We start from the raw sequence: 59,550 nt of genomic DNA on the forward strand, positions 1-59,550 counted from the left end.
GAATTGGGGCGGAAAAGGAAACTACAAACAGAGCAATATATTTAACAACCCAACCGTTTGTCAAATGAAATACCCATTGGATTTAATTTGTCGCGTATTTACATAATAAATGAACGCCTCCGCCTCGGTTCGGTGTAATCCGGTTTAAACCGGCTTAAATCCGGTTTTATCCATCATTGAGAGCGACTTGATTCTCGATCGGGACACAATTTGCATGTAATTTCCTATTAAGACGTTAATCGTCGCGGATAGACCAATTTGTATTCAGCTTAGAATTACGTAAACAACGTGTGATATGTAAGTTATCACATCAAGTAAAATATATCGGAAAATTGCATCACATAGCTTTTTGTTGACGTTACATTTGCAATATTTAGCAGCACTGTACACGCAATTATTATTTCCATAACTTCAGTTTTAATCGCCATTACGCGACTGCTAATAGCATCCAATTCAATATCCATTAACTACGATTAAAGCTCAATAAAGTTAATATTACATGTTTCATCGAGAATAATTTGGATAATTGGAAACCCTGGTGTATATTTCTATATTCATCTGATCTGATTTTAAACAAGACGATTTTTTGAACTAATTGTAGGGCATTATAACATATGCCTTAAATCATAGAAATAACCAAACTTAACCTAACAAGCTTCTAAATTCCAAATATCAAAAAAAGGTGCTCAAGCCATTTTATTATCGCCATAGTGATACTCAGAAGGATCTGTTCAAGGCTACCAAACAATTTGCGAAACTTGGACAAGTTCCAACACACGAGACTATAAATTTTGTTATATTATAAAAAAAAGCAATTCAATAGCTTTGCGTTATTGTCATAAATTATATTTGGTATAATAACATTGTAAGTGGTAAAGTGATAATGAAACATCTCATGAAACTTGTGAACAAGTAGCCTTATAGTATTGTCGTTAAATCTTCATCAAATCTTGGTTCGCTTCCCGGCAGTACCCCAGATTCAATTAAACTTTAACCAACTCCTCGTAAACAACACTATTAACATATCTACAAAGAAATTTCAACTACATAAATTCACATATAAGAGTTAATTTACCTTGGCAGACAATACTGCGGCAATTATCAAGTAATCTTTTGTATTGGCAAATTTAGGCAAACAACTAAATTGACAAGGGCCTTCGGGGAGTTGAAAGAATTTTTTATGCTTCAGTTCAGAATTGGTGATAGATTCTATGATTTGAATTTTTGATTGAAATGTGTTCCCAATGGTACCGTGACAATACAAGTAGAAAATAAATAAAATAAATCATTCTTTATATTAATAATAATATCGACTATTTCTAGAGCTTCTGTCTACACACATGCATCATCAGCTCACTATACGTCCCCACCGAGGGGCTCGGAGCCCACCCTAAGTTAGGAGCGACTAGGCCATAATCAACCACGTTGACCAAGTGCGGGTTGGTTGACTTCACACATATCTCAGATATGTGCAGGTTGCATCACGATGTTTTCCTTCACCGTAAGAACGTCGTATAAATGTAAATATGTAAATCGGAAATCAAAAAACACATTGGTACATGGCGGGATTCGAACCCAGGACCTGCAGATTGCAAGTCAAGTGCTTAACCCCTGAGCCACCGACGCTCTCTGTCTACACACTTGAATATAATTTCTTATGAATTTTTTATTTTTTATTTATCAATAAAAAGTATTATGTTTATTCAAAGAGTATTCAAGTGAATATTTATAACACAACAATATCTATTGTAATAATATCTTATTGTGAAATTCCAAGATATTTGTAGGGGAGACAAATTTTATTATTGTGAACAACGGTGATGTAACTTGAGACGGTTGAGTGTCTGTTTCGAAATGGCTGGTGACCTAGCAACGTTTGATCTCGTCTTGAATGAAGGTTGAGTTCTTAGGGCCACGAAAATATATATTTTTGTCAATGATAAACAGTAACATTGAATTTCGGAATAAAAAAAATATTTCCAAACATAATATTCCCATTGGATATTTTCATCAGGGGTGACCAACTTGTTCAGAACTAATTCAAACCAAAACAAGCAAATTTCAGTCCTAAATTATTACATTTAATTTTATTAAAAAACAAATTATAAAACTAGTAATTACTCTTATAAACATCTAGTATAAACATCTGAGTATTTTCAGATACGTTTATGTTTTACATGTTTATATTTTTTGCTATGTTTGACTGGACTAATAGTCGCGATCGGTGGGTTAGTCGCCCCTGCTCTACAACATGGTTGCTATAAGCCACACAATAAGTATTGAACATTGCGCTGAATAAAGCGACATTAATAATTTGTTCACTTACCAACTCGCCGTTATAATTATTATATGTAGTACCTTTACCCGCTTTTTTTATGGCCCATCCTAAAAGCTCCAGACGTCCTTTGTTTAAAGTGTCGTCAATAACGATTCAGTAACGCATCGATTACTCTCCATGTTACGATCTTTAAGATATATAGAACTATAAATCTGGTTATAAACGTTAATACATTTTGATGAAAATATACAAATAACATTAATATGTACTTAGGCTTTACATTGTCCCGTTTAGAATAAAGCTTTGAATAAGTTGTGCAAGCAAAGAGTGTAAACTTTAAAATTGCATTATAACGAAATAGGTACTTTTAGGGTTCCGTACCTTATAGGAAAAAACGGAACCCTTATAGGATCAGTTTGTTGTCCCTCCTTCCGTCTGTCAAGACGCTTTTTCTCAAAAACGCGTGAAGGTATGAAGCTGAATTTATTTTGGACACAAACTTTCTTTGGAGGTCTTAAAATTTTTTAACAAAATTTAGTCAAAGTCTGAGGTTATATTTAGTAAACCATGGGTGCCAAAGATAGTAACTTTGATTTTTTTATTATATATAACGAAAGAATTGACAAATGTGAAAGAATATTTTAATATATTATTTACTTTGTTTCTTATGTGTATCGTGATATATAAACTTTAGTAAGCGTAACGTTTTAGAGTTCAGTTGCGTTTTAAATTCATGCCCGTAGTATCGCCGCGCGCCGTGAGTTGCATTTTACGATACTGCCTGAACCGACTCGTCTGTGACCGATACTAAAGTTTATACTACGACTGCAGCGCAACCAAAAACTTAAAATATATGTAGCCTCTCGTATAACCTATAAATATGTAATTAGTAACACATATACCTAACTTTTATATCGTTACATCGGTAATAAGCGACATAAAGTATCATTTGGTAGTAACCCTAGACCTCAATTTGTCAAGATGACAAGTTGAACCTTGATTTTAAAAAAATGTTAATTTATTTTTACAAGTATCAAGAATTTAAAAGTCAAGCGAATAAGCTAAGTATCTATTTTATACTAGAAATCGGTTAAAATATTTGTAAGCAACACATTATCAAAGTGACTTATTAAGCGGTCAAATTAAGGCATATTTTTCAACGATGTCGTGTCGGTGTCGTTGTATTTTTCGTCGCGGTTCTACGGCGGCTGTAATAACCCAGCCAGTGACAAATGCACAATGAGTTACCTATTAGATGCTAACCGAGATTGATGGCGGTAGTGGGGCTACACTCATAAATTGCAGTGAATGTAATTTGACCTTAGTATAAACCAGTCTTTACTTACATCTCACATTGTGTGTTTTATCTTACTAATATTATAAAAGCGAATGTTTAGATAGATGGATGGATGTTTGTTTGTAGGTATCTCCGGAACGGCTATAGACTATAGAACATAGTCTCGAAGAACACATAGGCTACTGATTAAGTTTTTGTAAAATTCCGCGCGGACAGAGTCGCAGGCGATAGCTAGTATAAGTCTTGAAGAACAATTGGGAGAGACAAGGAAACATTATTATTTTTTAATATCTCACAGTCAAATATAACGCAATTGGCGCGTAGAATCATTCCAATCATTTATCGTGCAGAATTCACGGTATTTTACCCAAAATGGTAATTTATTGAAATAAGTTGGTAGAAAATTCAACCTAAATGCAATTGGATTAAGATTTAAAATCAATTGATCTATTTTATGTGAGAGATTTGCCATCGATTACAACATGAACATTTAGAGCATGTGTTACAAGAAGGTGAGCAAAAATTACGATAACTCGGATAACGCGTAGGGTTTTTTGTTCCATGTCCCTTTTTATTTGATCCTTTAAACGTGTGTTTGTGAAATTTGTTTAAAATATATTGTTTTCTCTGATGGTCAAAGATAATGACAGGGATGACGATACGTTTTATACAAAGATTTTGGTATCAGAAACCAACGGTAAATCAATAAGGAGCAAAATTAATAAAATATAAATTTACCATTAAAATATGAACGAGATTATTTTTTGCTGTTCTCATTCAGATCAGCTAAATGCCAAAATATTTAAGTTTATATTATTTTTAAATTTAAAAAAAGTACTAAATTTATGTTGTGTTGTTTTTCACTTTTTATTGACCTAAATAAATTTCTCGTAGCATTACCGAATTTTCGAATATTAATTAATTAACGCTTGGAATTTTAACGAACGGAAACAAAATAAAAGGAAACAAGCTAAACAAACAAGTCGACTAACAAATTCCCTAACTCCAACATTTTAATTGTCAACTTCGGCGCGAGTCGTGTTTGTTCTGTAACAATTATACTGGAAGGCTATAATGAAATATTGTTTGCGAGCTGAAACACCCGCCCGACGGCGACGCTTTGTTACAGCGGGATTTCGATTCCCGCTGCTGTTATCTTCAATGCCCATTCTTGGCAGAATCGTGAATGCTACAGCATAATAACTTTATAGCGAATTGACATTTTACTTTTAAATTTTTTAATTTACTTATATAAATCTGATTTGGGGTTTGTTAGAGAGTTTTAACCCTCTTGTAAAAGTAATACATTTGTCATAGTGCTTCTTCTTCTTCTCAGTCATGTGACGTCCACTGGTGTTCAAAGACCTCCCAAAGGTTGCCATGATCAATGTTTCTGTGCCACCCGCATCCAGGATACTCCTGCAACGTAAACAAAATTATCGGGCAATCTTGCGAAAGAACCATCTACGCTGCGTCGACCATTAAATTGCCAAAAAAAGAAGAAATATGTAAAGGAAGGTTTTCTTTGAATAATAAGACTATGGGTCCCATTTTATCACGTGATGCAATACAAAAATTGATAAGAATTTTCGTTGGATTACAAAGTTTCCTTACCGATGTAATCGATGGGACTAATCAATCAGAAAGTTAGCGACCACGAGCGGTTTAATGGATCATTAAGTACACTGTTACCCATAACGATTTCTTCGTCCATTAGAAAATTAAAACAAAAAATAATCGAAAAAACAAAAGAATGTAACTGAAGTTAATTGCTGTAAAGTCAGCAAAAAATGGCCTCCGCACACAGTTTGATTCTCTCATTAATATAAAAACGGATCACAATTTTCAGTCGCTATTAATAAATGCAGCGAAAAAAAGGCAGACCACTTAAAGCGATTTATGTAAGGCTGTTCATAACAGTTGAAGAAACCTCTTTGGCATGGATTGTTGCCAGAACTAGTAATGTAACAGGTAAACAGTTTGGCAGTATTAGAATGTAATGACCAGATGTAATATACGTAGCCATGTCTTAAGGTAACCCCGCGACCTTTATCACTTAAACATATGAGATATAAAATGATTATCAGCTTATAAAATATTTTTGTGTAAAGATTTTCTTTAGGAACTTATCAAATAATTCCGGCAGTCCACTATGGGTCATAAAGTCCACTGTTGCTAGTCTCATAAAGTTCGCTTAATAGCCTGAATACGAGCGGTTTTGTTGCACGAAACGCTGGGAATTACTTCGTCTATGCAGCTTTATGGTTTTCTTGGTTTATCGAAAAACTACACACCGCGCGTTCAACTACTATAATGTAGTAAAACATATCATAACTATATTTTTTTACTTTTGCAATACTAGCTGTTGCCCATGACTCCATCTGCGCCGAACTAAAAAAAAACTTAATCAGTAGCTTCTTTCAGGCTAAGTACTACAACTATGCCAAATTTAAACGAGATCCATGCGGCTGTTCTAGAGATACTTTCTGACAAACATCCATCCATTCAAACATTCGCGTTTATAATGTTAGTAATTTATCAATGTCATGTTTGCAGCAGAGTTGAAAATTGTCTTCACATAACATTGTGTTGTTGAATTAATGAGAGAATTAAAAAAACATGTAATTTAAATAGGAATACTAACAACGGAAGGCTATGGAATTCATTTAGTTATTTCAAAAATTTACATCAAATCATCGGGTTACGGGAATTTAATCCGTTTTAACGGTTGACGAATTTTTAATTAATAAAGCACTGGCCATTTTGGAGATCGTTCATTTAATTATAAATAATTGTCAATTGGTTTTTACGTTATAAATATACAGGTTTTTATGTATGTTTGTTTTACAATGTATTTTAAACTACATTCATAGTCATGTAGAAACAATAATTTTATAATTTAAAAGCACTGACCTCATTTTATGTTATTACTACCTGTCGCCCGCGACTCCGTCCGCGTCAATTGAAAAAAAAACTTAATTAGTTCCCGACAATTATTAGAATTTTTCTCACCTTTTAAACCTTCCCTATACCTCCACGAACATTTCAAGATCAAGATAAGATAAACCCGTTCAGCCAATCTCGAGTTGAGGAGAGGCTAACTAAAAAAAATCCCCGTTTTAAAATCGGAGCAGTAGTTCCTGAGATAAGCGCGTTTAAACAAACAAACTCTTCCGCTTTATAATATTAGTATAGAGGATTGCATGAGATATGAATCGGAATGTTAAAATTGAAAGTACAATAAACTATAATTATTAATACTAAAATTTTTAATAACACGAACTCGATTGCATATCTCGTTAAAAAGAAAAAACAAACTTCGTTCATGGTTCAGCGAATGCGTCGTTGAATCTGGTGAATAATCATCTAGATTTTTTCGTGCGGAGATCGTCTGAGACATTATTTATGTCGGCTCACTTAGGAGTCGACCCTCGAAGCATTGAGGTGAGAGTAATCGCTGTATCAAAGCGAAATTTGTCAAAAACACAGCTCCGCGTGAACTTCCGTCAATTCGCTCCAATTAATATCTCCTTACTGTCCCCTTTTTACAACACTTGAATTGCATATTGATGTCTCTCTCGTGTACCCTTGTTTGAGAAGCCCCGTCGAGATAGAATATTGCCACTTTGTCGCGCCGCCTCCCGCGGGCTATTTATATACAGAGAGAAATTGCAATTTTTCTAGCTACGGAAATACCTATTGGAAATTTTTTAAAGTTTCACAAAAGCGAAGAAAATGGCTTTCGGGCTTAGCGAATTGCCGCGGGTTAACGAACTTCGTTTGTTCAGGTTTTAATGAAAAATTTTCATAGCGACTTTAATTACAAGCTAAGGCTGTATCGGGGGTTTCTTGGGAGTGAAAGGATTGTAATGAATGCAGAAAAAGTTACAACAAATTAACATAATAATTATATCTAGTAACTTATATCGCTTTTAAAAAAACACATCCTTTAATTATAAAATAAACTCTTAAGGAATTATTTTCTTGTAAATGAGAAAGTTATTTTTGTACGTAATGGATCTAACCTGTTGCTAACTCAAGTTAACAAACGACTCGTAAAGTAAGAATGTTACTTCTTTGTTACATTCATAAATTGTAGTAGATAAAGTCGTATATCCTATTCGCTTGCTACATGAAAATGTATAACGAATAAATAGAGTAAAATAAAAACATTGGGTTTATTCTTTAAAGTATCTTACGTACTCTGTGCGCCAAAAACTGCTTACGTCATAAGTAGACTAAGGCGTACATTGCTATACAGTTAAATTATCGTAGAGGCGCCAATGCTATTAAGTCGACGACAGTCCAGTGGGTAGCGTCGGGAAACGAGTTAAGTAGAATTTTATTTAGCACCCCGTCGCGACTTAAGCTGTGCTACTCTATGTATATTTTTACTTGATATGTATTATATACTTAGCAAAATTCAATTTTGATCTGTAAAGATGAAACTTTTTATTGAGTATTAATTGCATTTATAAAGTAAAGTAGTTGTCGCACGCGATTCGTCCCAGCGGAATAAAAAAAAAACTTAAAAAGTAGCCTATGTGTTCTTCCAGACTATGTTCTACATCTGTGCCAATTTTCATAAAGATCCGTTGTGCCGGTCCGTAGACACCTTCAAACATCCATCTAAACTAGTATTTCCCATTGTGGGCGCTGCAGGTCTCAAGTTGCGGGTTATAGTAAAAGTTTCGTTTAGAATTCTCCGTTAATATACATATATAGGTCACAATAATTAATTAATTTCATTGGAAATTATAGTGGTTTTTAAATATGTGAAAATATGGGGGCGCTTAAAAAATATTTATTCTCAAAGTAGACAAAATAAGTTTAGGAACCACTGATCTAAACTTTCGCATTTATAATATTAGTAAGATTAGAATGTATCGCAGTTTTTAGTTAATAGTTTTAAAGCATGCACATGACATGAACCTTTTCACTTTTGCGTCGCAAATACGTTTATTAAAAACAACATTGTTGGCTGAAGTTTTGAATATCTACTTGTGACCTTTGAATGTGTTCTGTGATCATTTGGCCTTCATAATACACACTCATCAGACGAAACATGAAAATACCACTTCACTCCTGTTTTTTGTGTCGTATAAGGATATTAAATAAGAAAAAGATTTATAAGTACTGTAAAATAACATTTATTTCGTTCTTTATAATCGTCACTGAAGCTATATTCGGATACATAAACTTACACTAAACATATACGTATTTATTAATATGTAGACACCAATAACATATAACATACAATCACAAACATCTGGCACACAGAGTCATTGCTATGACACATTTCTAGAAACATCCATTCACATCCATCATTCATCTTATTACAAATGTTTGGACAAATATTTGATCAAATGTGCTTACAAAAATGACACATATTACTTTCAAGTTCATGATTAAATGTATGAGAAAAATATCAAATAAAAAACAACAGTATAAAAATCAACGGATAAAAAATGTAAAAATAAATCAGGTAGATATTGGTTACAAAATAACTGTATTATCTTCATGTAAATTTAAAAAAAAATTATATGGTTAACAGATTGTTATTTCACAAATGTATTTAAAAAATAAAAACGTTACATTTGCAAGCAAACTAGCGACCTATGTATTGCACAAAGTTATCTATTAAGCCTGCTCCACACAAACGCCGATTTGAAGACGAACTTTGCGGTCTACTAGACGACTAAGAAAACTTCGCCATGTTCTTAATACATTGATTTAATAGTTGGTATTTCATTAGGACCTATCCAAGTCTAATGTTTTATTTTAATACTTTACAGGGGTCTAGCTATTTCTTCATAAAAAAATAATATGACATAAATATCGCTTCAATCTCGCTTCGGGTACATTATCGGTTGATCGACATCTGTGTGGTGCAAGGTTTACGGCGAATTACATGATTAATATTACTATTAAATGTAAGAGGTACTTTGATTGTTTATTATTAAAAAACTTACAAGCTAACGCTAAATTAATTCAAATAATATAAATAAGAACGCTACATGCATTATAATGCCTAAAAGGTAACCACCCTGTATCATCCATAACGCCTTTTAAATACAATCATATGAACGGCATAAATATGCGTTTCATTAAATTTCAAAGCCTAGTTTCTTTTCCAAATTGGACCAGGAATATTGGTCGTATATTTTTATGAAGACGGCGAATGCTTTTTTATTTTTAAAACAATATAATTAGGCAACACAATTCGAAAAAAGAACACCCATATCTTATTTAAAATAAATTACGTAACTGGCATGAACATAGGTACAAGTAACTAATTATATTTAACTATTTTTATGCCACAGATTAAACAAATCTGAATTTTTTTTGTTAATCTTTGACAATAAAAAAAATATTTAAACAGCTCCCTCAAATGTGTCTAGACTTATGTAGAGCGTTACAGAATATTAAGTTACTAGATTGAACTTAAATACATTAAACTTTTATTATATTATATAAGCACATTTATTTAAATCGGCTACACAAAACATTCAAATGGACACTTACATTAAACATTAACACATTCAATTTAATTACTAAAAGTTATTTAATAGATACATTTTTTTTAATTCGTAGCTAATTATGACTTATATTCTGTATGTAGTCAGTCATAATAAGTCAGATATTGTAAACGTAATGTTTTAATTATTATCCTTAACCAAACATTGTGTCGAGTCCTTAGCAATCTTGCAATTTTACTTACATCGTCATAATACCAAAATATTTATTACATTTATCTTGCTTTTAGCTTCAGTGTAAAATATTTATAAGTGCAAAAATTAAATTATCTACTGCCTTATTGTATATATACGTTTTTAGTTTGAAAAAATGTCAACATTTGCTGTTAAAATTTTCACACATTTCTCATTAGGCGAAAAATGTATAGTAAGATAAGAGATTAAGTTAACATAGACCGATGAAGCTATAATCATAGTAACATCCACAGTGATACGAAATTAATATTTGTAAAGTGTTATTTCATTTATATATTAAAAATACTACAATTAATTCTTTCTACTATGTTTATTACCTTATTTCTAAGTATTTTATATATTAATTTGTGATTATAATAGACACATATAATTCGTGGAATTGCTGAAGTTTGAGTTTGATAAATCTTTGATGTCACATAAAAGCGATCTTTTTGTAATCAAATATCCTATTGCTGACTTAACAAAAGTACAAGTGAAGACTATTTAGCTGCGCTACAATTTACAAAGTAGCTTAGGTTAACAAAGTAACTAGCCTATGTTGTCAATTTTAAAACCATTCTGGTAGAAATTCATTGTTATGTTTGTATATGGACCAATATTGCCAGCGTTGTTCAACTTTTTCGCTTGGCACAGAACAGGAAAGGGTTCGCTGAGCTGACGGCCAACCTCCAGTAATGGAGAGGCATTAGAAGAAGAAGTTTGTACTAAAGAAAATAAGCGTCGAAACAGTCGACACTTATGATGGTTTCTTCGCGAGAGAGAGCTTCTTCTTTGTCAAACCATAAATGAATAAATGGCTGAATAATGTGAATTAATTCAAAGATTTTCAAAGTCACTTCAGTTCTTACCCCACAACTAGCTACTGTTTTGGTGTTGATCCTTTTCTGGCCTGGACGGACTTTTATGTCCTCAGGAACTCTATTCTAAACGTATATAATTATTCTTATAATTACATTAAAACTAATTACATTTACTTATTAAAATTACATTTCATTTCATCGCATTAATTTAATGACATTAATTGCAAATGACGTTTTCAATCGCATCTATACCATTATTTATTTTTTCTAATTTCATTTATTTACATTTATTATTTTAAATTAAGTATAATTTCCCTTGTTTTGAAAATGCCATTGACTTTACTTTTTTTTCATTTCAACAGTACAGTTTAAAAATGTTACATTTCAAAAACTATAGTTGAATAAATTGATAAAATAAATATTTTCGTTTTATCATAATTTAAATTAGTGATACAAATTAATAATTATAATTGTTAATATGGCAATCAGACAATTTACTTAGTTCATATAAATACACGAATTCTATGAATTCACATCTTTAGTGCAAGATCCTATGATCCCTCCCATTTATTACGTGTTAATTATAAATTACAGTATTAATTTAATAAAATCATAAGTCACCACACTTATATAGTACATTATCACACATTTATAAATAATTTAAAAATATACAGCTTATTTACCGACATTTTATGTATTACTAATTATGTAGTAATTGTGTTTATTTATTTTAAAGGTGGATACTAACCGACGCTACTAAGCATAAAAATCGCAATGAGCTTCGATTCTCGCTTTTATTGACTGTATAAATGCTCGCCATGTAACATGTTACATTACACCTCGCATCTTTGATCAGTACTTAGCTCTGGGTACTGATAGATGATACGAGATGTAATGTAACATTCGTACCGAACGACTTCCTGCTGGTAGGTTTCCACGTAACACTACGTACTGACTATATTAATGTTTTCGTTTAATATGTTACATTACACCGTATCGTTGGTCAGTACCCAGATTATTAAATATAAACTTGTTAACCATTTACTTAAAAAAAATTGTTATCGATTGAATAGTTCTTATAATCGGATAGGTTTCGATTAATCTTGTTCTTAATTGTCGGATTAAAAAGTTTCTTAGTAATACTTTTGTTGTTTAAAATTTATACCCATTTATCGTGTTATCTTCGCAGGCACTTTGGTATTAGAAGAAAATGAAGTGGAAGCTGCTATAGATAAAGATAATCGTATTTTCTAAGAAGTTACTTTGATTTAAGAGTTAATTTCCAATATCGCATACCTAAGTCGAAGTTAAATTTAAGTTCATTTTATTATAAGAAAAAGAATTTACAAAGTTTTATTAAAATAGAGAAGAAATTTTAAAGATTGAGGAAAGATTGTTAGATATAAGTGCTAAGAGCTTGTCTAAAATCGTGGAGGGCGGCGAGGAGTTGGGGCGCGGTGGGACGACCTGAAGGTAACGTGGTCCAACACCACGACATAAGTCCGTACCTGGTAATAATATAATAAATAATAAACCAAAATGTAAGCTGATAAAATACAGGATCATCGTAATTAATGCTAAAGCGTTTTCTAATAACAAAGTTAGGAATCGGAAAGGACATGAATGAAGTAAAGAATTCAAACGCGGGGATTGTTAGTAGTTTCATTTTATGGACATGATACTCACAACTCATCAGGACAGTTATGTGGCTGCGAGGGTCTGTAGCCGCCACTGAGGAAGGCGCCCACATCCGCTGCGTCCAGCTCTGCGAGCGGCGCTGCGCCAAGTGTTGCTAGCTCCCATAGTGTTATGCCTAGTGACCACTGGGAGGCATACAATGATAGAAAGTTCACTTATATGACGCTGAACAACTGCTAAAGCCAAATAATAACAGTACCTTTAAAATTGATATGTAAGTATTAGCAATTTTTTGGAGACAACAAAAGAAAAAAAAATATTATGTTCTCACCACATCTGAAGCTGTGGTATACTGGTTGTGAAGCAGGGACTCCGGCGCCATCCACTTGACCGGTCTGTTCTCGTTGTCACCGAGACAGTGGTAGTCGTCGGGGAACAGGTCCCTTGACAGACCATTGTCAGTCACCTTCAGTCTCAGCTTCTCGTCCAGTCTGAACAAAACATCATAAACTAATTACTCATAGACTAAGCTAGGAGTTATAAAGAATCCTTAGGGAGCCATCGTTTCGCTATTTTGCCAAAATGAAGTGGCCGCTTTTTATTAGCCGCAAGTTACAAGTAGTGATCTTTTGAGTTATCATACATGCAATTCCTGGCGGCGATATCGGCGTGTATGAACCGCTGCACATGTAGATAGGCAAGGCCACACGCAGCCTGCGCACCCAGCTCCACTAGCTCGCGCGTCGCCGGCGTCGACTGCTGGCCCAGCCGACATGACGTCAGAAATCTAAGACATTGTTAATTTTGTGATGGTTCTTAGTATAACGACCGATAAATTTGGAAACCTTAGTCTTATACGATTATAGAATAAGGTTGAATACCTCTTAAGATTAGTTGAATGTGAAACACAGCAATAGACTAGAAGTGGTTTGCGAGCCTCTTCTGCACACGCGGCCATTGGCGCAAGCACATTAGCGTGAACTAGACCACAGAGTCGCAGACCTTCAGCCACGAACAGTGCGGCTTGCATCGCTGATGCCGCTTCTAGGTAAAGAAAGAAAATATTGTAAAAGTAGGAACATTGTGTTTTTGGTTTACGTCGGTGATTGAAAAACGTATAGATATAGAAAACTGTTCTCTTTTAACCTAAGCCAAATTATCCTGGTGGTTAATTACGTGAGCATGATTTTATTACTTTCATTTAAGATTGATATTTGTGAAGCATTTTTTCGTACTCGGTTTAAATGTCGGCTTAAAAATGAGCTACAAATAATTAATTAATATACTTTTACTCTTTACAATATATCAAAATAAAATAATCTTTAAAACTCAATATTTAATTAAATGGTCAAGTAACTAAATGAACTTGCCATTTAATTATGGTTCAAAAGCGAATATTTCGTATAACATATAACGTCATTCTTTCTGATATATAGTAAACAGAAAATGAAATATTGGATAAAATGTGATATACCTGTAACAGTCTTGACAATAACTTCCTCATAAATGTCACCGCGTTTGTAGACACCTTTGTAAACTCTGCCGAACGTCCCTTCGTGGACTAAAATCTCGAGACGTATATTGGAACGGGGCGCCGACAAGTAGCGGAGTTGCTCCGATGGATCTGTTATGCGATCTTTTGCTGTTTGCTAATCAAAATACAAGATACACAAAGATTTTAGTATATGTAACATGTAACAAACATTTGTTTCAGTACATTAAAAAGAAAAATGTTAAGTTTGGACATGTAGGGAGAGATGAATATTATTTTGCTTGTTTACTAAGGGATGGGCGGAAGTAAAAAAGTATGGATGGGTAATGGGTAGACTTACACGAAAGATTCTTACTAGGCAAAATGCAGAAAAAAAATTAATTGAGAAATAATTAACTGCAATGATATCTATGAATAACGTATAATCAATTCTCTTACAGTTAAAAATTATTACGGTCCTAAAAAAGCATTACAAAAGCAAATATGTACCATTTTCGAGTTTATTTTATCTGGCTTTTATTGAAGTCAGGTGCGAGCATCTAATTCAATTCGGTCCTAGCGAGATGCAGAACGATATCGTTAATCGAGTTTTGAAGCTAAATTTTGTTTCTAACTTATATTGGACGTTGAATAAGGAACACAAACTTTGCTTACGGCATAACTAGCAAAGTTATCGAAGCTTTTGCAACGCTGCAAAATACATTAAGAACACGATTTCCTTTTAAAACTGCTACTTGTTTAATATCGAAGAATTTAGATTGTCGGTTTATATGAATTAAATATTCTCTAGAGCTAAGAAGTACTGACTATATCAGTCAGTACTTCTTATTTTTCTTCCATTCCGATACATGTATTCATTTTCTCCTCCTTTTAACGAATAAATGTATGCTAAAAACAACTCTTTAAAAAAATGAGAAAATTATTTACTTTCTCGTACAAATCAAATAACTAAAGGTACGCGTACATTGGTCCTTGCTGGACGCACCGCACGCATGACAAGCAACGGATTCTAGTTTGCTTTGTATGATTTTATATGCCCATGTCTTATTAAGACAAAGCAAATCTGTTTTAGCGAGGCAAAGCGTAAAGCGCAGGCCAATGGACGCGGACCTCTAAAGTACTGTTTTATTTATGTTAATAAAATTACAAATTTTATTATTAAATTGAAACAACAATAACATTAAAATTTACACACGAATAAACTATTCATTGAGGAATAAAATCATTCATTTGTAGCTCGTTTAATAGTAGTCAACAAGCACCCTCTTTTACTTCATGTCTCCCCCTTAGTTACGTTCCCACCTCACTAGGTTTCGTTTACGCGCCTCCCTCACTAAATACGACTAATTCATATTTTCTTCTCGTCGCAAAGAGATCCTGTAAATTTATTAACTGAACGAGAATACCAATTAAAAATACTGAACCGTGCCAAGTATAATAAAATTAACCGTCTCTTTGAAATCTCATAATAAATTAAATTTATTATATAAAGTTTTTATTTCGTAAGGCTTAGCAGAGTTCTAAGTTGGCTTCGCAAAAAAAAATCTGTAGTATTCGACCTATAACGATATGGTCCATATAATATTTGCACTTAGACAATCTTCATTTTATTCTGCACCGTTGGTTTCTAAGATTCAAATCTCTGCATAAAACATATCGCCATTCCGGTCATCATCTTTGACAAAACAGACATAACAATATGTTTTATAGGGGGATTCTGGTCTCAGAAACCCAAGGTAAGACCTCGTTCGAGTCGACACAAATGTTTCATACACGACATATCTTTTTTGGTGAATATTTTCAAACAATACTGACGACAACTATATTTTTATCTATTTTTCTACACGGTTATCATAGCTTATTTAATTTTTAAATAATTATTTAGATGCTACAACGGTTGACGTCACGAGGGTGCATCCAGTACGTTGGTACTGCGTGTCGTAGTAGATCGCTAATTGCATTACGTCTGTATCACCTGAGGGGTGAGACGGGGAGGGACGTTGCAGGCCGCTCAAATTGGATCTCTAACGAGGTAAAGGGCTCGTTTCATGCGCATTCAACCTCCGGCAAGGAAACTTAAATAAAGGTGCCCCCCTTTCTGTAATAAATTTCTCTGATTATATCCTCTTAAATTGATTATAAAATAGAGAACTTAATTTATCAAATAGTTGCACTAACGAAGGTCTAAGAATTAATTCAAAAGGTAACAATTTGACTCTTAATAAGTAAAACATCTTTTTCTCAGGGTGCATACATAACTTGTATTTTAACAATTAATATTAGCAATATATACAACCGGTGTTGTTTACTTCATACTTATTACATATTTAAAACTTTCGTTAAAATAGATAAGACGACGATAGACGAATTATATACTTGTACTATGGTAGTAGTTAGCTATGTATGCAATAGCGACGGGGATCAAGGATGGGCAAGTAATGGCAGTTAATTTGTCCGATATGGGCTATGAACACAAGATTTAGTTGTCTGGAGTATTAGAAGGTATCTCAATGGATTCTGAAGCTAAGATATCTAAGAAGAAAGTCTACGTAATACAACTATTGTACTATGTTTAAATATTAGAGTATTTTTTATAACAAATATAAAAAATAATCTAGGGAAGAGTAAGAAATTACTAAACAATTTAAACTAACAATACAAACAATACCTTGGAAAAAATTAAGACACACTTGACAAGCAAAAATAACTGATAATACATTTTGGTATGAGGGTTAGGAATGATTTGAATATTATACCAACTACTTAAGGTACGCGTCCAATGGCTGGAGCCGGACGCAACACACACATGGTTTAAATATATTTACTTTGTCTGGATGAGAAGCGGGCCGCGCGGATGATGGACGCAGCGTTATGCAAAATCATACAAAGCAAACTTAAATCCGTTGCGTACGACGCGGGCCGATGGACGCGTATCTTTAATAGACGCCAGACAGCAACGCATAGGCAACTGCGGATATTAGGTTGCAGTTGCTACACTGTTTCGGCAAAATCAAGTGGCTGCTTACTCGTTTGACACCTTAAAAATCATACCACAGTTGCTATTCGAAATGTACGTACCTGAGAAACGTGCGTAAGATTCGAGGCAGCGTAATACGACACACGTGAGTCTGGCTTGGCGTACACATGCTCGCCAATGTGTGTTGTAGCGTACGGTGATGGGGAACGTCGACTACCTGATAACAAACAAATCAATAAACACCCGTAGCATAGAGAAGTAGAATATATTACGTCATATCATATGACGGCATATTCCTTTCATATATGTATGCAATCATTCTATCTCGTTAGTTACGCTTATATTTTGGTATCAATTTTCGTACAAATCACACAAAAGTAGTTTAGTTGAAGGAGATAAGTTATATTGATTATTTTGTTATATTGATTGGAAATGTGAAACTTTTCTATGCTTTATATTTCGTTATTAGATTGTCTACACAAACAGTCTCTAAACCAACAAATGTTTATGGTTTGTTAATTAAATCTCTATCGTATTTGCTACGTATACAACTCACAAGCTTCACACTAGACGAATTTGAAGAGCTCTCGCCCTTTTGCAAAAGCGGGGTAGACAGATAGTTATCGCTATTCAAGTAACATTGACTAACCTATACCTAGGACTTTGTTGGGGGAGTCTATTGTTACTTTATACTTATGTACTTATAACTGGGAAACAAAGAATCTGACTATCCATGAGTTTCTGAGACCAAAGTATCTATATAGTGTTTTAGTATGAGAAATCTACAATAAGGTTCCGCTTTAGTTAAGGTCATGTTACTTACCGAATGGAAACTTATGCAAGCTAGCTATTGTAGCGTAAGAACCAGTAGAGCTGGGCGGTCGACCCAGAGTATCGAGTCTCAGTAGAACATTCTGGTGGCTTCCGTACGCTGCAGTTGTATACGATGTGCTACAACAATATTTTGATATAAAACACATCTAATTCGGTTTTACAATGTTACTTTAAAACATCTTTATTAGATTTGTGATATGGCATTATATATTTGTAAAAGTTTCCATTTGATGTTAGTTACCAAAATCAAGTAAAGAAATTATATGGGTCACTTTAATATTACATTAAATACATAAAAACATAGACTACATTATAGTTTGCTTTAAACAGTTTTTTAAGAACAAAATGCAGCAAACATTTTATGTTTGAAAACACAGAACAAATATTCATTGAAGCAATTAAAAATGTATTAAAGGCATCAATATTTTATTGTAGAACACCAGAAGCGGTGGACAATTATATCGCACCGGGTTATTTATTATCTATCGATAAACCCTCCCCTGCGGTCATCCATCAACCACGCCAGAGACAAGGGTAGCTTCCAATATACTTTGTAACATGCAAGTGACACACTTTGCCCACTTTCCTCCTTTATAATAAACTTCATAACGCTCAATCTTTATTGCAATTATGAAGATTATTTCGCAGGTTATTTCTTTTGTATATACAAACTATATTTGAGAAAACAAAAGAGACGCGAATTAGCAAATGTCAGGACTCCTTTCTATGGAACTATGGTATTTTCCTTTCTATGGAACTATGGTATTTTCCTTTCTTTGGACTATTTACTTTCTATGGAAAATTAGAAGATAAAAATAAATAGTTTTAGACATATTAGTTAGAATCCTTTAGCGGGAATGGCGCGCTTTCGTTACAAAGTCAAGTGTCAGATTTTTAGTGAGTGGACATAAACGTTGATATTTTAATAGGGCTATTGTTGCGCCGATACACCGGCACAGTGTCGGATTTTCTTCCTAAAAATAAGTTATATTTGGTACTTCGTAAAGTCGTTTGAACTATTTTATTTTCACTATAAAACGTGAACTTTTCGAAGAAATTCACTATTCTCGTTACTTGTCATAAAAAAGCAGACATAACTCAGAGTTAATGTTATTTGAACATGATCAAAATTATATGACAATAATACCCAAAGTTCTCTCTGTAGTGAACAGATAATTTTAAGTTTTAGAGAAGCACTTTTTATTTTAGGTAATTGGGAATTCAATTTGGAAATAAATCTAGGTTAATTATTTATAATATTGGGGGAATATCGTTGTATTTAACTACGTAGTTACTCACAATAAGGTACGTTGTCATATCACTACGAGAAGAATTACAACTCGACTGATTTCAAGCTTTTTGGACAATTTTAAAATCCTCGACAACTCTATTTCAGCTCCGTAAAGTGCAATTACTGTAATTTTTCTTTCCTCCTTCTAAATCTTTCCCTATTCAATTATTCATAATTACTTTAGAAACGTAAAAGTGCATTAAATAATTAACGTATAGCTACACATTTATATTATATAGAGGATGCAATACCTGTTCTTTGGAACAATGTATATGATTTAAAGTAACTCATAAATAAACTACCTGTCGCCCGCGACTCTGTCCGCGCGGTATTAAAAAAAATAATTAGTAGCCTAGGTCTTCTTCCAGATTATGTTCTACATGAATGCCAAGTTTTAGCGAGATCCATATAGCTGTTCTGGAGATATCCTTAAACAACCATCCATCCATCCATCTAAACATTCGCATTTGCAATATTATTAAGAAGTAAAATTCCAATAGTGTACAAAGTTTATGATACCTAAGACAAAGTATAACATAATTATTTTTCAAGCGTTAATAATTAACCCTATAAAGTAAGATAAATTAATGATTTAACGCTTCAATTACATAAATATCACTACTAAGAAAAAGGTTGGTAAAGTTAACGACATGTAATTAGCATCGTGTACAAGAGTTTACAAGAATAATCTAAATACAGGAATTGTATCAATAAAACCTTTTCATTACAGCACTGTAGTAGTACTTACTGTATAGAATCATGATGTCTCGCCTTGTTCCCGCGTCGGTAAAGCGTACCAGCTGCCGCCGCGCCCGCCAGCAGCGCAAGAGCCGCGGCCGCACACCCGCCCGCCGCAAACAGCACGCCGCCTGAACTGCGTGTCGCATCACCAGCTAAACGAGCCGTCTCGTTGTGTGTTACTACGGTAGATAAACCTGTTGGTATAAATGTTATTTATATGTTTGTTTTGTTTTATTTTTAAAAATACACTGTTAACTTTTTATTCTTAAAATTAGTGGGAACTTAAACACGATGGGAACTTAGTAGAAGTTACAATTCTTAAGTAGTCCGACACAAATATACTTTCTCAATCCGCATTATGAAATCACAAAAGATATTTACATAATTTGAAGACTTTTATACTACCAAAAGGGTACTTAATTTTTTATTAAATATCTGAACGTTCAGTAACTCTGACTTCTTTATAAAATCCGTTCGTGCGCATTAAATGAGTTTACCGGTAGCTTCTTTACGAAACCTCAAATCACTCCCTCCGCTATAATTCTGCGACAGGCGTAATAAGAACGAATGAACACAAAACGATCCCGTTTGAAAATTTCATCACGTCTCCTACCGCGCGTAATAACAATGCAGCTTTTAAAGAATTTGTCGAAAGATTCCCCACACGTAATGATATTAGATGAAACCCACTAAATGAAATATTAGGGATAATAGAAAAACTTTCTGCGAATGCGGAGGGAGCGGGAAGGATAATATAATAGCAATAAAGCCAGGTACGCACTCAGGTTTCAACGTTTTATTAAATACCAACCCCCTATCGTCTGCTTTAAAGTGTCTTGAAGCGGAAACCATTAGGAAATGCTACGATTAAATTCGAGAAGACAGATTGGTCAAACAAAAATTTAACTTTGGCTTTTCCATTATGATAATACCATCCCTAATGTAATTAGGTTTTATCGTTTCATTTGATAAATTAAAATGTTTTACCTTACGCCTACTCGATCAATCGCCGAGACAACTTGTTCTTCAGAGAACTTCTAACATTGTAAACTATATATCTTTATGAGATCCGTACTCTATAAGATTCACCAGTAAGGTAATCAATGCATCATCATATCTAAATTTCTGATTTACTTGACCAAATGATTGTTCATCTGACCTGTTCTTATTTAAGTTTAAAAATCTGGATTTTTTTTTAATTGTGTTTTTTGGAAATTATATTTAAGTACAAATTACTAATAAAATGATGAAAAATGAAAATTTTTTCTATCTTACCGATAGAAAAAGTTAAGTTTGTGTTTAAGTTAATAATCGATAAACCACGAATAAAATGACATTTTCTAAAAATGATTCCTAGCTAAATCGATTTATCGCCCCCGAAACCCCCTATGTACAAAATTTTATGAAAATCGTTGTTGCCGATTCCGAGATTCCAATTACATATATACAAGAATTGCTCATTTAAAGATATAATTGTTCAGGCTAAGAATAAACTTTTTTTTCTTGTTGAACACTTAAAACCTTCTTAAGTTACAAGTGAATAAGTTTTGAAATATAATTTACTGTTCTATTTCTGAAGTAATTAACTTTGATGTCGAGAAATAAATATAACTTTTAATTAATGTTTGCTACTTTTGTAAGAAATATTGTTCCATATAAAGTTCTATCATAATATTACAAAGTAAATATCTAGGACAAGTATGTGAAGACTCTAGGGATGTAGACAGATGAATTGAGTTATGTAGACAATTATGTATTTTCATATATCCTTAGTACATAAGTTTTGTGTCGACACATTATAATACAAGTATCCAATCAACTAACCGTGGGTTTGTAATGTTAAAGGTTATTTGTTTTTTGTCCAAGAGAACGATAGGCATGAAGATATATTGTGGTCTCAGGAACCAACTTTAAAACAAATAAGTCATTGCAAATTTCCTTTCAGATAAAAGATACGAAAGATTTGAGTTACAATTCGATACAAAATCTTGATAAGTCTCACAATAAACCTGACGCTCACAAAAGGGAGCGCCAAATTTCCAAGTCAAATAAAAGTACAATAGAACAATCGATACTTCCTTGTAAACACATTAAACAGGGGACCGTGTACTCCGCGGCCGCCCCTCCTAATGCGTCTTCATCCCTCGCAAAATATCCTGTTGCGTCTACGGAAACGTCTACATGCTAATAAAGAATACGAGGGAGTGATTTGTGGAGTGAATAAAATTGCGAGTATACTTCCAGTTTTGAAATTCAGCAATCTTTATCTTATAGTAACAAAAGATTATTCCGGTACAGATTTTAGATTGCTTTTTTGAAGTGTAGTGGACTGTTTTGTATTTCACCCGATCCTTATTCGATAGGCTACATTCAAATCTTTTATATTTAATATAAATAAAATTTTAACGTATTAAAAATAAGACGCAAGTAAATTACGACTGTCAACGCATTTGCAATTGCGGATGTCTATGGGTTGCGGTCGCTTCGCTATCACGGCGAATAAAAACTAATATGTAGCCTATGTGTTTGTCTATACTATGTTCTACATCTACGGCATATAGATCCGTTCAGCAGGTCCGTAGGTAGATACCTTAATCCATCCATCCATCTAAACGTTCGCATTTATAATATTAGTAAGAGTAAGATCTCCAAATCAGTAATTAATTTGGTAATTAAAAGTAACAAAAGTAATTTAGAGAAAAAAATTAAATATACACTTTCAATGTATATTATACACTATACTCAGAGTATTAACTACACAGAGGAACTACGATGTTTGTTTTCTATTCCCTAATCAAGTAGTATAATAGAAAATGTAATAAATATTTATTCTGAAAATAACATAGAAATAGCTAAAGCAATCTCTATTCAAATACAACCTCACGAATAATAAAACAAGTCGATTGCGGTATCGGATAATTTCATCCAGATATGACACGATTTGGTAGTCGTAAGCTTTTCAGAATAGGCGTTTCAGTGATAGAAACACCCTCATTCAGGCAATGTTAGTCGGCGGGCTTTGGAAATTTATTGTTATTATTATTGCCAGACAAAGTGTTTGCCGGAGAAGTTAGTCTTTTTATTGCTTTATGCCATTTTAGCATACCTATTGGAAAGTGATTTATCGAGGGGTCGGGATGGAACTTGGCCAGGTTTCTGGATTATTTAAATATGAAATTCCTTCGGGATAAAGTTTTCTATGAGTGAGTAATATTAGCTAAAGAACTAGTTTACCTGAAGAAGTAGTTTCCGATCCACGTACTAAAGTAATGTAAAGAAATATATATCATAACATATATTTCGTATTTTTAGCAAAGTTGGGCAAACGTTTTAAATGTTTATTGTAACAAGTTTCGATAAGTTAAGGAAGAACTTAAGAAAAGAACTAAGATTAACTTCTAGATACGAATTGAATAAGTTTAGATCTGTGTATTATTATTTATAGAAATGTTTGAACTAAACATTATATGCAAAAAAGTCTTTGTTATCAAAAGAACTTACTATTTCTTCTTTTTGATTATTTTTTCTAGTTCCCTTTTGTTTATTATTTAATACTTTATTCTAAATAAAATATTGTGCAATCAACAAAATGATATAGAAATTAATAACACTAACCTTTTAAGCAGATTTTATTTCTTTTGAACAACAATTTGACATCTTTATGAGCTCGATCGGGCGCGGAGATGTTGAGTTGCATTGTCACCAAGATTTCTGCACTTCTAGTTCCTGTACACGGCAGTCGTACTCTGAAATATATTTACCAGTTAATAAAAGGTTCTAGAAAACGATCAGTCAACGTAGTTTAGACATTACAACGTTACAAAGTCTGTAAGAAAATCTTCTAGCTTTAAACTCTAGGACTCTTTGAGTTTACGATATAACGATAAAGTAATCGATTTTTTTCAACAATAATGTAATCGATTTTTTCAACCATAATGTAATCGATTTTTTCAACAATAATGTAATCGATTTTTTCAACCATAATGTAATCGATTTTTTCAACCATAATGTAATCGATTTTTTCAACAATAATGAAATCGATTTTTTCAACAATAATGTAAAGAACTAACACTTGTTGTATTTCTATAGACCATGTAAATGGACTTTTAATAAACACGCAATAGTTTTTTTACACTAAACGCTGATTATCCGAATTAATTGGGATCGGATAATCGTAAATTACGATAATCTGTCATAGACTAATAAAGAGAAACAAACTGTCACACATAGAATAAACTTTATTAAGTTTAACGAAAATAGTTCTACAATCACGCTCACTTCTCGATCAGAGTAAGTTGCAACTTCAAAAAAAGTATAAAAATTACTAGGGTTTAATTTTTTATGGTATGCTTAGGACTGATTTGGATAATTGGCGATTCGGTTAATCGGCGTTCTACTGTATGTTTAGTTACTTCATTGCGTAAGAAATATGTTTAGCCTTACCTAAACGTCTGTAGCGTAGTAGGCACATAGCCTCGCTCGGATATATTGACCTGCGGCGGCAGCATGGCGCCGCGGCTCTCGTAGTCTATACCCATCACGTACGGCAACTGTGCGGAATAATAAACAACGATTACACGATCCCGCAGTGCGTGAATGTACCACACGTCATTTAATACCAAATGTACAACGGCAATACGTTTTAATAGTACAGACGTGCACAAAATTGCATTCGTGACATTTCTGACTGTGCATACGTGCAAGATCCTCGTCATAATCAAACATCGGACATCCTAAGCTAGGATTGTAGCCCAAAACAGATGTACATACTACCAAAATTATGTATGTACAATTTAAAGTAATAAATTAATTTTATATTCTTAATCACTTAAGAAAAGTTTGTTTTATGCCAGTTTTTAGATACAAAAGGCTAATGACCGACCACTGTTGGAATTTACATAATTTTAGTCCCTCTTTTGCATAACAGGGTCTAAAGGGATTCATGTCGTGTCAGTGCTCCAGTAAGGAACTTAAAAACAAATGAATGAAGCATAAAATTCACATCATTAAGTTTTAACAGTAATAAAAGCATGCATAGATTTTGTATGAACATCGTAAAATATTAAATTACATCCAATAGAAAGAATTCTCTATAGCACAAAGTCACCTACATTGCATCACAAAAGCTATGATTAACATGCTATTAGTTGACAAACAGCTTAACATCGTGCTGTCAAAACAATAGAACAAGGGAACCGACTTCATTAGCAACATGACGGGCGGACTTTAAAAATTGCCACAGCTTTTGTTGAAAACATTCTCGCAGCGCACATATTAAATGAGTTTCGGAACTCGAGTCTACAAAACTTAATTACCTCTATGAATAAGGCACCTGAATTCTATTCGTTCGATGTTAAAATAGATTTCCACTTTATATCGAATACTAGCCGTCACCCGCTACTCCGTCTGTGCGGACTTAAAAAAAACTTAATAAGTAGCTTATGGGTACTTCCAGAAAATATTATACAAGTGTGCCAAATTTCATCAAAATCCGTTGTGCCGTTCCGGAGACACCGTCAAAAAAACATCCATCCTTCCATCTATCTAAACATTCGCATTTATAATATTAGTAAGATAAGATTAGTCTATATTTATGTCAAATGTAATATATTCTTAAGATTTTGTTTCAATTACATAAGACGTCAATCGTTTTATAGTTATTAAGCAAAACCAAAAAAAAAAACAGAGTGTAATAACTAATCATTAAAATAGAGTGCTCATAGCGCTTCAAAAATGAAGACTTAATCCCCGAGTCTTTTGTCTGCCAAAATTAAATCGCTTCGAAGCCAAATTGGAAAGTACGAGGACGACAACAGATACAATTACCGCCTCAGTAATTGAACTGCTGTTTGTCGGATAAAAACAAATTTGACGACACGGCCAGTGTTCGCGTTAGTTTTATTACTGTCCGTACAATTTAAAAACATCGTGATTTTGTGATATGCCATAACTAAATAAAGTGTTATTAAAACGCGTGACATAAAACAAACTCTTTTTTAGAACTTGAAAATTGTAACGCATATTTTGTATGCAAAAGTATTGCTTTAAATGCAGATAACCTTTAAGCTTAGTTTCTCTTTTTAAAAATATTCAAATTATGATCAACCATTTAACTAAGTATTAGTTACCTTGTGCATATTACCCGTTAACGTACATAAATTAAGCAATTCTATAAGAAAAAAACTCTTACGCTTAAAGCACAGATAAGATCAAAATATGAATACGGAATAACAAATACTAACTGGTTTCCGCCCGAGCGCCTGCCACATAAACTCCAAGTCAGTCATGTGAGCTGGCACAGGCACTATGAAGCTCGTCGCATACGTGTTCACAACGCCCTCCCGTACGTAGTACAACTCCGCGTCTAGACCTGCCACAAGCAAATAATATATGTTATACAATAAGAAAATACTGATACCGTGTCTAAAAGTTACTAAAGATATAGGCTAATTCTGCAGTTTTATTAGTCAAACATCACTAATGTAGTTTTTTTTTTCTTAAATTCCTCTGATAAAGATATTCATCAATCAGCATCAAAAAAATCCGCATTTTTTTTGTATTAAAATATTAGCATATTTTTTGTAAATTTACTAATATTTCTTTTACCATTCCAACTAAGCTCTAGGCTTGTGCTAGGATATGGTTTACGACAATAGTCTAATGGTGGGATTCGAACCCCCGACCTCGTGATCGGAAATCCGTACTCTTAACGATTAGGCTATTGACGCTATATATTAAATTACTTTGCCAAAAACGTTAATATTATAAAAAAATTATGGTTTCATGGACGCTTAAATGTTTATTGGAAAAAGGATTTTTATTGTTTTTACTTTTATATTAGTTTGTCATCACATTTTTATTTTTAAAACACACCTAAGAAGGTTGTAAATTAACATTAATTTTTAACTATTTCCCCATCAATATTTCAAATGCATTTGAAAGAAAAATCTTATTATTCTAATTCGAGTTGCAGTCGGGAGCTTGCACAATGTCCTTATGGATGGGTACACCCCAGATGTTAGTTCTGTTCCCATGGGGCGGGGCAGTGACGTCAAATTATCCAAGTAACTCTATTTGCTTAGCCAAAAAAGGAGTGTATCAAAAAGTACCACGACAAAACAGTTTTGATACTTTTATTTTTACTAATATTATATATTACAATTCTAATTGTTCTCAAAATTAATTTATTATTAGGTTTAATACTATATGTTTGGTCCATACTCATTAACAAAATAAATCCACATCTACAATGCATTAATATTCTCTATTATATATATCTCTCTCTCTCGCTCTCTCTGTGCGGCGCAGCCTTTGATAGCATAATCCAACTTGTTATTATAATTAATTTATTTACTTTCTCAGTACGCAACCATTGAACAGTAAAAAAAACAGAGACTTGTTGATAATAAACAACAAAGGCTTTTTTCATTATAAACAATTGCTACACAGCAAAAAAAAACGTTTATAATCCTTTTAAAAATGAAACAAACGGCTAACGTTTGATTGCCAAAAAACAAAATCGAAACGAATGAAAATTCATCAAATAAATCCTCTCTTAATACGCAAGCACTTGTCGAAATATTAACTCTCTGGATCCGTTTCGAAATTACTAAAAGCCTATCGGGCTGTGATAAAAAAAAGTTAAAATTAAAATGTCGGATCATCCAATCAGCGTTCATTTGGAGGCGGCAAAGCGGACGCGACAGTGAAACGGACTGAATATGAAGTGGCACTTTGCACAATTGATGAATCACTACCCCTACTTTGTACGAGCTGTATGTAGCCACCCCTACACTTCAGACACCCTATAGAAATCGCCCCGGAGCTACTTTGTACGTAATGCCTCGCGATATTTTATCTTCTCAAGTTCATGTATACTTGCTTTTAGCAAGACGCTCTGTTTATTTTTTACTCAGCATACTTCTCCCATGATAACATTCTTAACCTTATTATTCATAAAAAAAACTATAGCAGATAATAATTTTAAACAATTTTAAATACCAAAAAATTATGTCGGCCTACAATATCAAAAATATGAGTAAACATTAGTCAAAAGACATTTTACGATGTTTCACTTTTATCTTTAATGTCGAAAAATTGTCTATAAATATAAGAAACAATTATAATTTTTTTCTTTTTAGTTTAATAACAAATTATATGGAAAGTTTATTATGACACTTTTTTTACTCGTTTCAAACTCTTTTGGGCAATTTCTTTCTTTTAATCGAACAAAGACACTAATATGCACCTGTCTCGTTAGGGCATTAACAAACAATGGAAACACAGTCCTTTGTATAGCGGAGGGTGTCTTAAAGTTTCATGAAGTAATAGTGAGGATACAGCTTTGACATCTTGAAAAGCTTTCGCTAAAATACGAACTGATATTTAAAAGTATAAAGATGCTGCAGTATGTAAATTTAAAAGTAAAGGTTTATTTCATGACTCGATAGTAAAATTCAATGTAAAATTTTCATATCGTTCCAATATATAATAGATACAGAAATTTACGAAATTTTACGACTAATTTCAATGAATATGCAAAAGGAACAAAATTAACAATCCAAATAGAACCCATAAGACTTTCACATCCGTTTGTCGCAAGGGAAATTCTCAAGATAAAACTTTGCGCGTCGGCTAGTTTATATTCCGATGTGGTTCCATGAGCATTTATTAAAATGGTGATAACAGCGTATTTATTGTCTTGTTAGTCAACCGCGCACACGCAAGCGACATTATTCAACTGATTTGGTACCTGAAAAAACAGACCTTTGAAAAATTTGTTTCCAGTTTTATCATTGTTAAGGAGTTTGAAGAATTTTTAGTGTGTGATTAATCTGACTAAATGAAAGGTCACATCACATAGAAATGTTTACTTAAGAATAAGAATAAATTTATTTCACAAAAACACGTTAGAATAATTATACAGTGAAGTATCTTGCAGATACCCGGACTAGGCTGAGCCTGTATCTCGGGGCCTAGGAGTGCACTAACCATAAACAAAATAACAGTACGTACATATCATGTAAAACTAAGCGTGATATTATGAGATACAATTTGGAAAATAAGAAAATACATACTTGATATTAGACTTTCACGTATAGAGTAAAAATGCAGTAAGAATATCAGGGAAGAAAACAAATTACTACCATTATGTATTCTAATTACCTAATGTAATCAAAGAAGACCTATTACATACTTTTTATGATGTTTCCTGATGGCCATTATGATTACATATAGTCACAGTTCTTGATTAGAAAAAAACAAATTAGTTATTTATATATCAAATTAAAGTAATCTTTATAACAAATGCAAATTTCGCAAATAAAATACGGTAGCGTGTTTGTTTTTTCAAAATATTTACTTAAAAAACAAACCATACGAGTTGTGTTTATTTAGAAATACTAAGAAGGGAAAATGTTATACCCAGCCGCTGAAATTTATGCCGCCTCCTCGAAGTTGTGTTATCGCCGCAATAAATTTGAATTTGTTTGCGGCCTCGTTTTCACGCGAGAGAGAATACTTATTCTGGTAACTTCATGGTTTCTCCTTTAATTGAGAGTTACTACGAACATCAATTTTATCGCCTTAACTTCGTCTATTTTATTAATTGAACAAGATACGTAACACTTTGCTGAGGAACATTTCTTGTTTATTTTAGTTAAGTACAGTTTTATTTTATTTCATTCTATTAAGTAATATTAAACAAAGTATTGCGCAAATAAAAATATCTAAAATTATAAAATGGAAAAGTTTTTTGAGCATAATTGGATTCAATAATAAATATAAAACCATACCACCATTTGACGTTTTATTTGACCCCTATAGTTTTATATAGTCGTATATTTTTTATATCATGAGGTGCCAAACGAGCGAAAGGCCACCTAAAATCACTAAAATAGCAAAGCCACCGCTGCCGACAGACATACGCAATAGCATATGCGATGCCTAACTTTAATCGCCGGAAGAGAGGATGCAGAGAAAGAGAATATTTTCCTTTCCCATGCATCCTTTCAACCGGAAAATCTTTTCCTTATAACTGGGTGGGAAGGGAAATGGTACTACAATTAATAGAAAGACATTACCTTGAAAGTCAAAGGTTGCCTTGAGCTTCCATATTCACTTGTTTACAAAATGATATTGATGTTGTTTATTTCATTTGTCCTTGTTTTTTGTTCCATTATAAATTTAACTTCGAAATGCAACAAACTCCTACAGTTGTTAAGACTATACTTATAATTTTCATTTCAATTGTAAAATATTTCTTTGTAAAGGTAAACGAAAAGAAAACAATTAAAAGCGACGGCCTCATTAAAGTTTCTTTTCAATTATCACTTTTTCCTTATGAAAAAAAATTCCTTTGACGAGTTTAACAACGTAATGAACGTCTTAATTTAGTTAGTCTTGTTTAGACTTTTGTCAAATATTCGCAAATTCTTTTTTTCGCAAAAGATTTTTTTACTTATAGTCATTTTGTATATGATGAATCATAATAGATTAAACTCCACATAATAGCTTAATTTAAGCGTCAATAGCCTAATAGTTAAGGGTACGGATTTCCGATCAAGAGTTGGAGGTTCGAAATCCGCCATTCGGCTATTGTCGTAAACTATGTCCTAGTACAAACATAGAGCTTAGGCTTGGGATGGTACAAGAAATATTAGTAAGTAGTGAAAATATAAAAAATCGGCTTAATTGTATCTCGGATTTTTCTTGATCGAAGGTTACTTTTATAACTACACATAGTGTGTCGTTAGTCAATTTATTTAAAAAACTTTTGTATCGGATCGAAAGAATTTCGGTTAAGGTTTTTTTCTTCCGTTTGATGAATTTACAAATAGGATATTATCTTTTCATTAAAGTAAAATCCTGCTTGCTTAGTTGTTCTAATGAATATAACTTTTTTAAATTGCATACATCGCGAAAATATTTTCGGTACCGGATACAGCAGTGAAATAGTACTCTCCGAGTGGAGTGCGCTCGACCGTTCTCAAAGCTTCAAAGGCAATTAAAAAGACACTATCTAGTCTGTTCTCGGCTTTGTTTCGCAAATGCCGCTTTTAAGAATTTTAAATGGTTTTCGTTTCATTTTTCAACATAGCTGTCTCAAGTGAATTATCGTCTATTTATATATAAAAGTAATTTAAACCAAAATGATATTATTCAAACGTGAATAATCCGTATATAAAAACACGGAATAAGGAAAAGGAACAATTCACGCTTTTGAATCGTCGGCGGAAAAACTATAGCCTACTTTTTTTAACCTATATTATGGAATAAACCTTTTTATCTTACATCCTTTCACTGTTGAATTTGCGGTTTCCAATTTGTTACACTTTAATAAATTCATAGTCTGTCATTAATTCTGCCAGGAAACCCGACAAGGTGTTGAGTTCGACGCGTGCCAGTCGACATTCTTTTGAATATTCCATGGAAACTCGTTACCGCGCGTCGGATTTGACGCTTTCTTTTCATTTTTTAAATGACTCATCATTTTCCGAGCGGCAGGTTTCATTTCACGTTGGCAAGTAATTAGTTAATGCTTATGAAAATGTAATTTCGTCGGTACGTCCGTATTTATTTAGACATTTCCATGAATTATAATGATATTAAAACAGTCATCGCGTAATAACATTTTAAAGCTCTTAATTTCATACCGTTTTTCGTAAATTTAGTTAAAATAAATATCATATTTGTTCTCAATTCAGATTTTGAAATAATCTTACTAATATTATTAATGCGAATGTTTGGTTGGATGGATGGGTGTTTGTTAGAAGGTGCCTCCAGAACGGCTGCATGGATTTCATTGAAATTTGGAATATATTATATGTTGAACATAGTCCGGTAGAACATACATATAGTTAATAATTAAGAGGTTTTTTAATTTCGCTCGTACGGAGTCGCGGGTTTAATAAACTAAGATTTTATTTTATAGGAAAGCTATGTAAGAGCATATTACCTCTTCTCTGCAAGAAAGAGGTAACGGTTGAACCATTTTAGTCTGCCTTTCTCTTTACTACTCGTACATTAGAAGCCGGATAGTACAACTAAAGTTGTAATTCAAAAGTCGACATAATTTATATTCATTATATCATTGGTGAATGGAATCGTGAATAGAAAACGTCCTGTTAATTTATTTAAGCGACAAGTCTCGTAATAAGTCCAATTTCCTGAAACGATTCAACAACATGTAATGATACAAATGTAAAATTAAAGCCGCGATGTACTTCAAAAGCGTAACACAGGCTTCAACATAGCCACATTAAATTGCTTCCAGGGCCGGCGCACAAAGAGCCCGTGGGAAACCGGGAGTGTTCACGACAAGCGTACCATTAGTCAAATCTTGTGACCGAGCAAAAACAGTATTAGAACGTCGCCTTAAGTATGGAATTGTTTACGGGTAAATAAATTAAACGTTAAATCAACCATAAACGTTTCAACGGGTGTTGAATTATTTATGATGTCTTTAGTTTATATTACGGTTTAAATGTTGCCGGGTATGAATGAGTATTCACAAAGCTTACACGTGATTGGATTCTATTATGAATTTCAAAACAAACATATAATTGATTTTCCTTTTTGTAGCATCGAAATTGTTGCAAGTTAAACAGAACATACAAGTTAACGCTGCTATAAGCCAATAAGAACGTTCCCGAAATAAGAACGGTGTGTTTGCGGAAGCTCTTGAGCTAACTTTCCCTTAAAGAGGTTCTGTCCAAGGGCACTTGGGCAACACATACCTCGCTCACTCAGCCAAAGGTTATACTTTTGAATACCTCAAGTGATAAGTATAATATTTAAAACAACTTAACTCTAGCTTAATACCGTTGTACGTGCAATTTTTTTTTCAATTAACATACTTTAAAATTTGCGTAAGATAACGTTTTTATTAAAAAACTTTGTTCAATTATTTTCACGAATTTGCATTTATGGATCACATGTTTAAAATGAAGCTCCAGTATCAATTACTTCATATCTATTTTATTTAACCCTGACATAAGCTTATTCAATTCCCTAGAGCTGAATAAATTTATTACTTCGAACAAACCAGAGTCAATAGGGACATGACATTGAAAGATTGATTGGCATAATTCAAGATAAGCTTTCAAGAAATTATTAATTTTTATCACAATTTTTTTGTCGTTGGCTTTATAACTATGACGATAAATCGTATGTGTGATATGATTATTACATCTAACTATTTTATCTATAAACCATCATTATTTATCGTAAGATACTTATATTTTCATATATTATGATATAAAGATTCCTCCTTAAAATTACCAATTTCCTTACATATACACGTAAAAGCGTAGGAAAACAAAGATGAGCGATTGTCTACAATTTCATCCCCACTCGAAAACATTAGTGGCGGGCATTAGGCAAACAATCTCGGCCTCGCAAGAATAACACGGTAAACGAACCGCGAAATGTTTACGTTCCGTGTGGGCCGTGCGCCACAACAGCGTGAGTAGTGCACCTTTTAGTTGTCCTGAAGTGCTCACGCTTGACGTACATATTGTTTGTTTATAAACTCGTAAGAGATACTTATTTGATTTATTTAAACGTGTTGTTTTTTTTGTCTAAAATAGCTATCACCCGCGACTCTGAATTAAAAAGATTAATTAATATCCTAAGTGTTCTTACAGATAATATTCTACATCTACGATAAAGTTCAGCGAGATCTATGCAGCTTCTCTGGAGATACCTACCATCCATCTATCTATCAATCCATCCATCAATTTTCACATTTATAATATTAGTAAGATTCAGGACTTGATTATAATATTATAAATAAATTTTTATGTTTTACATTTATAAAAAGAAAACATATTATATTTTCATGTCAATATTTGAAATGTTTCGTGAATATTTTAATCAAACAAGTTTTTTAAAAAAAATATTGCATGGTCATTATAGATTATACAGAGTACATTTTAATGCTTTAAAGTTCTTGAAGGTGTAACATTATATTTGATATCATTTTATACGATGAAAGCAAAACGTTCCAAGTTTCTTCATGTAGTAATTACAGAAATGTAGAAACTAGAAACAAACATGATATTTAATTTGCAGTATCGCCGACACTTAATAATAACCTAGCGTTAGAAAGCTTGAACCTTTTCTATTGAACACCTAATGTTTCCCACGATTACACTAGGCTTCACCAATTATACTATTAATATTTAAAGTATGCAATATCCTTTGTTTTAATGAATAAGTAAAGAATATACGTAATAGCCTGACTGTAGAGTACAAATTATTTTATTACGATAGAAATTTGAAACGAGTTATTTTTTTTTAATTTTGTGCCTTCATTTTTATTTTATTTAAATTGTTTTATATTATTAATCTTTGTTTATACTACTGAGTATGAAATAATAAAAAAAAACAATTACCCTGAGTTTCTTAAACCACAAAGATTATGACAGAGATTACGATATGTTTTATATAGAGATTTAGGTCTCGGAAATCCACTGTTAATCGTACTCCGTAAATCTGTGTCACTCTAAGGAAATACACCTATCGATAATGGTCTAGCAGTTTAAAAAACTTAAAGTCACAAAGGAACGGACAAAATTATTCCATAGTTCCGCTTTTTATAACAAAAGTCATCTGTTTTTCAGGTTGCGTATTCGAGGTATGATTTACTCACGCTGCGATAATTCGATATCCAATCAAACGACTCCCTCGCGATACGAGGAATGCAAACACTAGCCAAAAATGATAACGAATACAGTACAAATTTTATTACAAAACATACTAAACATATCCCCCATTGGATTTGAACGTAACTATTTTCAATTTGTGCAGTATTTGTTGGCCTCTTTTGAGTTATGCAATAGGGACAGACATTTTACACTTTCTAAAAAAATATTAATTACCAAACCATAAAACACCTATTCTTGATCCATACTAAAGTGTATTTTATCATGAAAATTGTATTTCCTTAATCTCAAAGTGTAAAGCTTTTTGTCTTATGTCAATTGAAAAAAAATGCAGATTTTGCTTATACTTCTAATTATTATCAAATATCTAATTTCGTTACCGAAAACCGTAAAACCGCAATCTATCGAAAATACATAAAGTACGATATATTTTGTATTTTAAGGCAAACTTAAACAAGCTAACATTTAAATGTTAAATAATCAATTCTTACTGTATATTTGAAAGCAGCAAATAACATCAATAAGAACACGAGACACGTTATTAACACACGAGACGTTAACTAACTCCAGCACCGATGGCAATTTGTATCCACTACGCACCTACTAAATCATAGGTCGTGATGAACGACGGCGGGCCAACGTTTGAAAAATAACGGAACACAATCTGTCCAATTAAAAAGCAACGCAATACCAACCAAATGGTGAACATTAACTCGTTACACTGTTGGTATTTATGACAACACAATATTAAATCATTTAACATTTAACTCTTGAAGGATGATTATTTACGATCGATGATTTACGGCATTTACGGTTGGTTTCCGAGACCAACATGTCTAACATATAGTATCTCTTTCATTATCTTTGTCAAAACAGAGATAACAATATATCTTAAACGGGTATTTAGGCCTCTGATGCTCACGGTTAGTGGCAAGACTATATCTAATATTAGAACAGACTGACAAACTAATGTCATTATAACTGCACAAGAAATAATTTAGAAGTGTTAATCAAGTAAGTTGTTAATTGAATCGTAAATTACATTTATTATTATAATATTGAATTATTTCGGAAATATTATCACGAAAGCTTTTCATGATTATTTAATAATAGGAAGCTATTAAAAGCTAATAAATATTTCACCGCAAAACAATTTAAAATAAGTCATGTTAGGGTGCCTATTTTATAATTATACTAGCGGACCCGACAGACGTTGTCTGACAATTTGACACTGCGATGGTAGCGCCGTCTGTTGGATCCAATGTAAAACATTCCAAAATCAACAACTACTAGTAAATTAAAAATTAATTAAAAAAAGATTGTCCAGCGGACAAAATTGTGAATCTAAACCATTCCCAGATCCCCTTCAACACACACAAAAAATTTCATCAAAATCGGTCCAGTCGTTTGAGAGAATTTCAGTGACATACACACTCACAGAAGAATTATATATATAAAGATGGTCATTGACGGCGTAATCCATGTAGTAATGGTATTTGAATTGACTCAAGACTAATTGTGCAGTTGATTAGCTTCCTTAATCTTAATAATTTACTTATTTTGCAAATCGGGTTAATGCATATTTGTTTTTATCATTCGTAAATTAATTTCTTTTGTGACTTTAGAGTGTATTGATGAATATGATGATGAGGAAATAAATGATGCAAGGAATATTGTTGCTTAAACTTTTGGTCATCCCCAAAAGTCATGTGCTTACCCTAAAAAATTAACACTGTTTACTTTTATCGGAGTCACTTTAGTTTCGAATTACAGCAAACAGTAAATATAAAAGCTGACAATTATCTCGTGCCGTATGAAGGAATTAAGTTGCCATTGGCAGTTGCCGCCCCACGCAATGGCGCGAGGCGATAAGACACTGTTCAAATTGATGTTTGAACAGTCATTAATTCCCCTTACGGACAGATGTCGCTTCTATCACTCCTATTACTTCTGACACACTATTGTTATTTGTCGTAGAAATGATTTATATTTTGTATAGAGTGTTTTAATTGAACCTAAACCTAGATAGAAAGTCGTGACAAAACTCCTAGAACTTGATTGACGAAAATAGAAAATAAATTTTTATGAAACGCTAACGGTCGCCCGCGATTCCATTCGCGCGAAATATTAAAAACAACAACAGGTAACCTATGTGTTCTTCTAGACTATGTTCTACATCTATGCCAAATTTCAGCGAGATCCATACAGCCATTCTCGAGATACCTTTAAACAAACATCCATCCATCTAAACATTCGCATTTATAATTTTAGTAAGATTTAATGCGTTTATCCATTTTTGGGAGAAAGATTCTTGAAGGATTTGGGTCAAAAACGTTAGTACCATTTACAACTAAAAAACAAAAACTGTACCTTACTTATAATAATAGCAATAAATATAGCAATTTCTGATTGTAATAGCGACAAAATATGCATAATATTTAATTTCATTAAATTATTTTCCCGCGATAAGTTAATTTACAAGTAATACTATTCATCTGTATGCAATTCGCGATAGTAAGTTTCTTTATCTGGAATAAGATTCCAATTCGTACATTTGTATGTCGTGTGATCCCTAAAGTAATAAACTACTTGATGTGCGCTTTTATTTATTTCCATTGTTATACGACACGGTAAACGTGACGACTTAATTTTTTTTTAATTACAAGTCTGATGGCAGATGACGCTTAGAAGAAAAAGTAAATGTTTGATAAATTATAGATATTTAAATAATAATTAAAAAGAATGAAAAAGATTTATCGAATTTTATCTTATCAAATTAAATCACTACTAAATAAATGATTTTTAACAAACGTGTGTAAAATAATATACGTATAAGCATAAAAAAGTTTTAAGGATAATCCGTTAAGCGTGCGGTGACCTTTATCGTTAAACTACTTAGCCATAAATAACTTTCTTAGTTTAGGTTTCCTTAAGTACGCTTTAGTAGTAACTACGCTCTTTGGTTGAGTCATAAATCGTTTTTAGTAGGTGAGCTTAGCTCAGTGCAACCTTAAATAGATAAGAAACTTTGTCGCTTAGTTTCATATGTTTAGTCGCTATTGTTAACAGTTGTACTTTTATTAGTATTTTTTTAAAGATATTTTGTCTTACGTCCGTCATCAATATTTATCCGTCATTTTGTTATTGTGCAATGGAAACAAGTCCAATTGCGTATACGAAATACGTTGAATTTGTAGAACAAATATAAATGGTTGAGGGTAGATCAGGGGTAGATAATTACATTTTTTTTGATCTTGAACGTGGGGGATGACTTCAATTCTGCGGAGGCGCAAGGTCTTTGTATTCGACATGTTTTGATAGTGTCAAAGATAAGAGTTTTGTAAATAAAGCAAATCTTCGCAGGAGCGTAAATTCGTTATTATTCTTCCAATCTCTTCATGGAACAAATTTAAAAACAATAATTTATTTTTATAAAAAATCAATATAACTTAAGTTAATACTTTTTGAACCTTTTGGTAAGTGACTTTTATAGTTACGTAAATTAGCTGAAAATCTTTACTGTACTTATAAATTAAAAAACTACAGCAGAACACATTTTTATCTATCACACAATAGGAAAAAAAGCCTGCAAAAAGTACGAAAGGTCGTACGGTTAGATTTATACCCGAACAAAAACTGCGGGTTGAACTATTTGTAAGTAAAAAACTTAAGGGGACAAAGTCATAAATCAAGCGGGTCGAAGCGCTAGTTAGACTGCTATGTAGCTTACCATTGGTTTACACTGCCGAAACACATGTACAAAAACATATCTATCTCCATTTTTTTCTTGAGAGTGAAAGCAACGACTACAATATGTTTACATACAAGTATTTTGACCTTGGATATCGTGGAACCCAAAGCCCAGCCACCGAGTTAGGTAAATTACTGAATAAAATGTAATTATAAAAAGTGAGACTCAAACTACTAAAGTTCTTTCCAGTAATTGGTAAACGAAATTAAGTTTTTTTTTCGTTATTTCATACATTCAATAGTCAAAGGAATAACTGCGTGAGCCACGCTAGTTTTGTCATTGACTAGTCACTTATCAATTAGATTAAAAAAGTTTTTTTATCTTTGCTAAGTTATAGGTTCACTGTTCTCTTAAAGTTCATTCTCTTTCCTTATGAACAAGTAATGACCCTAAATATTATAACAATTTCTATCGTATCTAATTTATAGAATATTAGCTGTCGCCTGCGACTACCTCCTATCCTATGTTTTCTTTCAGACTATGTTCTACATCTATGCCAAATTTCATTGCTATTCGGTTAGCCGTTCTGTAAATACCTTCAAACATTTATCCATCCATCTAAACATTCGCATTTATACTATTAGTAAGAAGTAAGTATTTAATAAATAGCACCCTAACTAACACAATCGCAAATTTTACATGTAAATGCCATATTCCTCTCGTTGATGCTATAAAATCTTACAAGCTATACTAATTAATATAAACATTAAAAAATAGCACAGAATACTTTCGTAAACATTTTACGAAAAGGAAATTCACCAGTAGACGAGTCGATCGAGCGCCGGTAAACGGAATATCGTTATAAATTCCTGTAATATATTCCATATGCAAATATCAATATTCTGTATGTATTACTCGGAAGCACTTTATCCTAAAAACATTAAAAATATGTTAAATTCATATACTTAATGAAATTTTCAATCCCGTGGAAGTAAATTTATTACGACATGTTTTTCTTTTATAAATCTGGTGGAGTGATACTCCTATCATCAGCTAACTATATATCCCCACCGAGGGGGTCGGAGCCTACCCTAATTTAAGGGTGATTAGGCCATAGTCAACAACGCTGGCCAAGTGCGGGTTGGTTGACTTCACACATATCTTTGAATTTCTTCTCAGATATGTGCAGGTTGCATCACGATGTTTTCCTTCACCGTAAGAACGTCGGATAAATGTAAATATGTAAATCGGAAATCGAAAAACACATTGGTACATGGCGGGATTCGAACCCTGGACCTGCAGATTGCAAGTCAAGTGCTTAACCCCTGAGCCACCTACGCTCTTGAGTGATACTCTATGGCCTCCATAAGAGCTAGAAGAATGTTTGTAAAACGAGTGCAAAACTACATACCAATTTAAAATAAAATCAAAGATAATTTCGGAAAAAACGACACATTTCAAGCTAGTGTTAAATTAGACCTATAAGAGCATTAATATCAATTTCTTTTATATATAACAAAGAAGAGATACATTCATGGCTGTATTCGACAGTTTTTTTTATCACATTCAGCGATTGATGTATCGCTCGAAATCGATTATTTTTATCGAAGTAGGCCAAACACGATTTGAAAGACAATTAAGTGTCAAAATACACCTATTATTACAAACCATTAGCTGTGCATGTTAAAACAGTAAGATATTAAGTCGAAATTTCAAAGCGCTTGTAACTTAAGTATTCTCGTATTGTTTTTTAATTTTAGAAAGTTTTTGTTTATTCTTAAAATAGCGCTAATTTCGGATTTCAATTGTTTTTCTTCTTCGTTTATAGACTTAAAGATTTTACATATTTACGTACGAGTTCTTGTTTACCGTTGCTAGTTTCAATGATAAATGTTCCAAAATCCGATAGTAATTCATATTTATAACCATATTAGCCTAAGATAAGATAATTTATTGTATTTTTTTTTAATTTTACTTAATTTGCTTAGATCTTAAAGGAAAAAGAATACCTTCGATTTTCAAATCACATCATTCAAATAATCAAGTAATTAGGAATTACGTAGTTTTGAGTTATAAACAACAAATTGTAGGCCGTGTCGGCTATGGGTTCTTTCAGACTTTGTTCTACATCTATGCTACATATCAGAGAGATCCGTTCAACCGTTCCGGAGATACCTTCAATCAAACATCCATCCATCAATCCACCCATCCATCTAAACATTCGCATTTATAATATTAGTAAGAAATATGATGTTAATCTTTGAGAAACATTGTGTATTATAATAACACAGGAATTTAATACAATACATCTTAAGTATTTTTAAGTATACTGCTACTTTTTACTTACCTAATAATTTTTTTACCTCCGCCTGACTGATGAGCACATTAAGATGGCCAGTTGTCAATGGCAACGCAAGCCAGATCGTCCAAGCGATAAGAAACCTTCTCGTCGCCATCACGCTAACAAAAATTCACCTCCAATCATTTCAATTTCACTTTACAGTACATTTTCACATTTTATATAAACTGTCATGTCGTATCCATTGTTTGTTAACAAAATTTATACCTAAAATATTGTTTTTACTAAAAAAAAGAAAAAACAAAGTTTAATCTTTAGGCAATCAAATATTACCTATCTTAAAATAAATCTTTAAATTAATTATTCAATAAATAATACTAATTAAATCATGACAACGTAACCACAAAATGAAATAATATTTTATTAAAAAAATAAATCAAAGAAAATCTTAACCGTTTATATTTTAACGTGAGTAAATCGGAACGCGTTTTCGATATTCTGTAGCGATTAGAAAATGGCGGGACACGCGATGAGGCGGCTGGTCCGCGTCTCCGCGCCGCACTGCCGTTCGGATACACGCCGCGGACCAACAAGTTACTCGCCGACATGCGCACTCCGCCCCAACCCTACTAACTTTTTTACGACAAATTTATTAATAAATCTCTGAAACTATGTCTTATCTTACCAAACATTTATTAACATCAATTGCTAAAGTTTTATATATAATATAAAATCAGAATTATAATATAATAATTACATCACTTTTAGTTTATAAAGAAATGCTACATTAATAAAATCTAGTAGAGTTTTAATGTACAATATGCCAAATTTCAGAGAGATACTTGGAGCCGTTCTTGAGATATCTTCTAACAAACATCCATCGAAATATTAGCATTTATAGTATTACAAAGATTTAATTACTATTAAACGATAATGTAAGTAAGAAATATTTAAATTAGCAGTGAGTAATCGTCTCACTCTAGTTTAATTCAAGGCTTGGATTAATTTCAAATAAAATGTAATCATGTCGGCGGCGTAATTTAGTTGTGAATTATGTTAGTATTAATATTACCTTGCTACAGTATAAAGGTCTTAGAACAGAAAGTCTTAAAAAATTAAAAGGCTTTCATCGAGGGTGACCTGTGTTGTGAGAGGAATTAATTGAGTTTCTCTCAAGGGAGCGGCGTTTCCGTTTTGCATTAGACCAGTCCACGACCCGCTAATATAATTACATTCTCTTTTATGAACTGTTGAAGGTTTAAATTTAGTTTTCTCTTATATTGCGACTCCAAAGCTATGAAAAGGTGAAAAAGTTGATTAAATCTTTTTTACTGAATAAGAACAAACAATATAAGCTGATAACCTTTGATAAAGATTACAACTTTATTGATCCCTACGCCCTTGATACGCCCATTGGAGTGTTAATAATTTTCATTATCTCTTCTGGGGTGCAGTCATGTCTTTGAAATAACACATATTACTACTGTCTGCATAATAATTATCTGTATTTGCATTATGTATTCCCAGACATCGTCTGGAATGCACCTACGAGCATTCAAAAGTGCGCTCTCGTGGAAATTTCTAGAAACTCACGCAGGCGTGCATTATCCTGTGTAGAGAACTTTTCGCTCGTCTTTTTTCTCTCATATTTTTGAAAATGGAATGTCTAGTGAATAATGAAGTTGTGACGGCGCAGACGTTCAAACTCATTGTTTTAAAACGACCAGCAATTTTGAAATTTCATTCCAATTATACGACTTCATTACAACAACCTTTGTTGTAATAAAAAATATTTTATGCTGTTTTAATATTATTATTTAGATGTTTTGATGACAATTCTATTTTACCTTAACCTTAACCTATTTTAAAAAGTTACCAAGTATAGTGCAAAACATGAAAATAATAAATTTCCACTTTCCGTTGTTATTGGAAAACGCACATAACCTTTGCTTGTCAACAATTCACACATTTCCATTTCCAAAAACAACGCAATTTCGCATCCAAATATTTTCTACGCGCGAAATACATTTTGAGTTGGCGTGCGCAAAAATGAAACAAGCACAATATTGCTTGGTGTAGCGTTTGCAAAAGCAAATTGCTCAAGTTCGCGGCTTTGTTTTGTTCAATATGAACGCAGTTTTTTGTTCGGCCGGACAATAATCGGAATATATCGTGGAATTTGCACGAATCTCTGTCGCAAATGTGTGCCCGTGTAATTTAAACAGCGCTCAAACTATTAGTGCCGCTGCAAACTGGATTATCTCTTGACTTTAACTAACGTGCATTTCAAACTAAAGTACCCATTTAATATTTTATCGCTTACTTTTATTTGTTTTTAAACTACCGAGACTTGTAAATATGCTTTGATTAAGGATGCCTATTGATAATTATAATTTTTGTTTCTTCGAAATACAGTAGACTCAAGCCATAATAACTGATTTGTAAGGAACATTTATTCGAAGACAAAAGAATATCGATTATGATTCATTTGTTTTCTATTTATTCTTCGGAGATTTACTTTAGTTACAAGCTCGAGGCATCTGCTCGGTTCAAGCAAACATTAAGCGATCTGTAACAATACCCTAGAGGTTGTTTGCTAAGGTGTTTTATGATAATGTAGACGCGTAGACGAATCTCAAATTTCTCCATGGATGTGTTATATTACATTGTGTTATATTTTGTGAGTGGATTCGATATAAGAGAGAAATGCTGTGTTTATATTTCCAACATCAATAACCAAAAACACTTCTACAACGTTTAGGAAATAACATATCTCTATTCTTTTCCATATTTTTTAAACACAAGTAAATGAGTTTACATTTTGATACCATTAAACTCTATAGTTCATTCCTCGCCTTACAAAGTAATTACAAAATGCCTTTATTCCTTTCATACAATATAAATTGTGAATGTTATTCATTATTGTTATATACAAATTGTTTTATCTATCTTCACACCTCCCTTATGTATTTATACACAATCTCTCTAAATTACATGCAATCTTCAATAAGATTTACTTTTTCCCATCGCGGATATCGCAATCCAAATACATTATCTCATATTTCGGGACCGGGTAAATATTGGTCGTTGAAGCCCCAAATCTCTTGTTACCGGGATACTAAGCGCGAGTCTCAAGTTCCCGGGTAAACGCGTTACTCGATCGTACTTTGTAACCGAGACTTATATTTTGTCAAACTTCACGTCTTGATCATAAACTTTGATCTTCCTCTTTATTTTATAGTTTGACCGCGACTTCGTATTTATAATAATATCAAACCTTTCCTAGGTTTTTTCGTAGGACGGATTGAAATATGGATATGGAATTAATACAACAATTGCGCATATAAACAGAAGGACTAAATAGAGACGCTTTTGGCACTATCATAGAACCTCTTCTGCATTTGTCTATCTATAGATTCAATGCGTACTACGTAGCTTATGACTCCTAACTAAACAAAAAGAAATATACATAATTAAACTGTATTATGTATTATAATACAGTGCATAATTGTTATAAACAAATAAACCAGCTTCTTAGTGCAAGAAGACTACAATTAAATTAGGTCAAAAACTTCTGCACTGTAACTTCTACACTTGCCTTGCAGTCGCGTATTGTCCGTAATTCAAGATATATCCTCCCTTAACACGGGAACTGCATCCGACAAGTCCACTTTAACGCCGATACCAGGTCCCGAGTGGTCGTGACAACTTGGACTTTACGATGCAAAGTTCCGAGTCAACTATCACAGCTTCCCACTGTTGCGGACTCAGATTAAGTCAATGTTAGAAAACTTTCCTACGTTCGTGAAGGGTCTTAGTTCAAGATATTGTGAGGAGCGTATGGTAGAGATATGGGATTTAAAAATTTGCTTACATATTTATACTTGTATCTTTTATTATTATTAAAGTAAGCAGTAAAAGATATTTAAATTAGCTGTGCTTTGTTACAAACGCAAAAACATTTGACGACTGTCGTAAAGACTTTTAAAATAATAATATGCAAATAAAAGACAATCAGTACCAAAACATGTTTTATTCTGATAAAGTTACTATCGCTGCAACAATACTTATTAACTTGATTTCTATCAAAATAAAATCTTTGTTTCAATGATAAACTAAGTAGCTTAAATGTTAATAAAAAATTATGTAGATTTTATTTAATAATTTATTGTAAATTTCGTTGGTAAATACAGACGGGTATGTCGCGGTAAAGAGGCCGTCACCGCCACACCTAGCGGTTTCCTAATTCAGATTGCATTTTGCGGTAACGTCCCGCTCCAAACAGAATATCAAATGCCATTTATAATTATTTGCTCATTTACATTAACAGCAATATTTGTAATTAACTGCTTTGTATTTAATTCTCTATTGTAATGGACCTAACATTACATACATTAGTTGAGATAGTTTTAAACTTAAAACTCAAGTCTAAAAATCACAATTTACATTTTTAAATACTGATTTGTTGATTTTTAAATCTATGTATTTTCAGACATTATTAGTTAGAATCCTTTGGCGCGATTGGTACGGTTTCGTTACCAAGTTAAATGTCAGACTGATTAGTGATTAGTGTTGCGCGGATACACCGGCACAGTGTCGGATTTTCTTCTTAACAATATGTATAGGTGCAACGCGACTGAAAACTATTAAGTTATATTTAAAAGCAACTGTGTTAAAACAAAAACCTTTTTATTTAAAAACATAATACTTTAAAAAAAAATGCGTTTAAATACAAAAAAGTTCTACATTAATACGAATATTTCTATGTTATGTTTTACAAACTGGGAATAAAATAATCATGCGACACATTTCCTTCAACATAATTCACTGTTTAGCGCGTCGTTATAAAGTCGTAAACCTAGAAAGCGGTACTTAATATTGAAGCGGTTGTATGGTACATTTTATAAAACCTAAGCGTAGTAACGCGTAGACCGCGCCGTAGACAATTCGTAGCAAGAACAAGATATGTGAAAAGTTTTGTTCTATTGTAAGTAGTCAGTCTAACATATTGGTATATGTCTGTGTTCTACTTTTTACTAATATCATCATCAGCTCACTACACGTCCCCACCGAGGAGCTCGGAGCCAACCCTAAGTTAGGGGTGACCAGGCCATAGTCAACCACGCTGGCCAAGTGCGGGTTGGTTGACTTCACCCATATCTTTGAATTTATTCTCAGATCTGTGCAGGTTGCATCACGATGTTTTCCTTCGCCGTAAGAACGTCGGATAAGTAGTAATATAATAATATTTTTTAACACGTTCCATGTCGCAAAGTTTTTTTCTTCTGAGTGTTAATACGTCCAAAGAGTCGGTGGCAGTGAACATGTTGCGTACAACAAAATATTACATAAGCTTATTGGAATTGTAAAAAATTATAATTGGACCACACGAAGCTGAATTAAACGGTGTTCAGTCATGCAAATAAAGACCGTAGCATGATGTGCTAACATAAGCCGTACAGTACTTCAACTTAATACTTGCTTATTTAATAACATTTTACAAATAATTCACATAAATGTTACTATGAATTTATCATATTTTTGACAGTCATTTTCCCAAGTGTCCAGTAGATTAAATTCGCAGCAAAATTAAAGTTAAAAACGTTTTACTTAAGTATAATGTAACAAATATCATACTATGGAGTATTTAATTATGAAAATCCTACCATAAATTAATATTTTCTTATAGTTTTTAGACATTATTAGTAAGAATCCTTTGGCGCGAATGACGCGCTTTCGTTACCAAGTCAAGTATCAGAATGATTAGTAAGTGTTGCGCTGATACTCCAACACAGTGTCGGATTTCCTTCCTAACAACAGTACATAATACGAAATATTTTATATGATGATTACAATAATTATAACTACTTTAGTTATTGTTTGTCGTTAAATTTTAATGTTGTATCACGAATGCCTTTTATTTACACAAACGAAATAATATCGTTATTCCGCACCCCGTCATCATCAAACGATACTGAAACTTTGCCAATCCATGAAGTTTTCCACTCCACCAGGTCTAAACTAAAATAATTGTTAGAGTCGAGACGCACCGCTGAACATTCTACGCTTTGTCCGCCTCTCACACCGAAATAATTATAATAATTATAATACAATGAGTTTTTAGTTAAAAACGTATATTCTAAGTTGATGATAAGGAAAAGCATAGTAAGGTCAAGACAGGTTTTAAAATGGTACAACAATTATAATAATATTTCAAAGTAAATATATGTTTGAATTTAATTAGATAATGAAAATTAAAGTGCCGCCTCTTTAAAAATGAGTTAATATCTTCATTCAGGTGGGTTTTCTATCTGTGTAGTAATTATAACAACAATATAAAAAAAATCAGTGAAAAAAAAACAAATATAGCCGCGATTGTTTGTTATTGGTTTTGTTACATTTCTGTGTGACATAAGTCACCAATATGCCGTTTTAAAATGCGGTACAAAGTGAGCGGGGACTAAGTGGCTGGAATAGAGAGAAACTACCCTTTGTTATGTGCAAAGCGTAGAGATTTTCCTCTTCCCTTCTTTAATTGGAAAGTGTGAGAATTGGTCCGTAAGGAAAGATACTCTCCGCGGCGTCGCTACGTCGAACTTTTTATAAGTTTTATTACAGCTTCGTGACGTCAACATTGTTTTAATTTAAAGTTAATATTAAGACTTTTCCTTTTTGCCTTTGCTTATTTATACTTATACTTTATATGTTTACTACTTTTATATGTTCTGTCTATTTAACCTACTTAAGTTTGTTGCTGTCACAATGCTAGTAAATTTAAAATAAAAAAATTAGAATACAAAAATGTTTAAGAACTAGATATGTTATTTATTGTAATAAGATATATCTTTTACTTAAAAAAATTATTCAAACTTCATCTTACAATTTATTATAAACGAATTCGCAAATGTGAGTTAAATTTTTAAAAAACAATTTCATGCTTTCGTTCAACTCACTCCTGTATTATTTTTACAATAATAATAAGAATAAGCAATAATAAAGAAGTGCAACTATTGCTCGTTCGACAGAGTTACTCTCACGGGATATTCGCTGGTCTTGAAAGCTCGCTTGCTGTGTGCAATGTTAAAATTTGAAATCGTCGTCTCTGAAATGATTTCCACTTTTTAAGTTTTCCGTATGTATTCATGGTATTCGGTTCAACGGCGTAGAAAAGTGAAAACATTCTGTACACTACACTCGATCCTTGAGGCGTTGCTCCAAGAGATGTACTTACAGCGACAACAATAATACAGTTTTACTCTTGTCTTTACATACTTTATAATAGCAATAAGAGGTTATAAATAAATAAATAAATAAATAGTATAATTTTTTAACATTGAAAATCTGTAAACTAATTTTACAATTTTTTTTTGTGAAAAAAAAAAGGATTAAAGACAAGGTGACTTAAAAACTGTGCTATTTAAATAAACTCGCCTCGCTGGTATTGTTAAATATAAGAAAACCACATTGGAAATTGGTTTTAATAGCTATCAGATATCTATTCTATTTGTTTTTTTTTTTTTAATTTCTGTTACTCCCTCAAAATTGATAAGAAATTTAAATTTAAAAAAATATAAATTAAAAGCTTATACCTTGGTCCAATCTTCAACAAGAATGTCGAACGACACGAGCAAATATTCCATCGGATATGTTGTTTGATCGGCGAGACAGGTTTGCCGACAAATATGAGAAAAAAAAGGCTTTGGCGCGCTAAGACCCTCTTGGAATTTTCTCTTTCCACAGCGTACTTTCATTCTTGCATTTTATTGATGTTTGAATGAAAAAGGAATAGTGTGTTACATTAAAAATTTACTACGAAAACTTTACAGAAAATTATTTATACAGGATGTTTTTAATTTCCAGAAAAAATAGTAGTCAATTAATTTTTTTTTCTCATAAGTTTCATTATTTATCAAGGTCGACAATAGGTGACGCTAGGTTTATTTTTCTGGTTATAAGAACTTATTACCCGACGCATATTACTCATAGTCCCAAAGTTGTCAGGCTCAGGTGTTTTCTAATTTCTGTACGGCAGTGAAAATGATTGTTATTACCGCATAGAGGCTTTGTTTATGGTAACCGTGCCCAGCGATACTGCAGCCTCTTGGCCTATTTACGACTGTGATTGCGGAGCTTGGCACCAGTTCAAATATAAATGATATGGCCGCAGGTCGAGTCCGAATATCCAAAAGATAGACTCGGATTTATCTCAATAAAAAGGCTTAGGGTTGCTTTCTAAAAATTTTATCTTCAATTTAGTAAGTTACTGCAATGCTTCAATCTTCTGAAGTGTTTATCTTTTTATGACTGCAAAAAAATATTTCATATAAATACATTTTAAATACGTTACGAATAAAACTGTTGGTATTGACTGGTTGTTGCCCGCGAATCCGCGCGAGTTTAAAAAAAAGAAATAAGTAGCCTCTGTTTTCTCTATACTACAAATTCCTCTGACAAACATCCATCCATCTAAACTTTCGCATTTATGATATTAGTAATATATTACGTTGAACTACAAATCGATAGGTTAAGAAAATATGATTCGTGTCACCCCAGTTAATATAAACCTGGCGTAGGGCTAAGTCCCGATGGACTGGATGCAATTTAAAACCCATCAATAATGGTCTAATGGACAAACTTTCCGCCTTGCATCGCAATTACACTAATGTGATTATTTCTTCGCGCGTCACACACAGCTGAGTATATCTACAAACATTGCAAACGTATCCTATTACTAAATAAACAAGTCCTGGGAAATGTATACTTTGATATGTTGTGACAAAAAATTAAATTGAATATTTCTTTTGCAAACAACCAAACTTACATAATTTTTAAAACCTACATGATGTTTTTGTTTCCATGCTATTTTTATATTTTAGAGCACAAAATCATACTTAAAGGAAAAAATTTTTTGCAGACCAGTGTAATATGTATACGCTACTCATTCTTCATTTTTTTAAAACCGATGAATTAGAATGTTGAATCAAATCAAATCTACTTTGTACCTAATACAAAATGCCGTATAATGTTTGCGACCGTATAACCCGCAAATCGACTCGTTTAATATTAGTTTCCTTGCGTCACAGCCGTCAGAGAAATGGAAAAGTTTGCGACCTACAGATGAGCATCAAAGCCACCGTAGCTGCTAATTGAAACATAGATTAATGACTTTTGGAACATCCTGTTAATGGTATTCTATATAACTGGAAAGAAACTGCTGCCACAGATTGCCTAAATTTTAAAAACTAAAATATTTGCAATATATATCATTGTTAATTAATGTCATTATTTGCTGTCTAACTTAACTTTTAAAATCTGCTAATTTAATTTCACTAATTGGATATTATTATTTCAAAATTAAATAATTATACGAAAGTTTATTTCTATTAGGTAGTAGATGGAAATAACATGAAAAATATATAACTGCGCCGATAACTAATTACATCAGTTTTTTTTAATAAATACATAAGTACGACTTGATTGCCTATATATTAAAAATGCAATTAAACTGAAAAATTAAATTCCGATGAAAAAAATTGAGTGGGAATAAAAGCTTTCATTACGTGATATATATTCCGTGAGGATTTTCATCGACAATTCCTCATTAATATGCACTGCAATTAATTTCGCTTTGCTGCTCAATTCGTAATTAAATCATTTTTCAAACAAACTTAATTAAAACAAGGTACTGTCGATAACAAATATATCGTAGTAGTTTCTGTACGTACCTAAACATCTTTTTTTTAATTTCTAAATATCTGTACGACTCAACTTGTTACGGAAATATATAATACAAATAATCTTACTATACTTACTAACATAGTAAATGCGAATGTTTGGATGTATGGAAGGAAGGGTGTTTGTTTGAAGATATCTCCAGAACGGCGGCTAGATCTGGCTGAAATTTGGCATAGATATAGGACTTTGTCTGAAAGAACACATAGGCTACTAATTAAGTTTTTTCTTTAATCTGCGATGTCGGAGTCACAATTAGTTACGTATATTTTCGAGTACGCAATACACCGTTAACGTATAGCAATAGTGTACAAAATAATCATGCTAGTTTCAATATTCTATCGGTCACTTAGACAAAGGGTTATTTAAATTAATATTTAACATCCATCGGCGTCAAAGTTTAATTGTTATCATACAATTGGAATACACAGTTCAAATGGATCGAGATCTGTTGTGTTACAATAATTAACATCGGAGCCGTAACTCAAACTCGGGCGTCTAAATCAACATTCGGCTGCTTCGCGATTAACAATGAGATATTAAATTGCAAGCCACCCTCAGTGCAAACAGAAATCAATCATCGTTCCATCACGCGCCGGAAGAGGGTTAACTCTATTCATATACCTTGACAATTGTCGGAATATTCGCTTGATTATCATATACTTAACGTGAAATATATTTTCTATAATTTTTTAAATATAATTTTTTATTCTACAACTTTTTTATAGCACACATGTTATATGAGAACAGTTAGGATTTAAAACATCGATCATACCATTTCCTTAAAAGCCGGCAAAGCATCTGCAGTTCATCTGGATGTCCATGAGTGTCGTTGATTACCTCGGTGTTCCCGCCGCTCGTTTGCCTCTTTCTCTTATAAAAAATCAAACTCGATAAGGTTTTGTCGTTGTACTGCTAAGTTCCTATAGCCACCTTAAAGTTCCATCATCAAATCAGCATCATGTGATCACAATAGTGGACCAAAATTAATGACAGTTTTGGATCAAATAAGACAATCGATTAGTAGCTAACTGAGTATGCATGAAACTTATTATTTCAAGGTACGACTTAAACTTAATATTATAAATATTTATAAATTCAGTACTCGAAACATACATTCGCTTTATGTTCGTATGTTATTTACCATATTAATTGGCGTGCTCAAAGGATCTCAAATGCGAGATCCCAGCGCGCCGCCTCGAGTAGGAGCTGCTCACAAACTTCTTCCACATTAAGTAATTACTGAGAGTTAAGAAATTCAAGACTCCGCAACAACTTATAGTTGATGCGTTACAGGCACTTAGTGAATTTGTCTAAGAAATTTAAAGTGAGACGGCGAAGTGTTTCAGGAAGCGAATCTAAAATTTCAAGCCTTTACTAACAAGAAAGATAATACATTTTAGCAGTATATATATCTTTCGCAGTTGCGTTGAAAAAATCACAGAGTGTCGATGGCTCATGGGTTAAGCACTTCACTTGCAATCGACAGGTCCTGCCTGGGTTCCGATCCCGCCATGTATCAATGTGTGTTATGGTGAAGGAATGAATATGGCCTTGTCACCACTAACTTAGGGTAGGCTCTGAGCCCTTCAGTGGGGGCTTTAGTAAGCTAGTGATGTTGAAAATCCTTGCTCCGGTAAAATTTAAGGTAGAAAAAACAATATCACTTTAATTATTCTTAAGCTAAATCACTAATGAAAGCCGTAAAGGAAGTAATTCTCACACTCCAAATATTTCCCAACGTTAATCTAATTAAATTCGACCCAAAAATTTCCCGTTAAAAAGGTTCAAACGAGCTCAAAACAATTGTCACGTTAATAATCGAATTCTAATTTAATTTGTGCGCGAGCTGCCCCAGAAAGGGTTGAATAGAAATTAAATTTCGGTACGCATTGGTAAAAAAAAGCGCAACAGATAAAAGCGATGCGACCGCCGCGCGATGAGGCGATGCTTAAGCGCTTTAAGCCAAAGGATTTCACGGCTGACGGATTTCAGCGATCCACGCCTGCGGACAGGCCGCGCCGACTGGTGTGTCCATTACGTGTAATGATCAGCTAAATATTGAAGTCGATTATTTTTTTTTATTCCTTGTGTCATGCCAAGTACAAGCATCTCAATGATTACAACTTAAAAATTCTCGCCGTAAAAGACTAGAACAAAATTCTATGTTAAAACAAATAAACCCAGTTATTAATAATGACAAAGTTAAGAAATTAACTTAAATAAGACTAATACGATAGAGGAATCTTGAAGAATGGACTCATGGAATATGGTTTAAAATGAGTACAGTTTGTTAAGTAATTCGATACGTAATTACGCTTATCATTTATTCTAATAGATACGAGTATTATTTCATAGCATAGTAAAACTCTATTCGTAATAAGGCGCACATAACACGTCGCCTGCGGACAGCGCGGACTGTTGGGGCGAAATTGCGAAACCGCGCGACGCCGGACGACGCACCCCGACCGCTCGCTCGCTCGGCCGCCCAGTGCCAATATTGTGGCTGAACTTATAGAGAGCGCTAGTTAACGATACGCACACTAGTGTATGATTTCCTGTACTCTATATTATATGTTTATTAAATGTATGTTCATTTAAGTACATGTTTGATAATATTGATTACTTGAATTATAAGCAACACTGAAAAAAACCAAATTTATTTATCATCCCGCATTGTCTTCACAAAAAGGTTTCATGTCGAAAAGAACACGATACATGTAGAATAATATTTATCAACAGAAAAAATAAGTTTTACTACATAATTTTATTATTTTTCAATGATTTAAATGTAATTTTTTTTATACTATATTATAAATCACGAAATGTATCATAGCTACGCTAAGATATTCTACATATATTCTCCTAGACACGTTCGAGTAGAGTTAAAAAGAAATTCGAACCCGTTTACGAAGCAACCCCCGCCCGATGTTTGATGGCGCGTTTATACTGTGTAACACTGGCTAAGTGAATCAAACTGTCATTCTAGCCGCATTACGTGGAAACATGACGATAGAATAGAATGGATAAGATTAATAAAAAGAGTAAAAAAATGAAAAAAAGCTTTAACCAATTGCGTGAGAAACAGAAGAGTAATACTTCGATAATACTATGAAATTAATTACGAACATAAATACGAACTAATTAGCATACCAAACTTCGAAATCAGTCTTTTAATCTACAGTCACATGCACAAATAATGAAATTAAAAAGTTTAACTGAAAAGTAAAATTTCTTGTAGACTCTTTTGAGCGTATCCATATTATGATAGCATTTCCTTCGTTTCACTCCGCTTAATATCAAGCTTGCAGAACAAGGGGTGCACCTGGGGGAAGGAGGGTTGTTTTTCTACTGACGAAAATCACTTCCCCTCGTAAAATACACCTTAAAATTTCGCATTTTAATTGCTTTCTTTTTGATCACGTCTAAAATGTCTTTAACATTGAAATTGATCTTCAAAGAAAATTGAATCAAAGAAAAAATATTCAAATATCCATTTACTCGTATAAAAGGCGTTTTGAGGTTTTATATTTGTTCTTTTTTAATAGGCTGTTAAGCAAATATTATTAATATAATGTGAAAATCGTCGACAAATTCCAATTTACTAACACATTCCATTTAAATGACTGAATTACAAATATTTCATTGTTGTATTGTTCGATATGAGGTAACAATACATACAGACGAACAACCATTCACCATTCTTTTATAATCAATTTAAAAATAAAACGGCAAGCTTCAATTAATTAATCGTAGTAGATACGTCGACAGGTAAATAAAAGTGTAGCAATGTACCCACATACATAATGTAAGAAGTACAAGAGGCCAGTGATTGATGAAACGTCGCCGTCGCAAGAGTGATGCGGCGCGGCCGACAGACTTGGCCTTTGGCACACAACATCTTCCATCAGACCACACATTAGCTTATTGCGTAATCCAATCAAAGTATAACAAGATAAGTTATATAGTGGACAAGTAACCATATCTGCAGCTGGTGCCCGTAGAGTTTATATTTGTAGAATATTTATGTTATAACTTGGCCGTATTTTCGTACTTTTTATGTTGAACTGTTAACTAGCTGTCGCCCGCGACTCCGTCTAAGCGGAATTAAAAAAATGTAATTAGTAACCTATTTGTCCTTCCAGACTATGTTCTACATTTATGCCAAATTTCAGCGAGATCCGTTAAGCCGTTATGGACATACCTTCAAACAAACATTCGATCCACCCATCTGAAAATTCGCATTTATCTTAATAATTATATTAGTAAGATTTATTCACTTTAATGGCTTATCAATTTTATCTATACTATACTATTTTAAAGAGGAAAGATTAGATTAAGTATATGAGTATGAATGAACTTGCATACTACGTTTATTCATGAATAAGGCAAAAAGGGAAGCGTGGATAATCAGAATTCTAAAGACATAGTAGACGCTTAACTGTTCAGTGATATAAGATTTCATCTTGAATGCAAGTGGGAGCTTCAACTTGAACGCTTAGTTCGCATAAGAAATTACTTAAAGCGCTTGTGATAAGCTTAACCTCTTACACGTAGATACGATAAGATAACCACTTTCCTATACAACATAGGAAAGTGGTTATCTTCTTTTGAATTTCCATTAAAGGTAAAAATTTGACAACAACATCAGCTATGTTTATATTATTTCAATTCTAACAACTTTGTCTATTGTTATATTTTATCGAATCTCAAACATTAATACGGCTTCTCATTTATCGTAGATCATACAGAGTACTTATATTTTTAAAGGAAAAATTGTAGTATTACTTGCTTCCCTACTTGTTCAGCCACTAAACACCCACTGCTGGATATAGGCCTCCCCCAAAGAACGCTACGATGATCGGTCCTGAGCTACCCGCGTCCGCAATATTATTTATTATTGTTTATTTATGTTCAAAGATCATATCGCTATCATAGCAAAGAGTATCGTTACGAGACCTGTCGGCGTGTTTTAGGTGTAATTTAAAATGCATAAATCTCCTCGACTGAGTCGGGCCGTTAACTGGATTCCCCGGGGGTTAAACTTTGCGTTTTATGAATAGGTAATCACAGACGATAGCATAACTTACAAAACGTCTTAAATGCGGAAGATGGCTCCAGCATAGTAATTTTATTAATACAAAGAAAATTGGTAGAGTATTAATACAGAGACTTTAAATGTTTAATTTTTATATTCAATACATTCTAACAAAATACATTCCAAACGCTTTTACTCACTAAATATTATATTTACTACATTTTTAGTTCTACGATGAAATGAAAAATATACGAAAAATGTAACATTAAATAAAACATTCCATCAAAAAAAAATCCAGTAGTGACTCTTCAAACTGATGAAAATAAATTCATTCAAAATGTAGAAGTTAAATAAAACAGATTAAAAATCAGGAAAACCGTTGACAGAAACTTTTCAGTCCCCATTCGTCACGCCGTGTCAACAGTCGTGTGAAACAACCCCTATTTTACATTTAATTGCATTTCTTTGTCGATCTCTGCGTTAATCTGGATGCACCCTTGTCGCCATCCGACCATCAAAAAGAGACATTCTAACGTTTGTCAAATTCTTTTAGCGATGTAAATTGAAGGCGACATTTAATGAAAAGTAAGGGTCAACATAAAATGGTCATGTCTAGACTTGTTTGGTATGAGAGAAAAGTGTGCGTTAAGGCAATATTTGCGGACGTACTTAGCCCGATAGAGTATGCTTAGGTTTATTCTTTCAAATTGAATGTGCTTCGTAAGATTCCAGTTTTCTTCACAAAAAGAAGGTCGAGTGATGTCTTCGTGTTAATTTTAATGTCACGAATTTATGATCTAAACTTGCACTATGAATGATATAATTTTATTATAATAAACCTAAGAATGTAAAAACTGATGATATTTTTATCTACTCCACATTGAATTAAACAACACAAAACCTAACTTTAATCTTTAATTAAAATTCCTTAACCTAGATTAAGGTATCCGGTGACAATTTCGACGATCCAAGAAAGTCCTCTAAGATTCCCAGTTTCTTACTCTCTACGTTTTAAACAGAACTTTTCATTTCAAACTAGTTCGCGCCTGCAACTTGTACGACATCCTCCAGACGGATTTAGTTACGCGAAAGTCACACTCCTTACCTACTTTGAGTTGACAACTTAGCGAAGAGGTTAGACTACTTATCGTGGGTTTCCGAAACCAAAATTCCGGTATAAAACATATTATTATCTCTGTTTTATGATGATACAGATATTAGTGTTATTACATTATTCTTTTCAAATATATATGAATTATTCATTATTTATTTTTTTGTCATTTTATCAACACTACGTATCAGTCGACTAATATTTTTAACTAATTCTATTAATAAGATAATTAATAAATTATGAAGATCATTGTTTTCTAGTGTAACTTATAACAAATTCAAAATAATAAGAAATTAGACAGGAATATAATAAATAGCGGTGACCCTTAACCTATAGGTGCCTGTCAATTGGAATGAAAAGCCGAAATATTGATCACGGAGCCCTTCCGCTAGGGTTCAATAACCGCTGATTGCCTTCATTGAGGGATTGCCTGCCGATAGGTGACGAATTATTTCAATCGAGCTGTAAATTGGTATGTGTAAAGTAATTTAGTCTTTATACTAAAGATGTAAATAAGAAATAACATCAGTCGGACTACTGGTATGGTATAAGGAACGGCTCTGCGTGGTAGTTATCTTAAACAATTTTTTTTTATCTTTAATGTAATTTCGTTAAAATCTTTTCTGGTTTACTGGTCAACTTGAAAACAAAATGATCTCTTATTTTATTAGCAATGAGATTTAACATTTTATCGTACACAAAAGGTTAAACGAAAGTTTATTCCATATGAAAAGTGGCTGCTTGAAAATATATTGCGAATGGTAAGCAAATAACATTGAAATACGAATACATTGAAGTGCTCATGTCGGCCAAACGCTCCAATCGCGCGTACTTTCGCCTTAACCTTAGGGCCTTTACAAAGGAAATTGCATTTTGTACCCGAACCCTCTTGGAACAACTCGAGTATTTGTTACACCACTGAAAGTAGGGACCAATTTTTATAACGTCGTTGTGTGTTATATACATAGATACGTTTTTTTACTGTCTAATAAAGTACCTTAGTTTTTTTAAATATTATAATTAAAGTTAAAAACTAGTAGATACATAACAGTAAATGGTAAATTTCCGATAAACACAATGTTGCAGTAAGCACTCGTATTTGTTTTAAAATGTTAAAAATGTGTACTGTTTTATTCGAAAAGTATTGTGCAACAATTTTAACTTGCGTAATTTTTCATCCAACTTTTTTCATATCATAAACCTTTATAGCTTTAATTTTTAGAGTGTATATAATATAATACCTATGAAAATACATATTTTATGTAATCATAAAGCTTATGAATTAAACAAATTAGTTCGCGTAAAACGTGTCAAGTCTATAGTTTTTGTAGTTCTGTAGCAGTACTTCCAGTTGAATATGCTTTGATTCGTAAATAAGCAAATTGGGGCAACGGATTGTAAATCACGCCCTTATTAATTTACTACACTCACAAATTTTATTTGCTACCAAAGAAAATAACTGAAAGAATTTTATAAGGAAAAACTCATCTTGATTTTACGTATTCCTTTTTAAAAATATAAATATATGGATAACTTCAGATGATTTAAATATAGAATACTCCTGAGTTTTGTAATAAAAATTGGAGATATAGTTTTAAATAAATAGTATTGATTTCGAAGAAGCCGTATGAGCTATTCAGTCAATATCTGAAATCAGTCTTTTTCAAAATCGAAGCCAAGAAATAAATTTTATTTCGATTTGAAATGTCCCTGTCGAAGTAAATCCTACGTATAAGCTGGTTTGATCGCAACTCCGGGGTTCACTGTGTAGAAAATTGCATTTGTAGATCCGGCACTGGCTTTCCCAACTTACCATTATTATTTACTTATTTCAAATTCACAAAGGAATCAATAATAAGAATAGATAAAAAGTTTCGTTTATTTAACTGCATTAATTTGGAAAAAAAATTACTTTTTAAGGTTCCGTAACTCATAGGAAAAAACGGAACCCTTATAGTATCACTTTGTTATCTGTCACTCCGTCTGTTAAGACCCTTTTTTATTATTTAGTATTTCAATTTCATGTTCAAAATTAAAATTAATTGTTTTTTCTTTCGACACTAAATGTAAAATCGATTTAATGTTAAGGAAAAGGAATTGGCTTATGAAACACAGTGCTTTGCCCTAGTTCAGGAGTCATCTTCAGGCTTTCACATCATTGTGTAAATGAGTGTTCAAAAAAAGCATTTATTTTTTTTATTATTTATTTCTGAATGATTTAATTGACTTTTGTTATTTGTTAGAGCGTCGGTGGCTCAGGGGTCAAGCACTTGACTTGCAATCTGCAGGTCCTGGGTTCAAATCCCGCCATGTACCAATGTGTTTTTCGATTTCCGATTTACATATGTACATTTATCCGACGTTCTTACGGTGAAGGAAAACATCGTGATGCAACCTGCACATATCTGAGAAGAAATTCAAAGATATGTGTGAAGTCAACCAACCCGCACTTGGCCAGCGTGGTTGACTATGGCCTAATCACCCTTAACTTAGGGTAGGCTCCGAGTCCCTCGGTGGGGACGTACAGTGAGCTGATGATGATGATGTTTATTTTGTCCAAGTGAACTTATAGTGTGTAACATTTAGTAATCTAGTTGGATAAACATGTAATAAGTTGTTTAAACATCTATCCAAAGATCCAACATCCAAAACATTTCAACTGCATTTTTATTTCAATTGAATCCTTGAACTTAAGAAGTTTATATGGATAGTAAAATTCTAACAGCAGCTACGTACATTAAACTTAATTTTAATAGAATCACTTGTTTGCTTTAAGTAAAAACCATTGTAAAAGTTCATGAGGCAATATTAAGTTCGTCGCAATTTGACGATACCGTGTACGCCGTAATAGAAACTATTATCTTTATGAAAATGATTATAGTCGGGTGCACAGAATGGCTTGCTTCAGTAGCCACACATATTTTTAATCTTACT

The 59,550-nt window shown here is 32.8% G+C and overlaps 1 protein-coding gene across 1 annotated transcript; it reads right to left on the reverse strand.

Moving 5' to 3' along the window:
- Positions 1-12,502: 12,502 nt before the first annotated feature.
- Drl-2 (tyrosine-protein kinase derailed 2) lies at positions 12,503-40,994 on the reverse strand. Its single transcript, XM_013320677.1, has 13 exons — positions 40,784-40,994; positions 26,322-26,449; positions 24,523-24,629; positions 23,695-23,825; positions 20,087-20,273; positions 18,037-18,164; positions 17,315-17,430; positions 14,219-14,393; positions 13,626-13,788; positions 13,388-13,531; positions 13,076-13,235; positions 12,793-12,929; positions 12,503-12,614 (listed from the first exon to the last, which is right to left on the reverse strand). Exons 1-13 carry the CDS (start codon positions 40,890-40,892, stop codon positions 12,503-12,505), a joined length of 1,797 nt encoding a protein of 598 aa, XP_013176131.1. The 5' UTR covers positions 40,893-40,994.
- Positions 40,995-59,550: the final 18,556 nt, after the last annotated feature.

The sequence above is a fragment of the Papilio xuthus genome, unplaced genomic scaffold (genome assembly GCF_000836235.2).
Source record: "Papilio xuthus unplaced genomic scaffold, Pxut_1.1 DF825946.1, whole genome shotgun sequence".
Lineage (NCBI taxonomy): Eukaryota > Metazoa > Arthropoda > Insecta > Lepidoptera > Papilionidae > Papilio > Papilio xuthus.

Excerpts from the sequence above, each read along its gene's own strand:
- Drl-2 (XM_013320677.1), bottom strand. The coding sequence starts at position 40,892 with ATGGCGACGAGAAGGTTTCTTATCGCTTGGACGATCTGGCTTGCGTTG. Across the intron at positions 13,532-13,625 it reads CATTCAACTAATCTTAAGAG|ATTTCTGACGTCATGTCGGC; the intron begins GTATTCAACCTT and ends ACAATGTCTTAG. Across the intron at positions 12,930-13,075 it reads ATACCACAGCTTCAGATGTG|TGGTCACTAGGCATAACACT; the intron begins GTGAGAACATAA and ends TATGCCTCCCAG.